General features: G+C 35.8%; 2 protein-coding genes and 3 long non-coding RNA genes across 5 annotated transcripts; 2 read left to right on the forward strand and 3 right to left on the reverse strand.

The window, feature by feature from the left end:
* Positions 1–5336: 5336 nt before the first annotated feature.
* On the reverse strand, positions 5337–7700 carry LOC118437049. The gene is made up of 4 exons (XM_035855820.1): positions 7623–7700; positions 7373–7478; positions 5412–5587; positions 5337–5348 (listed from the first exon to the last, which is right to left on the reverse strand). The coding sequence occupies exons 1-4, from the start codon at positions 7647–7649 to the stop codon at positions 5337–5339; spliced, it is 321 nt and encodes a 106-aa protein (XP_035711713.1). The 5' UTR covers positions 7650–7700.
* Positions 7701–8970: 1270 nt separating this feature from the next.
* On the reverse strand, positions 8971–12326 carry LOC118436955. Its single transcript, XM_035855673.1, has 5 exons — positions 12056–12326; positions 11470–11581; positions 10899–11074; positions 9918–10058; positions 8971–9244 (listed from the first exon to the last, which is right to left on the reverse strand). Exons 1-5 carry the CDS (start codon positions 12083–12085, stop codon positions 9014–9016), a joined length of 690 nt encoding a protein of 229 aa, XP_035711566.1. The 5' UTR covers positions 12086–12326; the 3' UTR covers positions 8971–9013.
* A 6137-nt stretch (positions 12327–18463) lies between these two features.
* Positions 18464–21543, reverse strand: LOC118436947. Its single transcript, XR_004835802.1, has 3 exons — positions 21443–21543; positions 18701–18779; positions 18464–18620 (listed from the first exon to the last, which is right to left on the reverse strand). It is a non-coding gene; the product is annotated as an uncharacterized LOC118436947 (long non-coding RNA).
* A 642-nt stretch (positions 21544–22185) lies between these two features.
* LOC110855092 lies at positions 22186–23032 on the forward strand. Its single transcript, XR_004835801.1, has 2 exons — positions 22186–22505; positions 22864–23032. It is a non-coding gene; the product is annotated as an uncharacterized LOC110855092 (long non-coding RNA).
* Positions 23033–39484: 16452 nt separating this feature from the next.
* On the forward strand, positions 39485–40320 carry LOC118436964. The gene is made up of 2 exons (XR_004835816.1): positions 39485–39573; positions 39642–40320. It is a non-coding gene; the product is annotated as an uncharacterized LOC118436964 (long non-coding RNA).
* Positions 40321–65104: the final 24784 nt, after the last annotated feature.

Raw genomic sequence — 65104 nt, forward strand, 5'->3', positions numbered from 1 at the left:
TTATATCTGGGATATGATACAGGTTGTTTTGTATCGTGTAAAACAATTAATATTGAAACTTATTTCGTTAGGGAAAAAATGTAACTTATCATGCTTTAAGCACTGTTTGAAACACAACAGGCGCCAAGGCCGGTCCTTTCCCGGGTAAGATTGAGAATGGTATGGGGAACCTGATATAAAGATATGTTAATTAATTATGTAAATAGTTATCCCAACACTGAAGAATAATATTAATCTTGCGTCCATCTTACAATATTATAATCCACTAATATTGTAAGATGGATCTCTGGTCCAGATATGGATCCGTCAAGGTAGGAAATCCCACCCATCATTCAGTTATAAATACTTATTAATTTTATGTATTTATTTATTTACATCAAGCTTGATTTAAAACAGAAAATCTTGTTACGATTGACGGTAACATAACTAGTAATAAAATTAGAACATTACTTGGCATTCGTATGTACATAAATATAAGAAATGTAATAATCGTAATTATGCCAAAGCATAATGCATTAATATAGAGTATTAATATAAAGTATTAATGCAAATAGGTTACGGGCCTGTTACTTAAGTATACTTAAGTTGTGTAGTTATAACTACACAACTCCCTCTTAGAATGGAGAAGACAATAGCACAAGGTGGGCAACAACTAAATACGGACACCTCGACATCATGGGCCCCCAACGTAGCTAATTTAATGTCAAATTTTTAAGTAGTTAGTTTATTAGCAAAATCAATTTCCGATCAACGAATTTAACTGGTTTTAAACATTCTCATTGCAAGTTTTCTTGTATTTTTTTAAAATTAATACAAAGGCAAATTTTTGTCAATTGATAAAAATAAAGTTATAAAATTGCACATATATATCTATTTAACTCGTTTGGTGCAAAAAACCTGTTTTTAGCAATTATTTTTAAAAGTTTATTATTTGCTTCTGTAAAAAATCTATTTCGTTGAATTTGGAAACTTAAAAAAGTTTATCAAAAATGGTTGCAAAAATGCAACCATAACGCATTAACCTGGAATAAATATTCTTAAACAAATTTGTTAGCATTTGCCTCAGGACCCCAAATAATGGACTTTCGCCACTGAGACAAGATAAGGATTTTGTCCTATTTATCCTGCAAATATGTGTATAACCCATAATTAAGAATTTGTAACCCCTAAACATTCGCAATAACACATGTAAATATAATTTTGTAATATATGGGGTGCTTAAGAAGTATCCGGAATTTTTTCATGCGCATATATCTATGGGATATCATTTTGCCCCACATTCGAAATGACCGAGGACCTGTAGCACAAGCATCCTTCTACTAAAATTCGAAAACCAGAAGTCGATATCTCTTACCGTTCCCAAATGAGGTCAAAAACTATGGAGCAATTCGCAAAAGCTGTCCGCCACTACCACGAAAAAGTGGTTGAGCGCTCCAAGAAATTGAGCTCTAGCCACTCTAAAAATCAACTAATTCAAAAATCAAAAATTTGTTATACACTACTGACATATGAGCTACAAAAAACTGCTAATCACAAAAAAATATCTGGTCGGACCATTTGGGTGGCAGCGCCCAAACTGATAAGATTAGTGCAAATAGAAATCTGCACTGTCGGAACGAGATTCGATTAAGCACTTGAAGTTATTGCCTAGAATAATACATTATTTTAAAGCTTAGAAGTTGTACATCAAATCTTATAAGGTTTTATAAGCTTAAATATACAGTGGAAGGTAAAATTAATGGAGCAAGCACGATGACAGAAAACAGACTTGACCTGAAGTAATCAAAATTGGTCGTCTCGTACAACACGATTTACTGCCCAGGTTATTAAAATGATTTTATTTGCACGTAGTACAACTCTCCTACCTTCCAGAAAACCGTTTATGCAAAACTGGAAAACAAATCTAAGCCAAAATATCCCGCTTCGCCTGTAAACGGATCAAATGCAATTAACATGGGATGAGTAAGAAACGTTCCCAAATTTGACCCAGAGAAGGCTTATTGAATAAGTTTGGTCTCTATCCCGGAAAAAATATTGTACTCGATAAACTTCAGCCAAAAATTTGGACTTATTTAGCCAAATGTGGTTAAGAATCGCAAAAAAGGTAGATCAAAACAGTGTCGAAGCACATTTTGGAGCGTCTGACAAACGCTCCTCCAGATTGGACGGAAGGAGGTGTAGGAACCATTGAAAGCCAAAAATAATTAGTTTCGGCCCTTGTCTATTTCCCATAAAAATTTCGTTTCAATAAGTTCGTTACTTTATTTTATGAGCGCGAATTTACAAATTCCGGATACTTCTTAAGCACCCCATAAATATACAATAATAATCAAATAATTTCAGTTAAACGTAACGAGTACAGTCTTGTCTTGCTATTAATTTGTCAATATTTTCTCGTTAGCATACTGAGAATGCACATTTCTCATGGTCATCTTAAAATGATCGCTAAAAAATCAAGTAACTTAACGATAATAACTGTTAGTTTGGCACTTTCGCAATTCTGCAGAAATCAAGAAATGGCAATGATTTTAAACGCGTATTTGCACCATTCGAAACTAATCAGGGTTCACGTCTCCGCTTTCTAATTTACCTCTGAGGTTATTGTTGTAGAAAGGTTTCATTGTTAGATATAACGAGCATAGAAATCACAGAGTCAACCAATCCCGTAAAAAGTTTTAAAACTGCCGTATGGACTAAATTTAAAAATTGATACAATTAAGCGAACTTGAGATTGAGAAGTGAATAGAAAATAAATAATGACCAAAAATATAATTTTTTAAAATTATGCATTAGTGAATAATGAGTGAATAATTTTATACAATTTTTAAAACGAACGAATTTTGAAGGAGGCAATGTTTTTTGTACAGGTACACATACATATAGAAGGGATTATTTAATTATTGTGTGCACCCTAATTAAAATAATTTAAATCGAGCAAGGTAAAAACGTGAAAAATTTGATCGAATTTATCTAAACGTAAGAATTTCCGAATTAAACCTTATTCGTGATGAACCCCGATTCTGTCGAAAAACTGTTGAATGGCAGAATAAGGTTTGAGCAAAGTGGCGAAGCACATGCCATCCTTGAACGCCATGAGGGCAGGGACATCCGTAGCGTCCGTAGTGTTCCCACCGGTCGACAGGATTTTCAGAAATTGAACGCCATTATTGTCTTCACGTGCGGCGAGAGTGGACAATTGGTTCGAAAGTTGAGAACACGTGTCGTCCTATGAAAATTAAGGAAATAACCATCAAAGGTTTTTTAAAAGTTGGATATGATAAATATTAGGTATTTTTTATCTCAATCTGGCTTTAGATATAAATTTCTAATCTTGCATAATTTTCAGATAAATGAAACTTTGCATTTTTTAATATGAAGTTAATGTCTTGGGCTACAAAATTATAGATTTGAAAAAAAATGTTAAATGGTTTGACAGTAAATTTTGACAGTAAATTTTCTAAACAAATTAATAATCTAGGATTGTCCTAAGGACAATGTCCGTATGATTAGAAAAATCTTAAGGACATACATTCGCCATGCCAGATGATTTAATAATCTTTTTCTATTTCCAAAAATTAATTTTATATTAAATTATAACAAATGGCATATTTATCTGAAAATCAATGAACTTGATGCTACTTTTGGAATTAGTAATTAAAGATATTGAATAGGGGTAAAGTGAGATAAAAATTATGACAAGGATTCCAATTTATATACGTGCAGTACAAAAAATTAAAATTTCAAAGTTTCCAACCTCATAATTTCTTGGAAACGTGGTTTAACCATTTAAGCAAAAATTTCACTTACATCTTTCTCGTAAATGTGGATAATTAAGGGTCGAAATCGGGCCGAAATTTTGCATATTTTTGCCAGATTGGTAAACAATTCCCATTTTGGTACTTCTACGACCTCCGGAATATTTTTGTTCGTAACCAGATCAAAAAGTTTCTGAAATTTAAAATATTAAGTGCGCCAAAAATCTTCAGAAAATGAAACATGTAAACCCAATTTTAAAACAATACTTGCAAAATTGTAAGAAACTACACACTGGAAAATACACTCTTAGCAACTTGGTAACAAAACCAAGAATTTTGTTGACACCAACCCTCGGTGTCAACCTCAACTCCACTAAATAGTGTCAAACCGTTGTGTAAAAGTGACACCGAGCGAAAAAAACGCGTTGACACGGTACCGGTTTCAGCGATATTCCGGCAATGGTATCGAATTGACACGATGCGATGTTACCGCAGTAAGCAAGACTTGGGCTTAACACAAAATTGTGTCAGTCTTTTCCTTGTGTGCTCGGTTCTGCTTGGCGGCCATTGTCCTTCTTCTCCACAAAAACATCAACAAAGTGGATAAATTAATTGGTGTGTTCAATTAATTTCGAAAAAATTGTTTTTTTAAAACGTTTAAGAACTACTACCACTTTCTTGACTTTAGGTGAGTTAAAATCTGTAACATATATTAATTTTCCCTCATTTAATTAACATTATTTTACTGTGTGTATTTTTATTTTGAAAACTTATTGTTTCCAGCAAGCTAAAACTCAACGCTGAACCCAACGAGGGAACCGACGAGTAAGGATTTGTCCACCCGACAGCCTATTTAATTATGATTAAATCTCTTGTTGCCAAGCTCATTGAATTTTAAGATTTACGCATATTTTAGATCACCGTGTTAGATAAATGTAATCTTTTATCTATAAAAGTACATACGGTATGAAGAAAAAAAATATTATTTAATTTGTGCGAGTACAATAACTTGTTACTTGTGAATATGTTTGAAATACTTGTTTAATTTTTTAAGTGCTTAATATTTTTAAATGTAAAATAAAATATTTGTTGCTAAAAGTCATATTTCAGTTGTCACAATCCGGGGACGATTTGCCACCGGCTGGTGACATACATATATTAAAATGCACATATATCGTTACCTAGTAGTCTCAAAGCAACATAACTGAGCACAACCTCTAATCCGTTCGCGGTGTTGGCATTGTTACAACGGTATGTTGGGTCGACACCGCGACGGTGTGCAACATAATTGACACCACGTTATGTCGATTTGACACCAAACCGGTAGAGTCATATATAGACACCGGCATGGTGTCAATTCGGTGTCGTTTTTTCTGTGAGTGTAGTGTCACCCTTCTGAAAAGTGAATATGTAAATGCAATTCCGTATTAACAATAAGTATTCTGCAGTCTCATGTAATTAAACTATACAAAATCTGGAGTATAACGTTAACTTGATAATGCAAAGTTTACGCAGCATTTAGCTGAGCTTACTTCATATAGAATTACTTAAAAGTGCATTTACCATTCAAAAAGGTAATTCTTAAGCGTAATTCTTAAGAGATCATGTATATAAACTCTTATTTGCATAATATTCCTAAATACATATAGTACATACTTTGTGATAATTTTCGGTCAGTTGCGAAGCACCAAACAAGTCGTGGATTATACGAACAGTTTTCTTATATTTGTCATCTGCTGCGATCCTTTCGCTGGAATCCGTCGTAGTCTTAAACAAATTATAGTAGCGTTCTTGTTCTTTGGTTGATTCCGTTAATCGCTGCAGTAGATCCTCTACAAAAATACAGGATGAGTCGGTAACACGTGAACGCGGTCAATCTTGAATTGCTCCGAAACGGGTCGGAGTTTCGGTTTCAAATTTTGAGCATAACGGCATGTGATTGTTGACAAGGGCTGAGCAAAAAATTAGCTCTCTAGATTCAAAAATGACCCGACCATTGACCTTAGAGTAAGAGGGTACCATAAAAACACTTTCCAAACTTAATTCTTCGTACACATACATAATTAACCACTTCAAAACTCAAGGACAACGAGTTTCGAAAGGCCAGATACATAAGGGACTTAAAAATGAAGGTCAATAACGACAAGCTCGTACCAAAGGACAACCATCATGCCTCAAACACGAGTCCGAAAAATGCTAATTCGGCTCGTGCTTAAGAAAATTGACCTATTGACCTCTAAGGACAATCCACCACCCCAGAGAGCAGTGGCACGTCTAACTAAAGTGTCAGAGACTAGTTTGCGACGGGCAATTAATATTTTGTGGAGGCAAAAACGAAGAAAAATCCGAGTCCATCAGCTGACTCGAGAAGCATAAAAACATCGTCGTTTGACCTGCAAAAAATTTTATATTAATTACCTAACAAAAGATAAAAGTGACTTTTTAGTGTTGTTGGATGAAGAGTTATTTTCTTTAAAGATACCAACGGTCAGAGAAAAATTTACTATACAACCAAAGAAGAAAATAATTCCAGAAGATTGGCCATCCCGCACACGGAAAAGTTTTGCAACAAGTTCATGGTGGTAGGTGCATTATATGGTCGTGGTCTCCTCCCACTTATCAAAGTTCCAAAAAAAGTGAAGGTAACTGTGAAGTACTTCATTGACTTTGTTTTAAAACCGCTTTTGGAGATTCATCTTCGAAAACTATATGGCTAGGACACAAAAAAAGTGATAGTTCATCACGACGCAGCGTCATCGCACACCGCCCTTTTGACCCAGGATTACGCTAAGGACTTAAACACTACACTCGGGATAACAATCATCCAAAATAGTGCAATACCTATTAAGTCACTCTATGTAAGTCCCAAGAATTTTTTCGGCTTTGGATATCTGAAATAAAATCTTTTCTCCGCCACCCAAAAACTTTTGACGGAGTTTGGAAAGTTTTGAGAGACGAGTGGTCTAAACTTGACCTCGCCATGGTCAAATCAGTGTACGAAAGTTGAAATCGCCGATACCGACTTGTAGCTCGAGAAAAGGGCTTTCACATAAAAAGGTTCGGGACCTCCACTCCAAGCCGTTCAACCAGTAATTTAAGGTCAAAAACGTTCACGTTTTACCGATTCAACCTCGGTAGTGACAGTTCTTATCTTGTACATGACTTTATAAGATTTAGGGGCGTCCATGTAGTACGACATTAAAAAGGTGGCAAGTCAAAGGATTTTTATGCTGTTTAGCAAAAGTTATCTATGTATTACCAAATCAGTGTAAATATATTTATGCATGTGTGACTCTAAAGTACCAGACTTTTAGTGATGTTCGTTGTTAATGTGCGCGTATGTAGGGATCGCCCGTATATTACGTTGTAAAAAAGTGGATGGATGGGATTGGGTAGCCTATCTTTCTTGCGTAAAGCCTAACATGATTAGGATAGGGAGGGAATTGTCAGAAAATAAGGGTTTTTTAGGACGTAATACATGAACGTTCCCATACTCAACATCACTAAAATTAAGGTGCATACATTTTTCATGTAATTGATTTAATTTGTTAAGAACCCACGTTACCCTAATAACTTAACGATAAAACAGATTAAAATCCATTGAAAAAAATACTTACTCATGTGAAGAACAAGCAATTCCTGTGCATGCCTCCGCAAATAGAGCAGCTCAACTCCATCCAGCTGTGTTTGCACCGTGCCGACAGATAGTTTTTTGATGATGCGCTGTATGTAGAATCAGAATTGAAAATTAAATAATATTAAGAAACTATTTATTAGATAAATAAATCTAGTCCTTAAATATGTAAATAGCTGTTTTTTTTGTTAGAGTGGAAGAGGATAATTTAGTTAATTTAGAAAACTTCTAACCTTTCTCGGCCTGTTGTTGTGGCACATGATTGTGGAATTTATTGTAAAATTTAATCTAAATGCATACGTCTTGTTCTGGTCAAGTCGTTCGATGAACTGAAATGACATCAGCGAGTGAATGAACTATAAATATTTTAAAGGGTGTGAGCCTCACAAAAAATGTAAGCTAACTTCACACTCTGAGGTTGGCGAGAATAATAATAGAAAAAAAGGTCCAAAAGGTGTAAGTTGAAGCATACAAAAGGTCAACATTTTCCTAAATTAAGTAGTTAAAGGTACCTCTACCTCACTTTCTGAGAAGCAGGTTTACAATCGAGGTCCAGCCTTTTTCATCTAATTATGTATTTCAGGTAAACTTATTCCATTTACAAATATTTAAATGGAGGGGGCAAACAAAGAATTCGACAAAAACTTGAGGATATTAATTTAAGTTTAATATAATTTTCATTTTATTGTTGGCGAAAAAATCCTGCTCGTAACCTTGCACAGTATGCTGTGCTAACTGATGGTACAATTTCAATATCTGGAATTTTGTTTAGTTACTGGAATACCAGAACCATATTGAACCAATAATCTTAGTACTTAAGAATTCAGATTCATCCATATTTCCCGTTTGTGACGAAACTTCTGTTTAATCATTATCCAAAAAATGAGGAACTACATACATATATCCAGTACCTCTTCGAGTTGTCTCCAAATTATTTAGAGTTTGCCAACCACCAATATTCGAGCCAGGCTTATGTATGTACAGTATTGGTCGGGTAGGTCTATGCTGTCCCAGAGTATTTATAGATCACCAAATTATTTAGAATGCAAAGCAGGTAGTTTTTCAGTTTTGTGATTTTAAACCAATTTTTCTACATCTTATGCATACCGGTTAGCAAACTTTAAATGTTACTACTGGCAGCTTAAAAAATTAAACCATTTTTGTTCAAATTTTGTTTTTATTTCAATGTAAATTATGTACATGGTTTATAAATAATCATATTCGAGTTAATTATTTTAGGTGAGAGACTTAGTACGTAGTCATTGATCTTAAAGATTAATCCCTTAAGTTCTTTAGAAGTAACTTTCTAAAATGCTATACAAATCGTGATAAATTTTGTTTTTGGTTTGTTAATGTAAACTTAGTTTTTGGTTCTATATACCTACGCTTGATTCAAACTAAAAAAAAATTATTATTCTTTTTTGTAATAAAATTCTAAAAAAATATTCTCGCTAATTTGTTTCACATCGAAAATTTTACGAAGTTTAAAATTGAGTGTCATTTGTCTAAAAACTAAAATGGCGAGTTCTGAATTTTCATTCTTTAATGCAATTTAGCTACTCCAAGGTTATCGATAGCAAAATATGTAAATTAAACTGAAATATGTAAATATGTATGTATGTAGTTATTCGTGATGAACCCCAATTTTGTCAAAAAACTGGTGAATTTCGGCATAAGGTTTGCTCAAAGTGGCGAAACAGTTTCCAAAACTGAACGCCATGACGCCTGGGGCACGTGGCGTGGCGGTGGCAGTGTTATCAGGGCGGGATCGTATTTTCAGAAATTGGACTCTATTATTGTCGTCACGAGCAGCGAGAGTGGATAATTGGTTGGCTAGTTGGGAACACTGGTCGTCCTGTGAAGGACAAAAATAAACATTTTATGCAAATTAGGAAAATTTTATGTAAATAAACAGAAATTTGGATTTACAAAATTAAAAGATTAAAGTTTGCCTTCAGGTAAAATTGGAAAATGATTTGTTGAAGCATGGATTTTTAATCTTATTTCAATTGAAAGAATTTAAAATAAAGTTTCTAAAATGGCATTAATTTCATTGGTTTTAAAGGAAATTCTATTTTTGATGCTTTAATGTGAAGTTAATTTTTGGGTACTACATAAATACGAAAGCTGTCGATTTGAAGAAAAATGATAATTCATTCGCTGATTATTCATAGAAAATTCATTCTAAAATGGACTCGCTAATTTTTTGATATAGTAGTTTTGTACTACAAAAAAATTCCTTTAGGCAAAAATTTATTTAGCTTAAGACTCATGAAACTAAATATATTTAGAAATATGTTGGATTGTGGTAATCTCAGATTATGTTAGGAATTGTTTCCAATAATATTTGGCCAAATTTGGAAAACTTTTGGTTAAAAAGAAAATTTCGCAAGATTTTTCAAACAATTGCACATTTTGGGTAATATTAGCAAATTACTAAATTTGTAAGCTATCACACATGCATACATATAAATTACAGGGGTGCGATGATTTCGTTATTTCATTCTAAATATGCAAATTTTACTTACATCTTTGTCGTAAATGTGGATAACCAAGGTATGAAATCTGGCCGAAATTTTGTAAATTTTCACCAAAGTTTCAAACCACTCCCATTTTGATAACTCCACAACCTCTGGGACATTTCGGGTGGAAAGCAAATCGTCAAGTTTCTGAAATTAAAATAAATAAAATCATTATTGAAACAAATGTACTTCAAAAATTTTAAGAGTGAGAAATCAACCAAATTTTACAATAATAAACAAATCTGTGTTAACTTTTGTGAATATGTAAGTGTACATACGCATTATTTTTGTGTGCATACTGCATAAAACTGCATAAAATGCACGAAGATGGATACAAATTCAGGAAATGCACATCATGTAGGGAATTTTATATTTTGAAAAAATTTAACATTTCAAAATTCACTAATCTAAACATTCATCAGGGTGAAAATTCATGAGAAAAAAAGCATAATGTAACGATATGTACGGGTTGTTAGTCGCTCAAATAATTTGAAAAATTTCAATATTAAGGAATTCCAACTTTGTAAAAAATCTCTTTTTTTCACTCTCGCTTTTTTCACTCTTTCACAAAACGCTTTTTTCTCAATTCCGCGTGGGATTTCGAAATTTTTTCCAATATTTTTGCATAAAAACAAAATGAAGGTTAAGATAATTTTATTTTTGGACCAAAAGAGTGAGAAAGAACGAAATCGCATGCGAGATTGAGAAAAGAGCGAGATTTTTTTACAAAGTTGGGAATCCCTATTAGTTACACGTAAACGATTTTCATGAATTTTCATGACATATTCCAGATTTTGGTGGGTTGTTAAAAAATATATTTGTACACTAATTTCGTGCAGTTTTTTTTAACAGCAGAAACACTAAAATATATTTGTATAAACTGGAGAAATATTAGGAGAAACTATTTATCTGAACTTTTACTGGTACAATGGTTTCCTTGCACGTGCAAAATACCGAAATTCATAATATGTAAATAAATATTCCTACCTGTTCAAAATTTTGAGCCACATGGGATTCATGCAATAAATCCAGGATCATGACACGAGTTTCTTCTCCTCCGCGTTCTGCGATGGTCCTTTCGCCGGGATCAGTTGTAGTAGTCAGCAAATTATTGTACCACTCTTGCGCTCGCTTCGCAGTGGTTAATAACCGCACTTGATAGTCTGTAAAAATTTGAAATTACTTAAATACCGTGAATGGAGGGTGTGATTGCGAAGATTTCTGAATTTTATAAATTTCTTAATAGAAAACGGGTGTCGTTAGAAAATTTTTGGGGACTGGTAAAAATAATTTTAATACCGTGCGGTAGCAACTTTTATACCAACAAATCAATACCTACATACGTGACTATACGAGATTTCTAACAGTATAGATGATAGTTTTTAAAAGATTTTTGTTTTAATCTGGTCACGGATCCTACAAATATCCCAAAAAAAAACCCACAAAAACCCCAAAAGGCACAAAACCCAGTGTCCACGACTACGAGGTTGCAAATAAAAATGACTTCCTTCCAAGGACGGTTATCAGAAAAATTGAAATATAAAACGATTTGACTTACCCATTTGCAGAGCTAGCAATTCTTGCAAAAGATTCTGCAAAAAGAGCAGATCAATCTGATCCATTTCTTCCTCCATCTCGGCTCTGATTAGGGATGCTTTTCTGGCGGCAATCTGTTGAATTGGAATTATAATTGCAAATTAAATTAGAAAATGTCTAACAAAGTACTAAACTAATAATGGAGCTTGCCCAGCGCATGCTCTCCGCTTTGGATAATATTATGTGCTGTCAATCGATCACAATTTTAATTAGCATAAAATTTGCAAAAGACACGATCTCCCAAGGGGCACGTTTCGCAAAAATATTTGCTTCCGAAACCTATCAGAAAGTGTAAACTTCATCAACTTTATGGCCAATTTCTTCCTCCTTGTATGCAAATATCCCTGACAAATTTAAGAATTGCGAGATGGCGACTCGATTACACATTTTATATTAATTAAGTTTGTAATTGATTGATATTAATTTGCTCAAAATCGGTGACCATACGCTCGAAGAGGTCGAAACGAAATTAATTGTTTAAGAAACGAAGGTATTTATTGTTAAGGTGGGAAATAATGATTTTAGTAATTTACAATTTTTATACTAACCTGTCGCTTCCGGTTAGTTCGGCGGCACATGATTTGTGTAGTTTAAATACGTAAATACTAAAAATTTTGCAATTAAAATTGTACGACTTGTTCTGGTCAACAGTTTTGGCGAACTGACTTCAACATTACACTGAACCGGATTTTTAAAAATATTTTTAAACGGAGTTTTAAAAGTGCTGGCAAACCTGCATTTTTCTTAAGATACGTACATGCGTATTAAAAAAGGGTCTGAAAAGGATTATGTACGTAGCTGATAGCATGGAAAAGGTTAAAGTTTTCTGAAGTTAAATATTTAGCTAAAGGTTCCTCAGTTTTTCTGTGAAGTGAGAACGGTTAAATATTCGTGGTTGGCAAAGCAGGTAGTTTATCCAGTTTGAGATTTTAACCTTTTTGTGCCTACTTATATATGTACATCTCAACATGGTAGCAAACTTATGACGGGTTGTTCAGAGAAATGTGTTGAACTGTGGATTCACTGGTGTGTGCATTTCTCAGTTTTCCAGTGAAATGCGTGTGGCTCAACATTAGTTAGTTAGTGCTTGCCAGGGCAGGTCATCACATATGTCATTACTTTGGGGTTATGTGGACAGAGAGGTTAATCACCCTGTATCCTTTTAATATTTTAGACTGGAAGTTTATGCAATGAAATATAAATATTCTTACCCATGTTTATTTGTTTGAACGGTTTTGACATATGAGTAACAATTTTTTAAGAGTGTTTATTTAGACGAGACAAAAATGTGTCAGTTTACAAATATGTACATAATTATTATATTATCATATTTATTTTATAATTATATATGTGTGTGGTAAATCTGATAAGAATTCCTCCTCTCATGTGACCACGCTTTCTTCAACAATTACCCAGTCCAAGCGATACGTTCATTTGGAGCATGGCCAGGACCTTGTTCCAACCCAGCTCAGCATCAGAATTCCATTCGGCCAACATCATCTTGGGAAATAAGGTCATCAAGACTTGGTTGAAGTCCTGAAATTATGAAAAACATGTATCAACTTTCTGAATAGTTAACCAAATGAAATATATTTTTTTAATACTTAAAAAGGTTTCTGCTACCTCTTTAGGTATGTAATTCTTAATTTATGAGCATCGAAGTGTTGTTTCGTGAAATATTTTTGCATATGCGAAGTAAAAAATTCATAATTTCTGATGACAATCAATTTCCTGGACATGTTTTTAAACGAGTTTTCGAACATATTCCGAATCCCAGACTATCCAGGATTTAATCAATTTCATGAGGTTTGCGATGAATGCAATAATTTTAAGGTAAACTTATTTTTGAAAAATAGCGAATTCATTTTGAGGAAATTTATTTTCATAAATGGAAAATACTTTTGGTAACAATTTTCTCTAAATCTGCATATAGTTTTATTTTGCTGTTTGGGTTTGTCAATAATTAATTTGCATCAGAAAATTCATGAAATGTGTGATATTTTAGATGTTTCTATTTTAGGGGTAGTGAGATTTAAAATGTACAACGGAGTTATTCAACCTTAAAAGCTTACCAGAAAATCCTGCAGCTTGGCCGGAACTTTGATAACCCTGTGATACCTGCCGAGCTGAACCATCTTGTGCTGCATTTTGGCCGGGTTATCGATGGAGGAAATGATATCGTCAAAGGCGGACATGACAAGAACAGCCTGCGCCAGGAAGGCCTTGTTTGACTTGAGCTTATCCAAAGGACAGGAGTTGAACCGTTTGAAAATGGTGAGCTTTTGGGGATCATGCTTAAAAAATCTGTGCAAATTAGAATTAAATCTGTTAAATTTGCCAATTTTATTGTAATATTTACAAATACTCAAACCAGAGTTAAATCGGTTGTTCGAAATTCAGATAAAGTCTCCATCCGAACCGAAACCTAATTATTAGGTTCGAATGTTTTTTAACGGAAAAGTTTGGATTCAGTTCGGCTGTATATTTCCTATTAAATGAAAAATTCGGGTGGTGTGTATGTGATAATTTTTCGGTTAAAAAATTGGCTCCGGTTCGGATAGATATTTTTTAACCACAAAATACGTCTTCGGTTCGGGTGGATATATTTCTACAAGAAAAATTCGGATTCGGTTCGCATGAAGATTTTTAACTCAAGTATTCGAATTCGATTCGGATAGATTTCAATTTTCGGTTTCCAACTCGAACTTTCGCAATTGTTAAAATACTGCGTTAAAAAATTTTCCTTCAAATTTAAGATTTACAAAATTTGCTCAACTCACGCCAGCATGACTTTGATTCCAGTCTCTGTCAAGTTTTTCCTTGCAATTTCCCACGTTCTTTTAACTCCAAGTCGTTCCAGTGGTGTGAGTTCGACATCCATGACGACGAGGTTACAGTTACCAAATTTGGATGATTGAAAAAACATTAAAAATACGAAGGGGTATTTTTATTGCGGGACCCGTTTGTTGAAGGACCATGCAGAATAAAATGTGATCAATTTAAAATTGTACTGCTCATGTAGGAAATTTTCAATTAAATAAATAATTAAATAAATAATTACATAAATAATAAATAATTAATTATACACGCAAAAGAATGAAGATTATTTATGACTTATCAATTCTTGAATACTTAATTTATTCTAAACAGTTCGCACTCTTTATGCAAGATCCGTCGTGCTTATTAAATATTTGTTGCCTGAATTGGGTGACACTCTTCTCTCAATGGGAAGGAATGAGTCGCAACTGGGTGGAAAATGTTGTGCCGAGGAAAACATAATAATTAAGGAAATTCCGGGATTAATCGATTACTCTACATAATGTTAATTACTCTCGGAATGCAATTAAATTCTTAGATTGGCTGTCTTACTTTGTGACACAATTCATTCAGCTTGTTGTTCCGAGCTACCCTTGTGAAGTATATAAGAACGTAAATCATTTACATACAAAAGGCGTTAGGACATGGTTTTGACGAATTCATATTTTAATTGCGGGATGGTTTTTAGTTGTAGAGATTTCTAACATTTTTTATGTGAAAGCCCGTGTCTCAAACTATAGGTAAACATGTCTGGCTTCCGGTTTTGTGTACTCTGCGAAATGAGGGAAGGTCAAATATAGAGAGGTGTCCTTTTTTAGTTTTCCAAACCAGTGTTCTTATAAAATGGCGTTGAACAAAAGATTTTTTTCTTAGGTCCTGATGCAAAAATCGTCTTTGCGAGTATTATCAAGAGACTTAGCATACTTTTCACTATATAAAACCATTTTTGTCTCTTGCTTATCTTTTAAGTCACTTTTGTAGTCTAGCTTCATACTTGTTCTAATGGAATGCTCTCGTTAACGCAACTCCTCGACTTTTAAGGCCCCCACATTTTAGGACTTTGATTCTAAAAATCCCTAACGTTGTTTTTATCCAAGGTACATATAGTATATTGCACTGTAAATATTTTTGATTAAATTTTGATAAGTGGTTACACCCCACGAAATGAGTTTTCATCAAACCCAATAAAATTTTTGGAAAAGTTTCCGTCGTCATCAAGGTTGAACTTCAAAAATAATTTAACTAACCAAAACTTGGTAATTTTATTATTTTGTCACTTGTACCTTGTAGGCAAAATAGTTCTGTAGCAGGGGACACAAAAACGTTATTAAAATTTATTTTCAACAAAATTTGACCATTAATTTTCCAAATTAGTTTACGAGTTTTTTATGATTCCCCGTCAGCTGATTAGCTTGGGTCCTTCTCCAAGACTGTTTACTCAAAATCTTAACTATTTTGTTTAATATTACTCAGGACACTTCCAGCTTTACCCTCAATCTTCATTTGACCCAGTGGGTCTGCATTCAAGGTCAGCAGGTCAATTTTCCCGTGCACGGTCCGATTTATCACTTTTCATGGAAAAATTTCATTGACAATGGAAGGCCAACGTTATGTAATTTATTGTGGATTCTTTTATTATGACATGCAATGATTATCTAGGGTTATAATATTAAGAATAATTCACCTCTGACCTCTTAGGTTATTATGCTATACGAGTACTTAAGTTTGGAAAGTGTTTTTACGGCACCCTCCAACTCTGAGGACACTGGAGGTGTCATTTTTGAAGCTATCACCTTAAAATTTTGGAAATACCTTTTTGAGAGTATTATCTTGCAGTCTACCAAAAATCACTTCAAAATTCTACTCCCTGCCAGAGATATTCACCCGCGAATTCGTCAAAACCATCACCTAACGCCTTTTGTATGTGAATAGGAACACAAATTCTATCGTTTTATGGAAACGAAGCTTTGCAATATTTTGCAAATCTGCACAAGTTTTGGTAACACTCTGAATATGGCCTTTCCAGATATGAAAATTTGTCGCTACTGTATAAGCTCAATTTTTTGTTGTTTAGTATTTTTGATAACTCAAAAATATTTTTGGTCTTTCCACGTTTTTTGATCGTATTTTTGTTGAACAATTTTGACAATTTTGAATTAGTGTTATATGTATATGTACATTTGTATTTCATTAACGGTTCAACCTTAATGTTGCACGGAAAATATTTGCGTAGCAATTGGGATCGAAATTCATAGATAATTAAAAATAATGGGTTGGTAAGATACATTCATTTATCCATCGATCTATAACCTTTTCCTGTAATTAGAGGAATTTAATTAATGGACATGCACATAAATACTAATGAATAAGTGATGAAGGTTCCAGACTTATAATTTACCATCGATTTTACATGGGAATAATAATGGCGTTTCGTATATGTATTACAAGCTTTCCTTTAAGAATATGAAAATATTTAAGAATTGCGTACTACACTAAAAAATTTGGTGATATTTGGCAATACCTACGCTACTTCTGACACTTATCTTCCTTTTGAATGGTCATTTTGAAGAAAAATATTGCTGCTCATGTTCAATTTCTTAGTAAATTTTCCCTCGCTTTTTGTCCACGGGCGATAACCAAGGCTGACATGTGAACTTCAATATAATTTTCAAATATAATTTTCTTCAAGGCGGCCATTCAAAGGAAAGATACGTGTCATGTGACTCCTACGGTCTTCGCACAACAAGGTAGGCTGAAGCAACCTAGGTGGGCAAGCCTTATCAGTACTGATAAGATAAAACGGGCATTATCATTTCCAACCACTGTCGTGAAACAGATAGCAGAAACGAAGCAATGACAGCATCACTTAATTGCGACTGCGAGTCTCATTTTCCTCTCCATCTTAAAAGTCTCAAATTTCTCTAGCAATCATCACTATGTACATATGTAACATGCACTTGCATGCACAAGTCCTGCGTCTTTCTGTTTCCAAACAACGAAGCATTCTGGACTTTTTCTCGTCTAAAGAAAAACAGAAAATTGTTTGCATTGGTCTTGTAAAAATGAATGTGGCATAGCGTATAATACTTTACTACAAATTACTACAAATATTGTGACATATATAATGTCAGCTAAATGTGGCATAAATTTAAACGATTATGAGAAAAAAACTCAAAATTTGCCAAAAATTTGCACATTTTGGCTCAGATTTCGAAAAATGTAGGCGGGCCACCCCAATATTACTTATTACCGGTTCTTCATGTAAAAACACCGAAATTTTAGACCATGATACATTAAAATCGTTAGATCGAGGAAAAAAACTCATTGTATGGATATGTATCTATCTTACCTTAAATATGAATGGGCATTGCTTGATTTCTGGCTCAGGTACATGTGTACATAATTTGCATGGCACGACTTTGATCATAGTGAGACATATAGCAAAAGTTACGAATTGACTGCATCACATCGATTAGATTATATTGGCACGAAATGGGCTGGTTTAGTCATTGAGCTGGACACCACGATATCTTGCGACGGAGAGAACCACACTAATAACGCACTTGCTGGTGCGAGATGGCAGATATGTGGGTGGATGGATGTGGTGAAGTAATGAGGTGAAAGAAATGAGAGATGAGACAGATATGAGAAACATGGGGGCTGTGCAAAGAAAACGTATACAATTTGAACATATACCTTTTGCATTGCAGTGAGATTTAGTTGCGCTAAATTATATATTAAGTACTCCAGCTACTTTATGGGAACCCTTTGTCTGTCTGTTTGTCCGTGTGTGCAGGATGGGTGTGGTCTGGGGCAAAGTGAGATTTTTGCTAAAATTGAATCTATAGATGAAATGTGGTGAACTTATGTGTTCTCGCGTTGGGTCACACCCCATCCGCACTGGGGGTGTGGTCTGGGGCAAAGTGAGATTTTTGCTAAAATAGGACTATACATGAAATGCAGTTAAATTATGCGTTCCTGGGTTGCCGTAGACATGGTTGGGGTGAAGTGAGACTGCGGACACTTTTTTTTACATGAGTTATTAGTAGTATTTGATGGATGAATTTGATGTACCAAAATTTTTGAAATTTATATCTTGGACTGATTTTTCGTCAAACTTTATTCAAAAAATTTTCCTGTGATACCATAGGACAGCAAAAATTTTTTTAACTTTCCGACCCGGAGGTAAAGCTGCCTCTGGGCCATGCCTCGGCGACCGAAGCTGCCCCTCAACCCGAAGCGGGCATCGATAGGCAGAAAGCTCAACCAAATTTGTTCTTGACGATGTGATAGAATCTGAAATATAAAAAGAAAATTATGTTAAAAATGTTTACATATAAATTTCAACTTTGAATTAAAATTAAAATTTTGTTTACAATTGAGTCTATAAGGCAGGGGTCAAACAGGCCGAATATCTCCTCAATAATCTCCATTTTCCAGTTGGGAATAGGCATGCTACAAACAATTATAATACTCTTATGCACAATTAAATCGATATGCAACTAGAAATACACAGTCAGCACTCAGATGTGAAGGAAACATTTGATATTTATTAACAATACACAGTCAGCACTCAGATTTAAAAGAAACGTTTGATATTTATTACCAATACACAGTCAGCACTCAGATGTGAAGGAAACATTTGATATTTATTACCAACAAGTGTACGAGACAATCAAATTTCAACATGACCGTAAAGATAGTAAGTAATTAATATTAGGTTCTTCACTAAATAAATAAATTCTTAAATCTTAAATTATTCTTATGAGCCCCGGACTACATAAAACAATAATGCTCCCAGCACCAGGCTCACAAGCTAAGTAAACATATTAACCAAACAATTTTATTTTATTGACAAAATGTTGTTAACAGTCTTTAAATAATTAGTGAATTTTTAGTTACACGCTTAGCTCAAAAATATTTACATATGTATAATCTACCCTCTAAATACATCAAAATCAATCTCCGTTAAAAAGAATTTGCTTAACCCATGCCGGCTAGATATCCCAAGAGAAATTCGGTAATCTTTGCCAGCATGATACAATCTGGTCCTAATATACGTCTTAACGATTTTCTTAATTATTAGGGTGCCGTGAAATTCCTTTTCCTTCATGTCGTAAAACAAATTATGGGATCCTAGACAAGGAAATAAGTACATACGAATTTGAAACTGATTGGCACTAAGCTTCTTGCACTCACTCAATTTTGTTGCTAGGTTTACTTTCAATTTCTTCACTGATCTCCGCCGGCGAAGGAGAGACAGTTTGGCATTCCGTAGACGCTTTGCAAGTAATTGTTGACGCGCCTGAACGACTTTAATAGATTCAGTTGGACGTTTTGAGTAATTATGCTCCTCACGTGCTCGATTGATAGAGAAAGGAGTTAGGGCTTTGAAACTGGTAGCATTCGAAGCGACGGGTAGCGGGCAGGGAAGGAGATCACAGTCACTTTGAAACTTTCCGTCTGGAAAATATGAAGAACATAAATAGATGATCCCCAAAGTTTTTAGAAATGAAATACCTTGAGTAACGACACAAGTAGAAGAACCACAAAGGATTTCTCTGTGGCCGCCCTCTATCAAAAGCCGACACGTGATTTCCAACCGTGCCCCACTTTCAGCTATTCGGGTATCTACAAAATCAAACAATTATATCTCTGCCGCCTTGAACCATAAATTTGATATTACCTTTTAGGCTTCCCTGAAGTGACATGTTGCAAGCTATTCGTACATCAATTGGCGGGTCCTTCACAGGTGAAGTGGCGTCAAGATGTTCGGTAGGGATTGCTGTTGGTAAGAGCTGTGATCTTCTCATCTCCCCCATAAGAAAATCCGTCGACTTGAAGTGTCGGGAACATATTGTATGCTTTTCGAGATCGGATTACATAAAATCGGGAGGAAGAATTGGATGAAGAACCTCAATCCACCGTTTACAAACATTTGTGTGAATTTTCTTTTGCGGAAATCTGTTAAAAAACTATGATATAGTAGCCGTAAATGCATTTGTTGAATTTATTTGTTATGTAACCTGTGATATGAGAGCAAAGGTTCCTTGCTTCTCATTTCTTTGGTGCAGCCCGGCACTAAACAACCTCCTCGGGATTGCTGAACCATCTATTAAATATTGTATAAATCATTTAAGTTTAATTCGCCAATTTACTTCGCAAAAAATCGCAATTTCTCTAATATCTATTAAATATTTTGTAAATCATTTAAGTTTAATTCGCCAAAATCTTAATTTCCCGAATATTCAATTTGTCGTACATAACTAAAGAATGATCCCTTGGTTAAAAAAATTCACGTAAAACGTTTCGATTTAAAGAATTCCAATATTTGTTTACATGTCTATATCTAAATTGGTTTAATAATTTACGGCACTTGATTATTTTATTAACAACTATTCAATTACCATAAAATCTCAATTTCCCCAATATTAATTGTTTTTACGTAAGTAATGAATGGCCATATATTTTAGAAAAATTGACGTGACTCGTTTCGGTTTTAAGAATTTCAATTTTTTATAAATATAATCATTAAAATTGCATATTAATAATTTTCGACATAATTCAATTAAAAAATTCACCAAAAACCTACATTCCCTCAATATTCAATTTGTCGACGTACATAATGAATGACCATTTTTTTAGAAAAATTGGCGTGACCCGTTTTGATTTTAAGAATGTCAATTTTTTATAAATATGGTCATTAAAATTGCATATTAATGATTTACGACATAATGCAATTAGAAAATTCACCAAAAACCTACATTCCCTCAATATTCAATTTGTCGAGGTACATAATGAATGACCATTTTTTTAGAAAAATTGGCGTGACCCGTTTTGATTTTAAGAATTTCAATTTTTTATAAATATGGTCATTAAAATTGCATATTAATAATTTACGACATAATGCAATTATAAAATTCACCAAAAATCTTAATTCCCTCAATATTCAATTTGTCGACGTACTTACTGAATGGCCCTTTTTTAGAAAAATCGACGTGACTCGTTTCGATTTTAAGAATTTCAATTTTTTTTACATGTCATCATCAAATTTTTATAGTACATATTTTTTCAGAATGCATACGCTTTAATATAAAGATATGTATGTATGTACTTACTTTATTTAATTTGTCCAGCAATCAAATTTCCAACAAAAACACAAACACAAACTAATTCCTTTAATTTTAGTCTTATCACCAAATATAGTTTAATTTTGAATGAATAACTTTTATGAAGTTGGAGGTGGATTTTCTGTATTCAGCCGTTCAGGATTGTAGTGTGAAAATAAGTGTTAAATTTTAAATTTATCTTTACAAATGGACAGTAATTTATGACGTAATGAAAGTTAACCAGTTTTTGTTTCTAATGTTGTAAGATATCTCTCGAAAATATAAGTCTTATTGACAAGTTGTTTACACGTGCCGGAGTAGATTCAAAAGATTCGTGCCATAATCATCATCATCATTTTTGGTTGTCTCTGCGAGCACCCGTGGTGCTCAGTCCATACACGCAGATCCCCCATACGTAATCATTGCATACGAGGTGCTTGTGTCGGTCACACACGGGGCCTAGACTGTTAGCTATAAGATAGTATAGATAGTAGTAGATAGTATAGGATAAGATATGGAATGCCAAGTGGAAGGCCAGATGGAATGATCAAATAGTCCACGCCAGTCGTTTGTAAGTCACCTCTTCGTCATAATAATGTATTGACTAGCAATGCAATGCATTAACGCCCAGCAACACTTCAACAAGCTCGGCATTTATTTACTCACGGTGAGATAAGATTGATGAGGCCAATCTGTCCTTGCGGCTTGTCAGGTAAAATCGTGCGTATATAAACAGAGAAGGAACTACACAAAAATATCAATCTACATCCAGCTACTACCACCTTAACACCACACTTTGGGGGCGAAATGAATCCAGGAACTATTTCCAATTTAGCGTCCCACCTAGCGAGCGACAGCTATCTTACACGACGAAGATCAGAAATTGCCGACTGTCTCGAAGTTAGTGGGGGTAGGAGGGTTCAATTAGGAGACCTATTCCAGTCGGGAAGTTACACCCCTTACGAATATTTTTACGAGTTGTTGGAGGAGTGGGTGGGCAAGAAAGGGCCATCCGCGACTCTGGAAGAGCTGGCGAAAATTATGCGTGAAAGGCAGTTCAATGCTTTTGCAGGTAAGACAATTTTAGTGGCAATTAACAAGATGGGTTTTAATCTAATTTTGGAAATAGATCAATTTCCCATGAAACTTGTCAGTTGGTCACGATACGGAAAAATTCCCCAATTTTCTCGTTGGTTTTGATGGGAAGATTTAGTTTAACATAATCATTAAGTGTCAATCCAAGTTATTTCCCTTTTCCGTAATAGCTACGAGTCTCAATTTTCCCGCTTAATTAAAATTGGGTGAATTGCGTAGACTAAAGTTAAAAAGCTTCTAAGGATAAATTAATTACTCATTTATGTGTATACCTCATCAAATACTACAAAGTCACGTATGTATGTATATATTAAAATTGATATTTTAATTTTTAGAACGTATACTGGAAATACATACAAGACCTTTAACCTGAGGGTTGTGGCAGTTTATCAATCGGCTATTTTTGCTCACTGTAAAATATTAAAAATTTTGTAAGCTTTGATTTTTTGTAAATCTTCGTCGAGAACAACTTACTTGCTAATAAACCTACGATTAAAAATGCTCTAAAAATAATACATATATTACTCAATGTCTATAACAAATTATATAAACTTATAAATAGATAAGAAAATACAATTTTCTGAAAAAAATTGTTAGCTTCTTTCATGATGGCCATTGTGAGGCAAGATGAGACTACGAGGATAATGCAGATTATCGTTTGCACAGTGCATAAACGGATTAAATATATAACATCCAAGTAGACTGCTTTGTATTTGGGTTTATTCTGAAACTTCTTTACTAAAAACTAAACGACCTTTTGAAATTTGCCTGTATCACAAATACATTTTAGTTTGCATATATACGTGTTATAAACTATGTTGGATTCACCTTTTATTTTAATACATAAACGCATCAATCATGATCGAAATATATAAGTCTGCAATCGAAGTTCCCTAAGAATTAAGAGACGAAATAAATAAATACCAAGTGAGCCCCTTGTTCAGATGCAGTAAATGGCAGGACTCGTGCCTACATAAATATGTAGATGTATTAATGTATCACAGGTGTGAGAGAAATTTGAGACTTTTGGCATGGAGAGGTATGTAAGTGAGACGGACAATTGGAATATGTGCCGTGTGTGCTTTTTTGATAAGTAGTGGAACAACCTGCTCTGTTACTAATTGAAGTCAATGTTTTATACATATTTGCTATTTATCTGCCTCAAACAAAACCATCCCATGCAAAATGTGGAATTGTTGCTGATGATTCAACGCCCAGCAACACTTCAACAAGCTCGGCATTTATTTACTCACATTTATTTACTCGTGTTGCTGAGGCAGTAATCTAGCGCTATCCATTCATGTTATTAAAACCGTGGAGAAAAAACTTCTGGAAATTACAGAGTAAAAGAAATGAGAGAGATATATGTACATACCTATTTATTTATATGCGTTTATTAACTTTTGACAGCTCAACTTGCTTGAAAACCTAAAAATATCCACCAATTTTTGCCACGTAGGCCGACTGCTGACCGACAAAGTAGAACTGTAGAACAGTAGAAAAGTAGAACTGCTGACCGACAAAGTAGTAAAATTATTATCTCGATGGTGATAATAATTCGACCGTAGAATTATTATCTCGATGGTGATAATAATTCGACCGTAGAATTATTATCTCGATGGTAATAATAATTCGACGCGGGAATTATTATCACCATCGAGATAATACTTCTACGGTAGAAGTATTATCTCGATGGTGATAATAATTCTACCGTAGAAGTATTATCTCGATCACGATATGGCGCGACCAAAGCTATCATATTCCCCTCATTGGGGCTTATCAAAATAACGTTGAATTGAACCCAGAATTGAATACAAACATTAATCGTCATCGTCAATTATTTCCTTCACATCATACGCTCCATTCAACTTGCTAGCTGCACATCTCTCAAGTCTTGCATTACATAAGTTTGCTTTCAAACATAACATCATTAAAGCAAGTAAAGAACAAGTGCATTGCAGAATGAATCCACTCATTATTTCCGACTTTGTCTCGCACCTTGTTGAGGACGGCTATGTTACACGACGAAGATGCGAATTTGCCGACTGCCTTAGGGTACCAAGAGGATGGCAGGAACAATTAGAATTGGGATTTACGTCTGGGAGTTTGGATCCTTACAAATACTTCAAATCGTTATTGGAAGAGTGGGCGGGTCAAAACGGCTCATCCGCCACACCTCGTGAACTGGCGAGAATTATGGGAGAAAAGAAATTCAATTTGAGAAATTTGAGACTTTTTTCGTGAAACTGAGACGGACAATCACTTTACATATGTGGAGTGTGTGTTTTTTGAGGAGGAGCGGAACGACCTGCTCCTTTTTCTGCATAATCGCAGTCAATGTTTTATTTTCGCTATCTGCCTCATACAGAACCATGGAAAATGTGAATATGCTTGAGGCAATAGTCAAGCGTTGTCCATTCATTTGTATATAAGTAAGATTTATAAAATAATTTACATAATCATTAATTATATTGGGATGCGATTGGTGTATGTATGTATTAGCACTGTTGGCTCTAAATGATGGATAGATTTCATGCGATGATCTTATTTATCTACACGGTGGGAAAGAATGTTACTCCTACTGGGACTTGTGAAAGTGGAAGAGATCATTATTGTAAGGTGGTCAGCGCAAAAGGGCTCGATCCAATACCGGATCGTTTTCCCCGTTCGGGGAAAATGCAGCCACGCTGACATTTGAATTATTATTCATACATTCTCTTAACGATTTTACTAAAGACGTGGAGAAAAAAAACTTCTGGAAATTTCAATATGAAAGAAGTTTACAATATAGAAGTACATATGTATCAATATTTGTATGTATTTATTTAAGCTGATCAACGTTTAACGGCATATGCACTAATTTTGGTCGCATATGCCGACTGACAAAGTACACCCCACATCAAACCAGCCAAAAAATGCATAAGAATACGCTGTCTTTCACTATGTAGATTAATAAAAACCTCGAATTGCCTCGGTGGGTTTATTTAAGTGAGATGGCAATAAATAAATATCAACCTGCCTCAAAATAATTATACAACCCATAACCACTGCAGTTTAGCTAAGCAATTACTTTGCACCACCGACATTATCGATAACAAATATCTCGTTCCCAATAACAAGATAAGCTTACCTTGTTAGTATGTACTACAGTATATAAAAATACAGGTACGGCATATGTACGTGAAAATAATGCTTCAAACAGAATTGGGCACACTCAAGTCAAAGCGTTTCATACTTTTTTTGACTAATAATTAGTTTGCAAAATAATCTTTGGCATAATAAACTTGACAACATATACTGCGTTAATTTGGGATCCAAAATCCAATAGTTTTGATAAAAAATGGTTTGGTTAAAATTTCAAAAAGTAAGGTTGACATGCTTAGCTTTAGACACTTATCGTTAGATACAAGTCATGCCCAGATTGCCACGAGAACTACTTAATCAGTGCTTCGCAAATAAAACCTTTCAATATAGGCATATGTAATGTATATGTAATAAACCGCACCAAAACGCACGTGCGGAAGTAGCTTCAGTTGGATGAACAAATGCACCGCGTACTCATTGAATTTGGTTATATTTCAGAAGCACGATTGAATTTATTAATGTCTAACTTTGCCCCAAACACAATCCCGACAACACTGGAATTTTATTCTTTGCTATATAGCAAAAATATTGATTCGGTTGACATAATTCATAAACAGAATCAATTTCTGCAATAAATTCGTCTCGTCATTAACCAATCCCCTAGTTTCGCAATAGGCATTGTCTCGACTCTGTATGATGAAAAAATATTATTTTCAGATTATCGTTTTCGGAATTATCTCACCCTTGACATTGGAGGGTGTGACAGGTAAGTTTTAATGAACTACGACATCATTAGCAATTAATATTCTGAATCAAAGTAAAAAAATCTAAACAAGTCGAAAAAGTATTTGACCACACCCCAAGGCGCTAAATGCGTGTGGCCAAATTTACCACACCTTCGAAATCTTTCCTGTCTAAAAATTGCATGTTACCATCGGAAAATAGATGCATGATTTCATGCAGCATGAAATATAAATTCCTTCTAAAAATAGTGTTATTCTGCTTACAGATGGACGGACAAACTCCGCCCGCTGATCCTATATAATACATGAGTTGGCAAGCCTGGATAACGATAAGATAATACAGCTCTTATCCATCCGAGTCAGCTCCTAGATAGGCACCGACTTCAACAAATTTTCATTCTATTCAATACCATACTCCAATTTTGCAGTACGAAAATTTTGGTATTTGTTTAAAGTTGTTAAATTAATTCACTACCTTAAATTATAGTCACCATGGGTGACCTGATGGAATTAATTACATTTCAACTGTACATAAACAATTCCTCGCCAGAAATTGAGAACATGGAACAGATTCAAAGCTATTGGAGCCAGTTTTTTACAAAACGTTCTCGTCTCTGTACTCGAAAACTATGGGTGGCTTGATACTAAAATAAACCGTCGTAAACGCACATAAGGAAGTAGCTTCAGACTCACTTCACCCTAACCACTCCCACGACATCGCGGGAACACTTAATTTCACTGTATTTCATCCATAGATTGATTTGATTCATTTTTTAGTAAAATCTCATTTTCCCCCACCCACACCCCCTGGCGCCCAGGGGGTGTGGCACAACGGGGGAATACAAAATTTCACTCTATTTCATCCATGGATTCAATTGCACTAAAAATCTCATTTTGCCCCGACCACACCCCCTGGCGCCCGGGGGTGTGGTCCGGTTGCACCCAAAAGTTGATAGGATCCTCCCCCTGGGGTCATATGTATGATGCCGCAAACCGATTTCGATTATCGTGATCCGTTCTCTCGTTATCCTGCTGACGGACAGACAGACAGACAGACAGACGGACAAAGTCTTCGCATGAAGTAGCTGAAGCTACTTAATAAAGTGTAAGCTTAAGTTCAAGGTAAGGGGCGGAGTCACACCAAATTATTTTCACCGTTATTCCCTAAAAAATCAGTTCTATAAATTGTACAAGTCTTAAAAAAAATTTTTCGTGTCCCTCGAAATTCCAGTCTTGGTTACTGTCACTCATAATCAATTTTCACTCCATAAAAACATAAAGCATAAAAACAAAAGAACTCAGTCGGAATTGCAGATTTTAAATTCTGATCTCCGATTTCGATGCCCTTCGCATATGTTGTACTTGGGGAGGATAGAAAAAGTGAAATAGGGTTTCCCTCAATGCCTCCATTTGACCTTATCACACCCCCTCAAAGAGTAAAAGAAAACTGTTTTTGCTCGTTTACATCTTCACCAAAAATTAAGTTCTTCAAGATTTTGAAAATTCTTGCACTAAGGGGTGAGTCATAAGTAGTGACACAGTATAAAACGGTCGCCATTTGCTTCACTCTTTCCAAAACTCAAGCTATTTTCACTAATATTATAGCCAATGCGATTGTTAACTTAGAAATCAATGCGATTTTGACCATCGATTAACTTAAACCCAAAAGATAACAATTTTCCCAAGCTACCTCCAACCCTTCAGTTCCCACTTTTCTTGTCATACATTTATTAATTTTACATACATTATAAAAGCATGAATTTCTGAAAATTTTTCCTTGAGGTAGTTAACAGAGTAGTGGTCTACTAAAATGTGCTCGGTATTATTGAAATTTATTTACTTTCGTGCGAAATATTATCACCACCGGAACTGATTATAATGTTAATCTCCATAAGACTTGATCCTAAAAATCCCCGAGAATTTTGCAAAACTTTGATTTTTATTAAGTTTTAGGGGCATTTTGCTACTGTCCATGATCCATGCCATGTCTTTACCTAGGTCAAGACATGGCATGGATCAACAATAGAAGACAACAGAATTGTCAAGGTACACGCAGCACTATTCAAAAATAACAATTCTTGCGACATCTTTTTGCAAATTCTGTGACTTCTTGTATGGAATGTTAGTTTTTGTTACTTGCATATTTATTGGCAATTTGATATTTACACTTTTCACCACCCAATAGTCTAGTGTTAACCCTGCCATGATTTGAGTTGACTAGGTTTAATGGTTTGGTTGCCATAATGAATCGATGTAAAACCGTTCCTACAAATATAGGTTATCACTTCTCGTGCGGCCTGAGACGCCGGTTCTTAGGATATTTTTCCGAAGGTGGTGAATTTATTTAGTCAATACTATTGTCTAACTGAGAAAAGCAAAGAATTTTAAAATTTATATACTTCTGCTTTCGTGGGAAATTATTTAACTACAAAATTTTATGCGTTTTTTAAATTTTGTACCACGCGTATTTTCAATATTTGGTTTTATTTCAGTCTCATTTTCCCGCCTAAGATTTGATCAACCTCTGATGACATGTTTTGTGTGGCATATCGGTTGCTCAATTTCAGGATACTACAACTTAGTGAATTATCCCACTCTCCTTCGCGTGTGGAAAGCATTAAAAAGTGGATCACTACTTACATATGACTCACAACTTATAATGGTCCCATATAGTTGGTTTCTCATACACAATGTTAAATTTAGCTTTTTTGAAAATCATACTTTTTCGAAAAAAATAAAATTCCAAAGATATTTTAACAATTAAAAACTCAAGTTTCATATCAGATAGGGTTAAAAAAACTATCTTGCTTGGAGTAAGAAATCATAAAATTCTACAAGATTTTGAGTTTTGGTGAAGGTTTCGACTGTAACAAACAGGTTTGATCTGGAATTTTGAGGGGGTGTAACAGAAGCAAACGGTGTAATGGAGTAAAGCTTTCCTTCACCTTCCATTCACTCACTGAAGGATTTCTGATGAATGATTTTTAAGTGTGCTTTTTTTACGTGAATTAAGTGAATTTGTACTATCAGTTACTTATTTACTTACTACCTGAGACAATTTAAGACTTTACAATTAGTTGAGACAATATTTACAAGCTCAGATTCTCAATTGAGGCACATTGAGAATCGCTATACAGTCTTGTGCAGAGGTTGTAAGGCTCTGACAAGCAGTTAGATTTTAATGCTGCCTAAACGGCGACCCATTTATGTCAGAATGTCAGACGGGATGGATGCTGGCCTACGGGCAGAATGTGAACGCCAAACTGAAAGCGCATGCCTGAAAGGTCTGAAAATAGAATTGTCAGGTACTCGCGCACAATTCCTTGCAGTTCATTCTAAAATTAGAACTTATGGAATTTGCTACATCGTCTCGAAATTTGACATACATACATACATTGTTACATAACTAAAACAGTTACTCAGGTAAAAATACAGTAAAATAAAATACTCTTACAGTTAAAAATAAACTAACTGGAATGTGTCGCCAGAGATTTCCGGATTTATGGAATTCTTATATTCCGCGATTACATAATTATTTATCTACAAAGTACAATTCATGTTCCCTAACAATTTCTGCACATACGTTAGAACTCAAACATCCATTTATAATTCAGAAATGAACAATTTCCTACCAACATGAAGAGGGTAGAATCATTGTGGATGGAGAATACATTTAGACATACTTCTAAAGCTAGTTAAGGACTAATTTACATAAGATGGACAGTTAAATGTGGTTAAAAAACTAAGATTTTGCCATTAGGTCAGGACTAATTTAATTGTTTATCATTTTTTGCGCATTAGTTTAATATTGGAAAACAATATTTGTGATATTTATAAACTTATGAAGCTGGTTAAGGGCTAATTTACATAAGATGGACCGTTAAATGTGGTCTAAAAATTAATATTTCGCCATAAGGTCATGGCTAATTAATTGTTTATCATTTTTTGCGTATTACTTTAATATTGGAAAACAGTATTTGTGATATTTCTAACCTTATAGCATCACGCCAGAAATCTTTCATTTTCTAAGATGACTTATCAAACTAAAAATTAATCCTAGTACTAAATTCATCTTGCAATTTACAGCTTGCAAGAATAGCTTAAAATATATGATTGTCCCCGTCATGGAATTTAAGGTATATATCTAAACTTTAGTTATATCGCTTAAATTAATTGAAATACATAATTCAAGAAATTCGTATGTAAATATTACCTATTTCTAAAGCTTAAATATATCGCTTAATTTGATTAGCTTCTAAAGTATAATCAAATTAGTTGGTTGGCAAACATACCAATTCGAGACTGTTGTATTTGCGAATTGTCTTTTCAGTCCAAAAATGTCTAACATTCAAATCATATACGTGTACAAAAAGATTTTTTGCTTCTACTTTGAATTCCCGGTGACTTTTGATGAACGCACCAAAACGTTCTATCTTACCCCTCGAAGGAAATTGCTCTACTCATTTTATCTTACTGAATTCATCATTTTCATTGTCGGTGTTGTACTAATCGGCCTGGAATTATTTCATATCGTACATAAGGGTAAAGATGCCAAGGAAAACATTCTGCCAATACTTATTCTCCTCATTGCCAACCTTGGCTGTGCGTATGACATCACATTTGGACTCGCGATATGGCGTGGCACTAAAGAGCATGTCGTCTTCTTCAACGGATTGTTGAAGGAGGCTGACTTCCTGCAAAGAGGTGAGTTTGCTTTAAGGCGTTCAAGGACTAGAATTTACAGATATGAATGTGTATATCAATGGAAATGCGTACTTCGATCAACTAATCATTTCCGAAAATTGTGGATAATATTCAATACAAATAATACTTACGCATACGCAACCCATCGTAGATAGTCTATCTGCAATTGAATGTCACTAACTTGCACACATATGTATGTACAGTGTGTCCACTTAAAAACGAGTCCACTTTTGGGGGGGGTAATAAAAGTGATTTTATTTGTACTAAAATTTTTTTTAACATAAATCCTTTTGGTATACAATACCTTAGTATTTAGTGATGCCTCCAGACGCAATTTGCATATCTCTAATTCGTTTAGGGAAACTCTGCGTCAGATTTTCCAAAACGGTAACCGAAATTTCCTTCCATTTTTTTTGGAAGCGTCGAATTAAAGAAGAACGGGTTCGTGGAATTGGCTGCTCATACGCGCTATTCTTGAGATAGGGCCACAGATTCTCGATTGGGTTCAAGTCCGGGCTATTTCCTGGCCAAGTCCCCTTCCCCCAGACTGTTGAAATGTGCTCCCCTAGGAGGCGCATGCTCTCTTTTGCAGTGTGAGCTGGTGCCCCATCCTGCATGAAAGTTATTTTTTTCTTACTTGGAAAAAGTAGCTTATTGTCCATGGCTTCGAAGTACGTAGGAAGAATTTTGTCACGGTAATAGGCTCCGTTTACATTTTGACCACTCGGAATGATGTGCAAACGAGAGACGCCCCTCGAACAGTACCCAGCAGCAACCATAATCTGAAGACTTTTTTTCGGTGTAGATGTTGCTGGAACCTCCGTTCTTTTTTCTGTCCTGTACCTTGTGTTCTGAGGATTCCCCCGAGGGTGAAGATAAATCCAAGTTTCATCGGTAAATAGTATATGTCGACGTTTTTCTTCACCCCTTTTACCCTCTGTCAAATAGCCGTTTTCGTCCAAAAAGTTACCAAACTTTAACCTATCTTCAATATTTTTGGCAGACAAAAATGGTTTTTTAGATCTCTTGAAAGCTTTATTTCCCCATGTGGTGGTTTTTAGATGATTTTGAATGGTAGATTTGCTAATCTTTTTATCCATCCGTTTGAATCGATTTGTGAGATTGATGGCGGCCGCACATTTTCGAGTGGAACTGCCAGTTTTTCGGTACATTCTAGTTTTAATCATATTTTTAGTGGTAGGTGACAGTATGGTGGGTTGTCCAGGCCTTTTTTTGTCAGCTGTTGACTCTCGGTTTTTCCAACGCTGGACAGTACTTCCTGCAACTTTGATTTTTTCGGAAATTTCTCTCTCGGAGTATCCCTCCTCCAATAGTGTTTGAATTTCTATTCTTTTCCGTATTCTGTTATATAAATACTTGGTATACATTTTGTAAAAAAATCACCTGTGTAAATAAACAAAGAAAAAAGTTATGCCAATTTGTATTACCTAGTGCTCATGGTAGTTTGGTGGACTCGTTTTTAAGTGGACACACTGTATGTTTATTAAGTAGCGTCATCTACTTATTGTGATCGTTTTGTCCGTCCGTCCGTCTGTCCGTCTGTCCGTCTGTCCGTAAGCAGGATATCACCAGAACGAGTCGACATAATCAAACCCCGTTTTCGCCATTGTGCTTCTAATTTTTAGTTCTCGGTCGAGTTCGAAAATGCGGTCAATCAGACCACACCCTACAGCGCCAGGGGGTGTGGTCCAAATTAAATTTAACATTAATTTTCATATGGGGTCTCATTTTATAAGAAATTTCACCACGAATTCAATGGCGTTAAAATTTTTGACCTCGTGACCTTGAGGACGAGGTCAAAGGTCAAAAAATTCATAATTGGCATATGGGGTGTCATTTTAAAGGAAATTTGATCCCGATTTCAAGGACGTTAATATGTTTGATCTCATGACCATGAGGATGAGGTCAGGGGTCAAAAATATATAATTGTCAGATATGATATCATTTTTAAGGAAATTTCGATCGTTCTGACGCTACTTTTTTATATTCGTTTGTAAGGGTTTATTTAAATGTTTTACATTATTCATTTAAGATTTTAAAATATGTATAATAAAAATAAAATTATTATATGTGGGCATTTTAATAAAGCAAGATTACATTATTATAAGGTACTGTGATGCTCAGAGAGATTACATTTATAGTTTTATCCCACTATCAAATACATTTCAGTTAGGTTTTCCCAAATTATCTCGGTAACCATTTGTCATATTGAAAATACGGATGCACCATTATCCTCTTCAACAATTATTCTATTTAAAGTACTATTTTCCAATTGCTAATTTGTTGGAATTTCGATAACTTTTTCTTGCAAAAAGTTAGCTCCGTTTGTGGAGCTAGTTACAATCGAGTACTCCGCGAATGCAAGAAAAATTCGCGTTTCAACCTTGAGACAATAAACCTGGGCTACGATACCATACCCGACACGACATGTAATGTTGTGGGGATACACGCACGCACCTCACGCAAGGTACCTAGTCCTATGACAAATACCAACATATCTACGGTGTTGTTAGGCTACCTCGCCTTATCAACCGCATGGCTATTTGCCTCGATGGGGTTAGCTTCGTACCTCGTATAAATGCAACTCCGTGTCCAATAAATCAGGTATTTCATTCAAATTAGTTCTGTATTCGATCTACCTCTCTAGCCATTAGACTATCTACCAGTCTGAGCACTACGTATTCGCCGGGCACGCATTCGTTAAACTTTAGTGAGCCATCGTTTCTTAATTGGCCTTTCTTTCTCTTCTTTCAAATCGGTGCTTGTCTAATTTTCACTTCATCGCATACCAGTCACTCTTCAATTCGAACCCACAAAACGAGGGCTACTATAGTTATAGGGTATTAAGAAATTGGGCTTAGGTGCTTTCTGGACTCCAAAAGTGATACCATTATAGGAGGGTTATTAGGATTGTCGCGGGTTTTCCATTTTTCTATAGCTCAACTTTCTGATTCATCACAATACATTATTGATGTTTATTTATTGTTCATTCGTATGGAAAACAAGCAACATCTTTGTGAGCCAAGAAATGAATAGTAATTGAAGTTAAATTACACGTTACATTTGTTAAACTTGCACAAAAACATTTAACATTCCCTTTCCTTCTGTATAGAAGCCGTAAATGAGAAACCTGCCAAAAAATGGAATAAGTTCATGATAACTTTTACTCTCTTTCTCATCGGATGCGCCGCACTGCCATTCCTCCTACCGACAATTCTCGCCTACCTGACCGTAAATGGAAGGATTTCTTATTTTCTGTACAACTGTCAATTCGATTTGTGCACTCGATACTTATTTTACATGTAAATCTGTAACATTCATTCTGATATGGTCCTTGAGTTTTTTAATTTCTTTTCATGTTAGCGCCAGCATAGCTGGTGCGGTTGTTAATGCAGCTGCAGTACTTAACATGGTCATCGGCGCGATAAATAAAATGTCTGTGACAAATCCTAATCTTGTAACGATTCAGGCATTTAAAAAATTCTGCATCTTGTTAAAAGCCAAATTTTAAAATTAGTGGTGGATTTCATTGTTGAATCGAATAATTCTTACTCTTAAAAGGACAGTTTTCGTAGTGGATGCAAGAGTTTATTATTTTTACATTCGATAATTGGTAAATATACCATTTCATTTCTTTATCATTTCATATCATAATTCTTTAAAATCAGTGACCAAAACTTGTGCACGTATAAAACCAAACCAAAAATCAATCGAATAAATAACAAGAAAAAATTTATTTTTTGGTCATGCATATCTGTACACGTATAACGATAATATTGTGAACAAAATATAATGGATTTATGACCACCGTTTTTAAAACTGAAATTTATGGATTTATCAACAAACTTTCATGAAAAACCTTTAATACTTCTTATTGTACAAATATAAATGTTATTGTTGGGAGGTTGGTTAACAGTTGATCAGTCGGCCTAATCGAATCTAACCAAAATACTGAAGGTTTTGTAAAATATACACAAAATCAATAAAGCAACCAATGTTTCATGGCAAAAATTATTGACTTGATTCTGTGCTTACCTAGAGAAACAGAAATGAATAATTTGCCGTACGCCATTGCAGTTTGTAGTGAGTGAGCCAAGATGAGTTTCTGATAAATATGAGAGAATAATGAAGACAGCATCGTTTGGTTGCAAAGTTTTATGAATCGATGGGGTCAGTTTTAATTTTGGTTTGTTTTTAAACTTGTGCACGTACAGATCGTTGTGAATGCTTCCTTTGCCTTTTGAAGCTTTTCTTTTTTACGAATTAAATCATTCATCATTTCACTCAGGTGCACTGCATGCACACAATCGAAAGATAAAATTAGTACCATATGTTGATTTCTTCCTTACAGGCAGAAGATAATTAATTTGGAATTGGCATTTTTTTTAGATATATTTATGCAAGTATGTAAACCAGTACGGTGATTAAATTTAAGATAAAGTTTCAAATGTTAAGTACGACTCATAAAAAGTTCTTTTCATATATACATATTTGGTTTAAAACGATTTGTTAAATTATTTGGTACATAAGAGCATCCGTAGCTTAGGATTAGTAGAAATGCAATTTTTACCTAGCTGCACTGTAGATACCTTATTTGTGGCAAACAATTTAAACCTACCCTACCACTATAAGGTTATTTCGAAAAGGAAATGAGATGGCGGTACGTCACATAAAAACATTTGTTGGTTTAAGTAATATGAAATTTAACGCAAAACTAGTTTTGACATTTAACTTATTGTAAAACCATTATGCCCCACGGAAAAAAGGTAAGGAATATTAGCCCTATTTGTATAAGTTTTTATGTCAATAGTATGCTTTACAGAAGGATTTCATATAAGTATTCGGTAATAATCGTCACAAATAAGCTGTCTAGTACAGAAAAATGTTTTTATGTACGGTTGGAATGCGAATGCAATATTTTGTATCAAGAGATTTGTTCATAAAATTTAAAAATCTCAATTTCCCAAAAATAAATCAAACATAATACTGAATTTTGACCCCTCCAGTACATTCTCAGCATATTTTCCTATTACCCCGGAGTCTTTTGCAGAGCGGGAGCTTACGTGTAATTTACGAGTCTACGTATGCATTCCAGAACACTTCGCCTGGATGTCATACAATTTCTTTGTTACGGGTTTGATTTGCAAATTGTAAATTGTTTATTGCTCGGTATCCACCAAATATAAACCAAATAATAAACAGGATAAAAATAAATCCAATATTCGAAAATAGGTCGGAGCCACTGGGTAATGAATGATTTAATTACAGACGCAAACGGTGCATCCTGAGGTAGGTGTCTGGCAAGATCCACCAGTGCTGTTGAGACAAAAAGTATCGTTAGTTCTGCATCACTTGAATCGGACTTTAAACTGCAGAGTGGTACCTTCCCCCATTAATGCATCCCACATTACAGGCATTTGCGGTTAACTGACAAATGTGCAGCCCACCCGTGGGTTTCCCAGCCAGAATTTGACCCAAAGGAACAAAAGAAGTGCCTAAAGGATAAGGAAACATTTTATACAAAATCAGAGATGGACAAATTTCTTACTTCCAAAGGGCCAGATTCTGTTCTGTGCTTCATTGGGCATCGAAGCTTCTGTGGCAACAAAGCCTCCAACGATGAAGATGACAAGGATAGATGCTTTAAGCATTTTTAAACGGAGCAAGATTTTACTTTTCAAATGAAATGGAACATTGATGCTGATAGTTTCTGTTCTCGTAGCAGGTCCATTTTATACCATTCTATTGAACATAACCTTCAAGTGTGGTTGCAAGCTAACGTACCTCTAGTTGATACAATTGGCACGAAACAACCAAGATACAAAGAGAGTATATTTTTATCAAAATTGAAGCCGGTAAAAACTTGTTCATGATACTAAAATAATTCGATCAATCCAGATAATTCCAATTCTAGGTTTGTTTTATAACCACAGAAAGCTGTTTATAAATAGTCAACCTGCAAAAATTTCCATTTCGCTTGTATGCAAAGGCAATAACAATTTACATAATTGCTATGGCATATATGTAGAAACCAATGTTTTCACTATCAGCCAAAATTATTGCCATAGGTTTCCTTCTATTGAATTGATTGAAAACACGAGGATGAGTGGTGTCCAAATAATAGGATTCTGTAGTCAACGTCTCCATATTCGGATTACCATAGCTATGCAAATTTTTGGTGACGAACTTTGCAATGTATTTCATTACAGACTACAAAATCCTCCTAATTTGACACCAAGGACTCGTTAAATCAGCTCGCCTACGCCTCATCCTCATGTTTGCATTCAATTCAGTAGAATGAAACTTGCGATAACAATTTTATATAATAGCGAAGACATTGGCTTCTATGATTACAATTAACTTGAGACTATGCAAGCGAAGTGTAAATTTTTACAGGTTGACTATTTATAAACTGCGGTTGTAAAACAAACTCAGAGTTGGAATTGTCAGGATAGATTGGATTATTTCGGTATCATGAACTAGTTTTGACCGGTTCCAATTTCGACAAAAATGTAGCTTGCTTGAATCTTTGTTTTTTCACCCTTTCGGGCCAATTGTGTTAACTGGAGTTACGTTAGCTTGAAACGACAAGGTTACGGTTAACAGACTGGTATAAAATGGACCTGACACAAGAACATAAATTATCAGCATCACAGTTTCTTTTAACTTGAAAACTGAAAGTCTAATTCTGTTTAGAAATGCATAGAGCATCTATCTTTGTCATCTTCATCATTGCAGGCTGTGTTTCGGCCCAAGCTTCCATGCCCAAAGAAGCACAGAGCAAAATCTGGCCTTTTGGAAGTAAGAAATTTATCCAGCTTTTGGTTGTATCTAATTTGTTCCTCTATTTTTAGGCACATCCTTCGTGCCTTTGGGTCAAATCCTGGCTGGAAGACCCACGGGTGGACTACACGTTTGCCAATTACCCGCAAATGCTTGCAATGTAGGATGCATTAATGGGGGAAGGTACTACTTTACATTTTAAAGCCCGATTGAAGTGATACAGAACTAACGATATTTTTGTCTCAACAGCACTGGTGGATCTTGCCAGACTACCTCAGGACGCACCGTTTGCGTCTGCAATTAAATAATTCATTAGCCAGGAGCTCTGCTCTATTTTTTAAAAAATTGGATTTAATCTGATCCTGGTTATAATTTGAGTTATATTGGTTAATACCGAGCAATAAACAATATAAAATATGCAAATCAAATCAGTAGCAAACTAGTCGCATGGAAACCAGACGATCTGATGTGGAACGTTAACATATATGCGTTATTCACATACTGGCTCCCCCACATCAAAAACATGGGGGTAACATGAAAATATCGTGAGAACTTATTAAAAAACCTGTATTAATTTTGATTAATTTTTGGGGAATTGATATTTTTGAATTCTGTAAACAACCCTCTTGAAAAACAGCCCTCATCTAAAATTTTTGCATCCTAACCACCACCGTGGAGAAAAATATCCATTTAGTAAAAAAAACTTTGAGACCTATGGTATAATCAAAACATAGGTCTCAAAGTACAAAAATTAATGCATAATACATAGCTGCGCCACGATGGCATCCGTAATGATTGGGTATTCTATTCTATGTGTTGGTGAGTTGCCAAGTTTCTACGTTGAAAGGGACGCCTGAAAAAGTCGCAAATTATTTCAAAATTTATGGCGTAATCCGCCCGTATAAGGGATCTATCATGAGGCAAACCAATTATAACCTAGCCCAACCTGAACTAACCATGAATAGTAGAGTGGCAATTTTTGGTGGACAGCTTCTCCGTAAGAAATTCATCACATCAAACCCGTGAATACGGACATGCATACATTGGTTATCATATTTTCATCCGACGTCAGTTCTAGATGAATTATGAGTTTCGAAGTTTTGATTTAAAAAAAATCACCATATCCTCAAGTGTTTTACTTATTTGACAGATAATTCTCACCAGGAGCGAGGTATAAATTTAATAACTCCGCGAAAATGTACACCAGATTTTTTGCAGCGTTCTTTTTTCGTTCGATTACTAAAATTATTTGGGGTACAAAGTAAGTAATTCATAAATCTGATAATACATTTGTACTTATTAGTGAAATAAATATACAATTCGTAAATATAATACCTTAATGTAAGCCTTTGTAGAGAGATTGTTCCCATTTCTCCGGTGCCCCTTGGCATATATAGTTGCCGAGATAGTCATGAATATTTATGCAAATATGTAGTATGTATCAGCCCTATACATTCCGTGTGCATGAATAAACACTAATTACCCAAATATCGAAATTTATTCGTCTATCACCAGAAAAATGATGTCACATGCACAAATTGTGCCCATCTGCCTCAATTAGCAATTAATTTAACATATCAAGTATCATTATGCTTTGTATATCAGTTCAGGTATGTATATATAATCTATCATACATGTACTATTTTATCTCCAATCTGCGCAACCATCCTGATCATAATTGGTTCCTTAGTCACAATGATAAAAAATCTGGTAAGTTTTTATTAAATACGTGTAAAATTTGAAAATAACAGAAAGACGTTCTTTAAAATTTCCGCCAGGTTTGCACACTTCTCTTTATTACCATGTTATCTGCTCGGGACGGTAACGCTGGCACGGCAGTTTATCCATGTTCGGGGGAAGGATATTTCAAAATTAACGGGGCTACCGACCGGGCTAAATATTGTCCTGGAACGATGCCATGTGACTACGTGTTTTGCTCGTACGACACAGCATATCGGAGATACAGGCGGGTTTTTCACGTCTGTCCGTTGGACCGCCCAGTTCCCCCGGCAACGACGCCCACGGATAACTACGAGTTTCACGAGACTAATCACACCTGTGGTCGGCGACATGTCAGTCACGTCAATAGGCAGAAACTAGGGGCCCCGCGACATTGAGGGCGCCCGTAGTGTTTTTGACTTATTAATTTTTTTAAAGTTATTTTATTAGGTAAAGGAACTCCTAATAAACGAAATTTAATTGATTTCAAACTGTTTTCATTGTAATTTTTCTTGTTTTTTAAATTAACATGTTTTTGTGTTAAGTTTCAAATTTTACATTTAAATACTTAAATTCGCTAGCAAAATTTTAACACAATTTGTGTAAAAAATAATTTTGAACAACAATTTTTAGTAGTTTAATATTTGCTTCTGTAGTTCGTTTAGAATTTTGGAACGCAAAAAATTATCTCAGCTACTAAAATCTAACCAAAATATATGCCCCGATAAACATGAAATACGTTTCAGCAATTTTTTTATCAAAGTAGCATTACGCATTACATATGTATGTATGTATCATTTCTCAAGTGTGTGACTTTGACAATGGTTAACTAATAAGTGAAAAAATGAATATTTCTTTCCACAAAAGTAGCACGCATGCCTCTTCACCCCGCCGCCATGCACCTGTCTCACGTGACGATTAAAATCGCACTTAAGCCAATTTTTGAAGTACACTGGTCACACGAAAAAGGTGCCTCCCCGTTTGAGTGTTTTGACAGGACGTGAAACCTAAGACCAGCATATGTATGACCTGGTCACTTTATCACATAAGTTGCACGAATATTTGCTATACAGTATGTCACTTTATTGTAGATGCAAGGCATGCATGCATTATATAAATCACAAATACTCCACAACAGGTTAATATTTCAAATTCGTTTTTAGATCAATTATTAGCAATATTTCATACTACATTCGTGCAAAATTTCAAATGAATTGGGCTAAAACTGATGAAGTTATAGATATTTAAATGTCAAAAAATTGCAAATTGCACGCCACAAAATTGTAGATGCAGCTGAACAGCCCATTCAATATGTTGCTGGCCTCCTTTCAGCGACAATACCCGCGTGAATTCGTCTAAAACACGAATCTACCAATCAATCAGTGACACTTAGGTCGATCTTACGCCACTCTTTTGTGACTATGGTTTTCAGAGAAGCTGGATTTGTCGGTTTCCGTTCTGCGGCAGGACGCTTCAGGGTTCCCCATAAATGCTAGATCGGATTGAGGTCAGGGGATTGAAAAACCCAACCAAACACCTTTATCCCATTACCCTCGAAGCATTTTGAGAAGATTTTTCGTTTTCGTTTCGTTTTCGTTTCGATTTTTTTTTTTTTTTTTTGAGATCAATGACACATTTCAATGTTACTATCCCGTTTTAACGGAAACTGCCTCAAACCATTGCATTCCGGCAAGAATTCGAAAGTTTCACACCACATACTAAATGTACCCACAGCCAAGATTTCCATGATATCTCTATTTTTAACAATTATCCACAGAAATCAATTGTTCGCACTTTAGTCTTGCTTCCACCACAATCTGGTCACTCCGTCTGGACCAGGGAGCTGAATTTTGGTCTCATCCAGGAAGCAAAATTTTTTCCTGTCACAAGCGGACATCCTGAGTTTTGCCTTACCAAATCTAAGGATTACTTGGGGCTTCTCATACAAATCTATGGTGTTTATTTTGCCAAATCTCCCGATAATTGAGTGAATATCTGCCTGTTTATAATAGAGGTGGACATCAGTGCAATGGTCACTTTGAACACGTCTCGCAATTTTTGGCGTGAACAGAGGAGGACCATGCTCACCGTTCTAATAATTTCCGTGTCATCACATGGTGATATACTGCGTTTTTGCCCCCGGTCCGGAAGGTTCACAAGATTTTCGATCCATTTTCATTTTCTGGACAATATTTTGTGAAATTTCGTGTTTTGCGAAAATTTTTCCAGAACTTAGGAAGACAACCCTTCACTGACAGAATGGTGGATTGCGTTGAAACGTTGTTCAAAAGGTGACACACACCCATGCCCATGTTTCAATCAGTTTTTTTTATTCAATGGCCAGAAACAATGAAAAAACAACAATGCAAAGTGGGGACTATTTTTATGAGCGGAGGAAGAAAGGTGCCCCGTGTCCTGTACTCCTCCAACGTTGAGCATAAGGTCCACTTCGACGGTGGGCTTCATAATCTAGTGTTTATGGAGCAGTGGATAAAAGATTGACTTTTCGTTCAGCATGTCGAAACTTATTGCGAGTTCAATTCCCCACAGGGCCATATGCAATTTATATATTTTTTTTACTTTTAGCATTTGCAAATATTTTTCCTAATACCTTGGCTTCATTATGATAGATAAATTAGTTTAGATACATTTACAGGCAGCTGATCCAAACTGCTTTAAATTTAAAATGTGTAATTAATGCATTCATGTAATATGTAGATAATGCATTGAAGGATCAAGAGATGAAACCACAATGCTACATGGAATTCGATAATTTTAGCATCTTTACTTCGGATACTGTTCAATTAAACTTGATCCTGTTAAAATATGCATGTTAACAAAGTTTTCCATATTTATCAATTTTTAAGTTTGTCGACTTTTATGAGGGCTGAGCATTTTCCAACCTTTTTCCAGGACAAGGGATTAAAAGGGTCCTTTTGTTTTTATGCCTCATTAGAAGGGACACTTCGTTTGAGCATAACTCTGCGTAGTTTGTATGGTCACTTCTGACCACATATTGTTACATATGTATGAATGTCTCCTATGTACTGTCAAAACCTTAAAACCAAGTTGTTTAATAATAAACCGTCGCAAACGCGCATAAGGAAGTAGCTTCAGACGTACTTCACCCCAAACGGTCCCACCACAACTCGGGAACACTTAATTTCACTCTATTTCACCTATAGATTAATTTTTTGTAAAAATCTCATTTTGCCCCGACCACACCCCCTGGCGCCTAGGGGGTGTGGCACAACTCCGGAACACATAATTTTACTCTATTTCACCTATAGATTAAATTGCACTAAAAATCTCATTTTGCCCCAACCACACCCCCTGGCGCCGAGGGGGTGTGGCACAACTCCGGAACACATAATTTTACTCTATTTCACCTATAGATTAAATTGCACTAAAAATCTCATTTTGCCCCGACCACACCCCCTGTCGCCAAAGGGGGTGTGGTCCGATTGCCCCCAAAAGTTGATAGGATCCTCCCCCTGGGGTCATATGTATGATGGCGAAAACCGATTTCGATTATCTCGATCCGTTCTCCTGATATCCTGCTGACAGACAGACGGACAGACAGACAGACAGACAGACAAAGTCTTCACATAAAGTAGCTGAAGCTACTTAAAAATCACCATCAGTCTAAAAATATCTTCCAGCGAGATCATTTTTACTTTCATGGTAGCAAAGCCGTTAGTTTGTATGATTCATATTGTTGGTCTCAACCTGCCTCATTGAGTGTCGCAAAAGTGCCCCAGTCTCAGAGTCTGTTAAAGTCTCACAACGGGAAGAACTGTTTCCTGTTCAACACTTGATAAACTGAAGTAGATCAGTGTTATTGTTGTGAAGTGAAAAGGTCAATTCATCAGTTAATAATAGCAGTAAGTCTCCACTGCCCAGTGCCAGTCTGGACGGAGTAAGCCTGTAAAAGTGTGCCGTGAATTGGACCATTGTTTGGACAAGAGACATCAACCCTTTGACTCTACCCGAAGCTGAACCTTCCGCCCGAGGACGAGTTTTATTGAGGACGACCACTCTACCCAAATCCTGAGTTCCCGTCTACCAAATCTCGAGCTTTTTCGATTCTACTGCTCTTGATTAGGCAAAGAGAAGGTAACAAGTCTATTTCTGTTTTTCGCTTCTGCTTTCCCTACTCCACAACGACAAGATGACATCAACAATCAAAAGAATAGATGTTACGCACATTGTCAAGCTAGACGACACCAATTACGCGAGGTGGAGACTTCAGATAACTTTACTTCTCAAGTCACATGACCTGTGGGAAGTGGTCAACGGCACTACCCAACGACCTGCAGATGAAGCACAACAGCCAGCATGGGATAAGAAGGATATACAAGCACAATCCATCATTGTCCCCACTCTCAGTGCCACTCAAACAAATCATATTTATGACTGCGCTACATCAAAAGCAATGTTTGACAAGCTGAAAAGCATCAATTCAGATTCAAGCTCGCTTAACAAGCAACATACCATGGCTAGATTCTTCAATTACAAAATTGGCAAGAGTCAGTCATTGATTGAAGCATTTGCAGAGGTGGAAGAGCTGGGCAGAAGACTAAATGAAATGGGAGTCGTCATGCCTGAAGCATCCATTATCACAAAGGTTGTCTCAAGTCTCCCCGACGAGGAGTATAATGCGTTCCGTATAAGGACCAGAGCATGATAATGCTACTTGCCCGTCTGAAGAAGGAGGAGTTGGAGAGGAAGGAATCCAAACCAGCAGCAACCAATCAAGATGCAGCAAAGGCATTCTTGACCCATGACCAGAAGAAAGGCAAGAAGAAACAGAGCATTGAAGAGTTGAAAAAGGCAACAACCTGCCATGGGTGTGGGAAAAAGGGCTACTGGAAAAGGGAATGCAGGAGTAATCCACAAAATCAGAGCAATAAACCTTCAGATAATCCCGCACAAGCCAATAGAAGCCCTGGGAAAGCGTTCATGCTAAATGCAATACAAACCCCCATGCAAGCACCCGTGACTGAACAAGTGTGGCTAAGCGATTCTGGAGCTAACCAGCATGTCTGTGGAGATAAGGCATGGTTTACAAGATATGAAGAGTTTGACACTCCCAAGTCAGTCTTCCTAACGGACAAAAGGGCTACACAAGCACTAGGAAAAGGGACAGTGACACTTGACGCTTACATCAACGGCATATGGGAGGAATGTACCATAGATAACGTGTTGTACATACAAGGGGCTGTCAACCTTTTTTCTGAGGGATCAATGGCTAAGAAAGGGTACTCCATCGTCCGTGACAAGAATGGAACAACATTTTATCAGGATGGACGGTTTAAGGGGCCAATTGCCGAGTTCAAGATTGATATGTATGTCATGAAGTTTCGTCGCACTTCACAAATTATTGCTGCATACATGCATCCCGTGACTAATGCTAAACTATGGCATCAACGCTTGACACACATTAATATGAACTATGTGCTGGACTCCATCAAGAAAGACGCAGTTCGTGGAATTGACCTGGAGGCCGTGTCACATAAAATTATGTGTGAAGACTGTGAGATTGGGAAGCAATCTCGAAAGCCATTTCCAGCCGCAACAAGAAATGCAACGATAAAACCAGGAGAAATGGTCCATATGGACTTAGCCGGAAAAATGCCTGTTGCATCCCTGGGAGGAGCTCAATATTTCTTACTCTTGAAAGACGATGGTACTGGCTTCCGCACTGTATATTTTCTCAAGAGCAAAGACGAAGCCAAGGATCGTATCAAATGCTACATTGAATTTATGGAAAATCAAACAGGAAGAAAGGTCAAGATATGCCGTTCAGACAATGGTGGAGAATTCTGTAATTCTACTTTGGCATCATACTTCAGAGACCGGGGAATAATTCATGAAACAACCGTCAGCTACAATCCAGAAATGAATGGGAGGTCCGAACGTGAAATAAGAACTTTAAAAGACTGTGCTCGAACTATTCTGCTGGCAGCTAAATTACCCGAATCTTTATGGGCTGAAGCCGTTGCCACCACCGTCTACGTCCACAACCGAATACTGGACAAGCAAAGTCCAAATATAACCGCATTTGAAGCAATATTTGGCAAGAAACCTTCACTCCGTCATTTGAGAGTCTTTGGTAGCGTAGCATTTGCACATATACCAGCCCAGAAAAGGACGGTCTGGGGAGCAAAGGGAGAGCGACTTATCCTGTGTGGGTACGCATCAGAGAGCAAGAAATATCGTCTTTACGACCCTGAGTCCGGATAAGTGGCTGAGGCAAGAAATGTATCTTTCCACGAAGAAGCTTTTGAACCGACAGTAATGATACATGGCGAAGAAGAAAGAGATGAACCTGATGAATCCAAATCTGAAAAAGATGATGCAAAAGATGATGCACAAGATGATGCACAAGATGATGCAGAATGGACGGACGAGGAGAAATACGATCCCGAGGACCCACAGCCTGATCAAGTTGACCCACAGCCAGTACAACCTGACAACGAGAAAATGGGTGACGAATTAGAAGTCCAAGTTAAAACTGAAAAAGGAGACTACACGGCTCGCATTCCATCGCAAGGGACGACACGTGTTGTCTTGCCTGAAACAAGTAAAAAATCAGGAACCACTCGCAATTTAAGAGACAGAGCTAAAATTAAGAAACCAGATAGATATCAAGCTCATGCCATTTATGCAGACAAAGAACCTTCAACTTATAAGGAAGCCGTTGAGTCTAAAGAGAAGGAAGAATGGATAAAGGCAATGCAAGATGAGATTGAAAGTCATAAGAAAAATGGGACTTGGAAATACGTGAAGAGGCCAGCCAATGCAAGATTACTTGACAGTAAATGGGTATACAAGCTTAAACGTAAAATGGATGGAACAATTGATCGATTTAAAGCCCGGCTTGTCATACGAGGGCATAGACAGAAAGAAGGCGTCGACTATTTTGAGACATTCTCCGCCGTATCTCGGTACGAGTCCATAAGACTTCTACTAAGTATAGCTGCAGCAAAGAAAATGCATATCGCACAGCTGGATGTCCAGACAGCCTATCTCTACGGGATTCTGAAGGAGACCATATACATGTCACAACCTGAGAGTTTCCACAATGGAGATGACTCCATCGTGTGCCTCCTGATCAAGGCTTTATATGGATTGAAACAGGCTGGAAAAACCTGGAATGAAACATTCACCGAATTTCTCGAGAAATTCGACTTGCACCCATGTTACTGCGATCCCTGTATATTTGTTGGAGATGTTGATGCAATAATCACTTATCTCAGCTTATGGGTGGATGATTCACTGGTCATTGGAAAAGATAAAAATGCCGTGCAGAAGATCATCAATGCAATCAAATCCTACTTTGAAATAACGATAATGGAGCCCACAGCCTATGTTGGGATGCAAATAATCAGAGATGGAAATGATGGTTTACTTTTGTCACAACCTTTTTACATCCGTAACCTGCTTGAAAAGTACAATATGCTGGAGTGCAACCCGACGAATGTGCCGATGCAACCTCATGCAGGAGAACTCGTCCCAGCCGCAACAATAAACGAGACCCTTCCGTATCGACAGCTCGTTGGATCATTAATTTACCTAGCCAAGTGCACACGCCCTGACATCTCATATGCAGTGTCCCGCCTGTCTCAGTTTATGCATACGACGAAACTCACTGGAAAGCTGCAAAGCAAGTCCTCCGCTATTTAAAAGGCACCGAGGAACTCGGAATCAAATACAAACCGTGTGAGGATATGATTCTCAGGGGATATACAGATGCAGATTATGCTTCCGACAAGATGGATAGAAAATCTACAACAGGTTTTGTCTTCATGCTAAATGACAGCGTTATTTCATGGTCAAGCCAAAAGCAACCCATTGTCTCAATGTCATCAATGGAAAGTGAATATATATCTCTCGCTTCTGGAGCGCGTGAAGCCGTTTGGTTACGACGATTTCTAGAAGAATTAGGATTCCCACAAGAGTCCCCAAAAATAATTCATGTTGACAACCAGAGTGCAATAAAATTGGTCAAAAATCCAGAGATGCACTCAAGATCCAAGCACATCGATGTCCGGTACCACTACACAAGAGAGCTAGTTAGTACAGGACAGTTGGCAATTGAATATGTACATACCAGTGAACAAATTGCAGATGGATTAACTAAGCCACTACTGAAGACCCAGCATTTCAAGATGAGACACGATCTCAATATGGAAAGAAATGAGACAAAGGAGAGCAAGGACAACCCAACTAAAGTAAAGAGAGGTCCCCTCCAAGCCAACTTCTCACTGATGAGCCTTCTCACCATCCTTCTTATGTTTATTACGCAAGCTTGTGGGGTGACACATCAGAATGCGATCCCTTTACTATGGAAAAAGAGTCCAATCCCAGTTACAACGGGATATAACCAAGTCCACTTGCTCGTCAAATTCATGAACCCGTGCGAAATTTTAACACAGGATCTACTCCATAAGGATTTAAGTGCCTATGCAACCGAGAAATGTAACAAAATATACGACGAAATGTTCCTGGATGAGCTAGAAAAAATGTGCCCTAAAAGAAAATTCTCCGATCATATTAATTCGCGACATACCAGACAGATTGGACGAAGAGTGAAGAGAGTCCTCCCATTACTTGCAGTTGGAGTAATAATTGGTGTGACTGTCCTTGTAGCCGGCTTATCAGTTGGTGGAGCAATCAATTCGTTTGTTCAAACTGGAAGAATCTCTGCTTTGCAAGGAACAGTAGCGGAACAAAGAGAGATGCTGGATGAATTGGAACGTCGCGTGGAAATATCGGAAAGAGAGATTGAGAAGCTTAAGGTTAGCCTAAATGCTACACTAGAACAGCTTCAGCTACATCAGCTTGATCACGACGAACTCAAGGGAAAATCCATTGACACCAATTTCGCAATTGCCTACCTTACCAGTCGCCTCATGATAGGTAGAGAAATAATTAGAGAAGCAACAAGACAGTGGCGGCGAGGAAAAGTTTACGCACCACTAATGGATTTCTTTAATTTCACGTTACCCTGTGGTGATGCTTACCCAGTCAGCTTCGCACAATCTCAAAAGTGCGAAATATCAGATGACAGAACCAAGCTGTATGTGGACTTCACAGCAACTGAAATTAACAAAGATTTGCAACTCATCGAGGCAGACTCCCTCGATCTCAAAGTTGAAAGGAAGAATGAAACCTGCGTTCTAAAGTACAAGGGACCCCATAATGCCATCCTTTCTACGAAAGATGACTGCGTATACTCCATCAATGTTAAGGAGCCTACAACCCCCGACCTAATTGTTTCGCCCACTCGAGGATGCACGCCAACAGCGAAAACAAAGAACTCCAATCACTTTGACATAGACCACTGTTATGACAAGAACCTTGCTGAACCATGGGATTTTGTACAAATCAAACTACACCATGGACAATATCATATCTACTGCCCTGGGTCCAATATTACCATTGAGAGGAAGCTGCAACAATGCCCTGCTAGCGTGTTCATCCTTCCAATGAATGCTAATTTTAAAATAAATGATATTGAATTTTCAGGAACTGAATCCAGCCTTGTTCACCAAGAGGTAGTCGACCCACTATTCACGATGAAAGCCAACTGGCACTTGCAGCCTAGTTTCAACTGGACCAGTCTGATGATCAATGGTTCCACTGACGAAGGAGGGTCAATCCACTACCACACAAGCAATGAACCAGCCTGGTCAACAATGGAATGGATCTTAACCCTTTGCATACTAATAATAGTTGCTCAAGCCACTCTTTGTGTTTTCCTTTTTCTGAAAAGCCGGCCAAATGTAATTTCGGTTAGGGCAAATCCAGTGGAAACTGCCGATATTGAACTTTAAAAATTGAGGGAGGATGTTAAAATATGCATGTTAACAAAGTTTTCCATATTTATCAATTTTTAAGTTTGTCGACTTTTATGAGGGCTGAGCATTTTCCAACCTTTTTCCCAGGACAAGGGATTAAAAGGGTCCTTTTGTTTTTATGCCTCTTTAGAAGGGACACTTCGTTTGAGCATAACTCTGCGTAGTTTGTATGGTCACTTCTGACCACATATTGTTACATATGTATGAATGTCTCCTATGTACTGTCAAAACCTTAAAACCAAGTTGTTTAATAAAAATCACCATCAGTCTAAAAGTATCTTCCAGCGAGAACATTTTTACTTTCAGATCCTAGATATGTAGATTATCACGGGGTGAAGCGAAATCCCTTCATGGAAATGTCTGTCCATCTTTCCGTCTGTATCCACGATAACTTTAGAATGGACTCGAATTTTCGAGATACGCTTTTTGTCAAAGTGTTTCTAATTCTTGAAGTACGGACGAGTTCGAAGATGGGCTTTGCAGGTCATAAGGTCACAGCGCAGCGGGGATGAGGTGTTGAATTTTTTGTTTTTACCATGTTAGACGTAGTTTGGGGCGGGGACCTCAAAAGACATAGTTTCGACGCGCAATGATCATGTAACCGTGTAAACGACACCAAAATCGAAAACTTCGAATTTCTGTATTTAACGTTTTGAACATAGCTTTGCGCTGGGATGTAAAAAATTGACAGTTTTGGCATGCCGTGACCGTGTCGCTTAACTCCGTTCCTACACTTTGTTTGCAATGGTTTATTTTAAGTGTGTATTTCCCAAAGTTGACCAAATTACTTTAGGTCAAACTTCAAAGCATAATGACAATAAGCATGTTACGCTAATTACAATTACAAATTAGATTTACTCAAGAAAATCCAATTACTAGTTACAAGTTACAATTACACATTTTAAAAAATTCCTCAATTACCTCAATTGCCTCAATTACAATTACTAACAATAATTACGTAATTAATTTCAAACTAGTAATCACAACAGAGATTTTTTAATGAACATCGATTATCTGATATTCAAATTGTTTTAGTACTTATTCAGCTTTAAGAATTAAAATGGCTTCAAAATTTCTAACTATAAACAATGATTGATTTTATATGAAAAAATTGAAATTACAATTACTAATAAATTAGTAATTGTAATTTCAATTTTTAATTACAAATCACAAATTTTTGATTTTTGATTGACAATTACAAATTTTGCCAGGCCTGGTATTAACGTACTTTATCCAGGTTATTCCGTCTATGTATTTTCAGTTAAATTTTCGTATTGGTTAGTTTCCGAATTTCATGCTCAATATTCTTCACAGCATTTTCTCCTAGCCACCGTGCATTACATATTTCTCACAACTTGGAATTTAACTAACTTGGGAACTATTTATATGTGGCAAAATTTTCACAATGTTGACTATGCAAACTTGTAGTAATTACAGGGCAAGATAGATCGACATACTTTTACTTTTTACAATTTTATTTATTTGTTAATATTTTGTTTAAAGCAACAGTGTTGTCCATAAGATATCAAAAGCCATTTCTAATACATATATCCACACATTATTAACTTATTCTATGTGTAAATATAACTGCAATACTTTCACACCATTATTTGAATTCGAAGTATTATGTAATCGTTTAGTGAAAAGGATTACTCTCACAAAAGTTAAAGTGATTTGATATCCAAAAATCAAAAATGCAAACTCGTTTCCGACATCGAGCGCATTTTATAAATCGAGGGTTGTTGCAATCTGGGATCTCACAAAAATTACTTTCTCCATTTTCAAATGTGAAGCAAGCTTGTTTAACATTTAGAAAGTCCTCCTTTTCTTCACTTAACCCACTCGAAAACCATGCATATTTTATCATTGGCTGAAATATCGGGGCGGACATCATTAAATGTAGCAGCGATTGTAGGCGCAGAGCACCCTGCCTTGGAGTCCAATTGTCTTTAGGATTAATACCTATAATGTTGATAAAAACTTCCAAGCAGGCCAAAATTTCTCGCGCAAGATATTTTAATTGGCGATGGAATGTAGTGTCCAAAGGTTGCGCTAGTGGAGTACATTTCTCTGGAATCACCTTAAGCGTAATTTCAGGGCGGTCGTTTGCAACCCCAGAATATTTGGAATAAGAGTCAATATTGGTGTGACCCGTCCAACTGTCAACGATGTAAAGAAAGTCGTTCGTAACGAAAGGCACCACTTGTTTTTCTATGAAGTACTCATTCAATGACGTTGAAAGTTTTCCTGATGTACTGCATGTTAGCGTAACATTTGACGGTAGGTAAGACTCCACATCTTTTTTCACAGTTGGTCCCATTTTTCCTCCGGTTTCTTGTAAACATACGAAGACGTTTCCAACAATATGCCCCTCCATATTGATAAGGTATTGCACAGTATAAGAATGGGTGATCAAATTCTTGGGCGACTGTGCATACCCATAAACTATTTTCTCCCCTTTGTGGGTGTAAGTCCTTTGAGAGGTTAACTCATAAGAGAAACCACATTGGTCCGTATTTAAAATATGGTCCTTAGGATATTTGTTACTAATTGACCTTATATCCAATTGAAATTTTTTTGCAGAATTTAAAATTTCTTCCGCTGATTTAACCTCTCGTTTGCTTATTAGTTGATTGATTTTTCTACTAGATATCCGATTGCTTGACTTGAATCGGTCCAACCAGGTTTTCGAAGCCTTGAATTGGAAGGAAGAATCATTAAATTCCTGGCATTTTTGCAATGCCCATGCACGTAAATGGGAAGACCGCAAGATTTTGTATGACTTTCGGGCCTCTTTTAATTGTTCATACACGTCCTTGTTGATCATTCGAAATTTTTGTAACTTGCTGGGATTTTGAACTTCCTTCTTCCATTGATATAATCTGCTTTGATCCGGAATCTCCTTCGCACCATTTGCTTTAAGTGACTTCCAGCTCCAGCCAGGATGTTTTTCCCATAAGTCTATAATTTCCTTCTTTCTCTCGAATGTAATGTACACATCGTCAATTCTATTCCTTTTTGGTGGAGATTCGGGCTTGAACTCTGGATCAAACTCGTCTTCATCGATAAATTCGATCTCGCTATAGCCACTATCTTCGCAAGAAATCGAAACTTGATCCACAAACTCTGACGGCAAATCTATATTCGTAAAATAAATATAATGAAACCTAACGTGGGCGATGCCTAATTTTGCAATATACTTCATAGTGAATTAAAATCCAACCTTCAATGTTTAATTCCTCGTCATCCTCTTTGACGAAATCTTGAAGGTTTATCAAGAACGATTCGAATAGCTTGTTTGCGAATAGGATTTCTTCCTCTGTGGATTCTGTAACCTGAAAATACGTACAAATTAATTTTCAAATTTCTAGCTTTGTAGAAATCGTACCGCTTATATTTTTAATTTATTACCTTAGGGGACTTGAAGTAATGACACTCGATCAGTTTTGTAAATTCTATTAAAATTCCAAATGGGTTGGGGAGTTGATCTTCCGTAGCTAAACAAGACAAGTATATGTATTCATTGAATGATTTATTGTGACAAACAGCTTAATAACATAACGGGAATGATATAAATTGTGGATATATGTATGTTCACGCTAATATATCACGATTAACATAACTTTGTGCTGTTTAATTGTTGAAGTAATGTACCATCAGGGTAGTCATTCTGTCCGAGCGAGTTATCGAGGGAGGCTATATTTGCAAATTCCAGAAAATTATTAGAAGCATAAATAAAATTAAAGCCACATGTGTTAGAAACGAACTGACGATTTTTCGCAAATCGAGTACGATTTGTAGCGTCCCACCAAAAAATCTCATATTTCCCTTGGTTGCCAAATTTATGTACACATGTAGGCGTTAAATGATTGCAACAATAAAGCAAGTGCAAAATAGTTAGCATAAATTATGGTTAAATTTATTAGGTTCTAAATAGGACATATGCATACGTTCACTTATACATAAATATTTTAATAATTAATATATTCTTGAATTGTAAGTATTTATTAAGACAATTATAGCAGAGGGTTAACCGAAAGGCTCCAACCTATGTACCTGACATTCACGTAAATCGGTAACCACCATAGACTGATCAATCCCGGATTAAGGATTGGGGATTGAGATTAGGATTGGGAATTAATTAATCCTTAATCTCAATCTTTAATCCCAGCTTTTAGAATTTCAATCCTTAATCCCTAATTCCCAATCGCACTATGTCAACTTTAATCTTAAAGTAGGATTAGAATGGGATTAAATTTTCAATTACTGAAAATTCGAAAAGCTAACTTCTCTTAAGATAGCCTCTGCTTCGAAAATTAATTGCATTTCGTTCATTTTTGTAGCATATTTAAAAATACAGCAGAACCCTATTACAATGTTTTGCAACTTTGCAAAACATTATAACGTGGTATTCTCAATCCACAATTTTCAACACTGGTGTGAGCTAATAAAGAAATGTGGGTGCTATGCCCAAATTCAGGTCAAAGCGTTGCGTTAAAAATAGTACCAAAAGTAAAATTTGCATTTTTGTCCGTATATAATCTTTAATGCAAAAATATTTAATTGCTATTTAAAAATTGTATTCCTCTAATTTTGCGATCTAATTTTGCATGAGAAACGTTCAAAATATTTCTTGTTCCGAAGTTCAGATTCATTTAATTAATATAAAAATCTGGCGTAACGAAATTTAATGCAAACAATTAATCCAGGATTAAATTAATTCCCAATCCAAGAAAACTACCAAAAATTTAATCCCGTGTTAATCGTAATCCCAGAATAAATTCAATCCCAAATCCCAATCCCGCCAACAATTATATGATACGATGCTAAGTAATTTACTGTATTCGCAATTGTTAGCAATTTATAAGCGTAGTAAATAAATTTTTGATTAATGCAAAATTCATTTTCTGAATATTCTCTAAAGCAATGAGTAATATTTTTCAGTTGCCTTGGAGTAAGCCATCAGTGGTTTTTGTGGCTTAGATTTCTTTGGTTCTTGTTATCAAATCCCTGTAAAGCTTATTCAGGATTTTACTTTTGTGGGAGTTGCTTTTGTGGGAGTATTACTTTAGTATTAATCAGTGATAAGTAAATGTTCGGATTGGAATTTTGAACATTTTCATGCGTGACATGAATTTTTAGTACCATTAACATGTTTTCAAATCCTAGATTCTAGCATAAATCAAATTTTTTAGCCCTTGTGTAGTGGTTTTTAAAAAAACCCCGGTTCTTTTCGAAAGTTGCCTTTGAGTTTAATATAGGAATACTCTGGACACCTTTATACAAAAGCACGTGTGAGAAAATTCAAATTTTTTTTCCGCTCACAAAGCTTTAAAATGAAAAATTCAGATTTACATTGGATGAATTTTATTTTATCAAGGTGCGAGTTTTAAAAAGTTTTCCCGTCAAAACCTCTGGGTTTTCAAAACCCTTGAACTGTTCGAATTTTACTGCCCGTGAAAAAGTTCGAAAATATGTTTCTGTAGAAGGAATTGAATCCTTGATTAATGAAAATCCAACTTTAGCGAAATTTTAAATTGAAGATATTTCTGTAAGCTTATGAAATCTCTAAAAGCAAACTCCGGTGAACTTTTAAATTTCCAAAAAATATTGCAGACGAATTTCTAATACCAAAGTCAAGTAACCAATCAACATTTTTCGAAATTTTCGATTTGGAAAAGTTCCAACATTTAAAAAGCCACCTGCTTTGGCAAGAAAGCAATTTAAAATGAAAGTATTGGGGATCAAATTAGCGAATTCTGAACGGCAACAAAATTGGGATGCATATTTTTCTAGTAAAAAAAAGTATAATTGGTCCCGTGTGCATCTGGATTTTAAATGTATATAAAAGACCTACATTTTGATTTTTCTCGCTGTAAAAAATCGAATTATTAGTTCTTGGACGATTTTAAAATATGATTACAGCTTTTCACGCCTCGGATAAAGTGTTTGCATAAAATATAAGAACCATATTAGAAAAATATAAGGTAAATGTCAGAAAAATAGGAGACAAATATGGAAAAATATAAGAAAAATTATGGGCGCTCAAATATATTTTGCTCGGGTAAATATTTTGGGTCGCACGGGCACTGTATGCAACTTAAGTATCTACAATTGAATTGTTTAGTTTTCCTTGATATTTTTAAAAACACATGTGTAAAAAACATGCAAGCTTATCGAAAACCCATAACATAATACCACGTAAAACAAACTAATTAAGAGGTCCTGAAGGATCCTGTAGTCAAGCATACCAGGCTTGACAAGTTCATGGTACGGCCATGATTTCAACTCATTTATCTAGATATAAATTAAGTTAACGTATTAAAAAAATATTTGCAAATGCTAAAAGTAAAAAAAATATATAAATTGCATATGACCCTGTGGGGAATTGAACTCGCAATAAGTTTCGACATGCTGAACAAAAAGTCAATCTTTTATCCACTGCTCCATAAACACTAGATTATGAAGCCCACCGTCGAAGTGGACCTTATGCTCAACGTTGGAGGAGTACAGGACACGGGGCACCTTTCTTCCTCCGCTCATAAAAATAGTCCCCACTTTGCATTGTTGTTTTTTCATTGTTTCTGGCCATTGAATAAAAAAAACTGATTGAAACATGGGCATGGGTGTGTGTCACCTTTTGAACACGTTTCAACGCAATCCACCATTCTGTCAGTGAAGGGTTGTCCTCCTTAGCCCTTTTTATAACATTTTGGAATAAAATTTCTACAAAATATTTTCTATTGACAATATAAACAACTGTTCTTACCCAAAATAAACATTACCGAACAAAATTTGTATGTAGACTGAAAGACTGGGTTGTTATCGTAATTAATCTCAGCTGCATCTACAATTTTGTGGTGTGCAATTTGCAACTTTTTGACATTTAAATACCAATAATTTGATAAGTTTTAGCCCAATTCATTTGAAATTTTGCACGAATGTAGTATGAAATACTGCTAATAATTGGTCTAAAAACGAATTTGAAATATTAAACCGTTGTGAAGTACTTGTGATTTATATAATGCTTGCATGCCTTGCATCTACAATAAAGTGACATACTGTATATATATTTGCTATATGTTCATGGACACTTTTAACATGACGTCGCAGCCCCTGCCGATCCTGGCAGGTAACGGGGCATAGTTTGCAGGTTATCGGTGTCGTCAAAGATTTCGCACGAACGCTGAAAAAGTATTGAAACATATTGTATCAAGTTACTAATTTATTTATAGAGAAGTTTAGAAAAAAATCGACTTTTCGCTCTCCTCGCATAAATTTTATTTTCAATTTTGCATACGATTTATTAGTTGCTCAAAAATTAATTGAAGGTTAAGATGATTTGATTTTTGAGCCAAAACAGATTGATATCACGATACAATTGACAAAAAAGTGTTGTTAGAAAAGAGCGAAAAACCGATTCTTGCAGAAAGCATGGTGTCCAAAATTATTAATTTTGCCACTTTTTTTAAATTTTCGTACTCGCCCTATCTCACGAAAAGATCGTAACGTAATCTAGAAAATAAGTGTTTTTTTAACAGAGCAAAAAACGATTTTTTATGAAACTAGGGTCTCCATAATGTATAATTTTGGCGCAATTTTTATTCATAACTATCTTTCAAATAGTTGTATTCGCACTACCTCATGAGTCCTCAAACAGCTACTTTGTCCAAACCTTCTCCCACAGGTTTGACATTGGTAGGGCAGCTCGGTCGTGTGAGTTCGAATGTGGCGCTGAAGGTCAGAGCGACCTTTAGATTCATGTCCACAAAGGGTGCAACTAAATCGGACAGGATTCTCGGTGTGTTCAAAGTTAAAGTGACGAATCTGGGTTCCCTTTGTCCCATACGTTTTACCACAGCCGGGGAACCTGCATGGATATCGGGGTCGTTCCACCGTGCTGTGAAGATTTTTCACGTGTCCCCGTAAACCCGCGGGCGTCTTGAATTCTCGGTCACAAATATTACAGACTTCTTTCGGTCTGCCACTGTGAAAAGTTCGGACATGAAACGACAGGCAGGAGCGGGTTGAAAACGTTTTTAGGCAAAGCTGGCAAGGTTTTAGAAAGAATTGGGTTTTTATATTGTTTAGTATGCATTTTTTAAGTTGGTTTATCACCTACGTCACACTTTGCCTCAGCGTGTGTCAGGATGTGCGTGTCTAGACGTTTTTTGGTTGTGAGGGTTCTTGAACACGTGGGACATTCTAACTTTTCCATCGTTGGACTAGAATTGAATATGAATTAGGTTATGTCTACGTCAATAAAGAAGAGCAGATACGCTGTTTATTGACACAAGGATTATTTACTGAATGAAAGATTATGATCTTGACTTACCTAAAATCCTTATTTGATTGACTTGCTTTTGCAAAAACGGAGTATTTTTGTTCTTTCCGATCGATTAAACTTAAGAATAAGAATGGGTCGAGTATTCCGCATAAATGATAGAATGCCACTGGTTGAAGAAAGGTTTTCGTGGTACCAAAACATGAACTAATTTTAGCTGAGCTACATACATACTTTCACAAATAGTCCACTGAATTGAGACCCTTCATTGGAAGGAACCCTTTTTACCCAAGTGTGCCGCATATCATGCCTTTCAATTAATTTATGCACGACTTAACGCATCTTTACTTCAATCGCAGAGTCGTAAGTGCACTTGTTGAGACTCGAAGACTGTGACGTCATAACAATGAGGACACAACCCCAAAAATCAGATAATTTTCAATTATTTCTTAGCTACCAGAAAGAATTTAAAATTTTGCCAATTGATATTGTAGATAAGGTTGTTGTTTTACTCGAAAGAGAAATTCAGAATTTCAGTGTTTTTTTGAACGTATACAAATTCCGTAAAAGCATAAGAGCTTTTGTTATAATGTAATAGATTTTCGCCTGAGCAAAATTAGGCGGAAGAAATTGATAATTTCAGTCTCATTAAGCAGCTTATTGTCTAAAACTTCACTGTGCATAATTTTAAAATTTGATATAAAAGTTTCAGAAAATAGGGTTAAACTTAAAAAATAAATTGTATTAATTCATAAAATCTATAATATGTATGGTTGCATCAGTTTATGCATGCATATAGAGATGTATGAACAGGGAATTTAAAATGAAGCAGTGCTTATCAGTAATATGATTATCCGTAAACATAATATCCTGTGGCCCACGCCTCCAGCGATCCCTTTGTACCTACAATATTCGGTAATTTTATCAATGACAAAGCCCATGTACAGGGTGCCAGAAAGTGCGCTTTTCCATCTTTTATTGAGTACTAAATTGTGGTTTGTGAATTTTAGAAAGGGTAGGAAGTTTGAGTTATACTAAATATGTATGTAAGAACAATAACACAAAACGCAAAAACTATGCACGGTATCCCTATTATGAACCCTGTCGAATTTTGATCAGCATCTTCTATTTAGCCAGTAAATAATTCATAAATGCCAAAAAGTAGAAAATTGAATTATTCGTGGTTATATATTCGTCTATTTTAAAGCCATGCATAATTTTATACATGGCTGGAAAAGATTTCTCTTTGGTAAATAATTAAATCGTTTTATAGAAATGCCATCTTTAATTCACAGTCTGAACGACTGTCTGTCCATCGGTCCGTGGCAGAAATTTAAATTTCTCGAGGGCAAGTGTAACCTTCCACATGCGTTTTTTAAATCTGTTTCGCACTCGTTACAACGTTCTACACACTCTCCAACCTACACATCACCATGGCAACTGCTACCACATTATGGGGCAATGGGACACCCACATTAAAAACCATTCATTCAAGCAAACCTTAAAAACTTTTACGAATACGTTTTACGAATTTACTTTTACGAACGAATAATCATATAAAAATGCAAAGAGGTCTACATTTTACCAGGGTTGGGCAAAATACTATTTGAAATACAAAATACAAATTACAAAATACAAAATAGAATTTTGTATTTTGTATTTTGAGGGCCATGGTTCAGATGAAAGTATTTTGTATTCTGTATTTTGAAGCTAGCCGGGTATTTTGTATTTTGTATTTTGTATTTTCTAACTTTTCAAGTCGGTCAAAGTATTTTAAATACAAAAATACTTTACAAAATACACTTGGCAAATATGAGACGAACTCACGAGTGGAACAAGAGTCCGTGCGATATCTATATATTGCAAACCAATATTCCACGGTTTTAACTATTAAGAAGCATCGATTATTTTCAGTTTCTGGACTCTCGGCTGTGACTGTGTAAAATATTTTGTATTTATGCAGATGATTATTTTTTTAATCTTAAATTGCTTTCGAGGGTTAAGATGGTTATTAAAACTTATGTTTACTTCATTATCGACACTTTGTCGTACGAGAAGGTCTTTTTATAGTGCGAGAAGGATTAAAATTAATTAGATTGAAATTATTGGGGGCTTATCATTTTTTGGATAACAAATGAACGCACACATGCTCAGAAACATAATTATTCAATTCCAAATAACGCTGTGAAATAAAATAAGTTTGCCACAATTTTAAAATTTGAGCTTGACTTGCATTTTCAGGGTCAAATCTGTCAGTAGTATTTTGTATTTTGAAATGTATTTTAAATACGTATTTTGTATTTTGTATTTTGTATTTTTAGGTTTCGACGATTTTGGGCAAAAGTATTTTGTATTTTGTATTTTGACCAGATTCGAGTATTTTGTATTTTGTAATTGTATTTTGAAGGTTCACAGCAATGTATTTTCATTTTGTATTTTGTATTTTGAAACCCATGTATTTTGCCCAACCCTGCATTTTACATTGTGGTGGTGTGATAAAACATAGTAGAAGCAATAAACCGTAGTAACGTTAGAAGTAGCTCACCCTGTAATAATGCCTTGGTTATAACTTAGCACCAAAGGTGAGGAGTAACCCGACAAACATACTTTCAATACAATTCTGCACCAATGGTGCAGAATAAACGAGTAAGATATGCATATATAATGATTTGCTATAACTTTATACCAAAGGTGCAGAATAATCGCGCAAAATATACAAGTATAAAAGTTATACAATTTTTGCACCATTGATGCAGAATAATCGAACAAATACATATGGTATTGTCATATAATTTTGCACCAATGGTACAGGATAACCAGAAAGAGTAGGTATATAAAAATGATATATTTTTGCACCAAGGGTGCAGAATAAGGAGCCAAAATAAATATCTAATTTTGACATAATTTTGGTTTTCCTCCGGAGCCTTGAACTCGTGGTGTTAAATTTTTAACACCACCTTTCATCCAGTTTTTCAGAACTATTGGTGCATCGATTCTCCCAATTGTTTCGCATCATTTTTGATAACCGATTGTTTGATACTAACGGTTCTACTTATTACAATGTTGGAGTACTTTCTCGATCAACTTTCCCAATTGATTCGCACCATTTACGTTCGGATTTTTCAATGCCAATGGTGGGACTAAGTTATCCTATTATGGATATGGGGATTATTAATTAGCATCAATTGATGCAAAAAACTCGTGAACACACGGACGGACAGACAGACAGACGGACAGACGGACAGGAGGAATTCAATAGCTCTCGTGCTACGCAGGGCGAGCTAATCAACCGTAGTAACGTTAGAAGTAGCTCACCCTGTAATAATAATTTGGTTATAACTTGCCCCAAAGGTGCAGAAAAATGCAACAAGATAGATACATAATATACATAATATAGATACAATTGCATTTTTATGCAATTATGCACCAATGGTGCAGAAAAATCCAACAAAGTAGATCAATAATTTTTATGCAATATTTCACCAATGGTGCAGAACAATTAAACAAAAGAGATCAATAATTATTATGCATCGAGGAAAGTCCAAAAATTGTGCATCACTGGTGCATAATTACCTACGAACGATCAACGATAATTTTGAAAAATTTATGGTAAAATTGTCTAATAAAATCCGCCGAGTAGTATGCATTATTGGTGCGTTATGCATCAAAGCCCCCAATTCTTTCGCATCATTTGGTGTTTCCGATTGTCAGATACCAACTGTGCTATTAATTTATGAAAAAATGGACCAGGGACATTTTAATCCGCATCAATCGATGCAAAAAACTCGTCAACAGACGGACCGACAAGAGGAAGTCAACAGCTCCCGTGCTACGCAGGGTGAGCTAAAACCGTAGTAACGTTAGAAGTAGCTCACCCTGTACTAATGGCCCCAAAAGTGCAGAATAATCCGACAAAATAAATCCATAATTTTTATACACCTATGCACCAATGGTGCAGAATAAACGAGGAAAATACAAAATGCAAGATAATGTTGCACCACTGATGTAGATTATACGGCAATGGTCGCTTAATGCGTACCAATAATTTCTTGAAAATGTATGTCAAAATTGTATAATCATATCTCTCGGCTATTCTGCACTATTGGTGCATTTTGCATCTATTCCCCCAAATTTTTCGCATCATTTTGTGTTAACGATTGTTCGATACCAACAGTGCTATTAACTTATCCAATAATGGTCAAGGGGCAGCTTAATTAGCATCAATTGATGCAAAAAAGTCGTTAACAGACAGACGGACAAGAGGAATTCAATAGCTCTCGTGCTACGCAGGGCGAGCTAATAATGGAATTTGGTAGTACTCCTTTGTTAATAATAAGTTCGCCTGATTTCACTCCTTTGCTACCTTTCGTTTGAACAGTTTAAGTCTTGTAAATTGATTAAATTATTCTACGTAAGGCATAAAGTCAACCGCTTCGTACATACATAAATCCAATATTTTCGCATTCACTGTTCATTCCTCCATTTCACTATACACTTACCTGCAGTTTAATCCCAGAGTGAAACAATTGTCGAGATACACAAAGAAACCAACAAAAACCGAAATAAGAGATACCCGAAATTCCAAAATGGCCACATTAGCCATGTGGAAACGTTTAGAACTTATGACAAACCTGTACGGAAAAAGGTTGCGTCTACAGAATCACGTAATATCCGTTTCCGAACGAAAAATCCTTCTTACTTCGGATCCAACCAGGAAGGCACGCTATTTCGTAATAACAAGTACACTTTTTGTCGCCCTGCATACCATGCTTGCCTTCGTTATAACAACGAAACCCATATTTGTAAAGACTTCGGAGCAATTAAGCCACCTCGAAATGGTACGCACGTACACAAATATTTTGTGTGTATTCATCCCTCGTGCATTCTTCGCGATGAGTTGTGTCACTTCCTTTACTCCGTATGTGTCCATTGTCGTCTTGAATCATATCGTGAACTTCCAAAGTGAAGCCAAAGGTAATGTAAAACAATTTGGAAACATTTCGTCACCCATGGAGGTACTATGGTGTCATCATTTAAATAAGGACTTTTTTTATATGCAAAGCTTATGACGAGCAGTCTCTTCTTTAAATGATCATACCATAAATATTTAGGTGCGTATAGTGATTTAATTTTGGGCAATGATTCCAAACGCGTTTAGTTATCAAGGTAAAAACGTAAAAAAACCTAGGTGCCAAATATATGTCAATTGTCCGTCTGTCTGTCGGATTGCCCGTCAGCACTATAACTCTCGAATCTAAATAATCAAGTTTTTTGAATTTTATTTTCGGAAATCTGCACGTATATATAATTTTGCTCGCATATATGTATATGATGCACCTCGGCTTGACTCCTTTTTTTGGACGAATTAATTTCCCATTCATGACAAAGAATCCCCAAAATCACCCAAAAATACAGCACTAGAGTTTGTACCTCGGTGGGGCAACGAACCTATTTACAGTGTGGTTCTGAAAATATATATATATCTCTTAAGCAAATTCATACATACATACATATTTACTTTTTTTAGAATTGACCACAACTAAAATCGTTCATTCCTATAAAATTATTGAATTCGGGATGACAATTCTGATCTGGACATCCTACTTAATCCCATTCCTTGGAAGTCCCTTCATAATATATTTACAACTTGATCCATTATACGAGCTCGTACTCATGGAATATATTCCCCCAGGAAATATTTTATTCATCCTGATTCGATTTCTTATTGTGATTATCGTCATGACGGAAGTGATTAAATCGGCAAATTTATTCTTTATCGTGGGCCTAATGGTGGTTAGTTCTATGAATGAAATAATGCAAGATTTAAGCGATATTTCCTCCTCCGATGTTCAAATTAGATCCGGGGAAATTATGGACTGGTCGGTGAAGTTAAGTGTCAAGCTATTTTAACGTACAACAAATGAATGCACGAATCAAATCTAACGAAACGTTTGTGGAATATTAACGATGACCTGACCGAAGTTTTTTAATCCTTCAATTGTCCAAATACCCCTTCTGTACCGGTGGAGAGAAGACTTTGTCGAGGACCTCTCATGAGCGCTTTGCCACTCGTTTTTCCAACTTCTATGATGATTTTCTCTATAACGCGCCGAGATTTTTCGAAATTTCTTTGTGTCGTTTTTTTCAGAGTATATTGTTTCTCGATTAATGCCCAAAATCTTTCAATGGGCCGACATTGAGGTACGTTTGGGGCGATGTCTGTTTTTTCGAAGAAATCAGCTTTTTTCCCTCCGATGTACCCTGTTAGTATTTTGTTGTTTTGGCACGTAGCCATGTTCGGCCAAAATAAAACGTGTTTGTTTATGATAGAGGGGGTCAATCTCTTGATGTTACATCCTTTCAACTAAAGTGCAAAGTTCATATTCTTGGTTGAAGTGAATTGATTTGAGACGCTCGGATTTTTGTCGATCGCCTGACATTTTATGTATTTCATTGGAAATTTTGATTGACTTTGAATTTATATTTCGAATGAACATCATTTTTACTTCTACATGAGTAGAGCTTTACACGATTGACGCTTCGAGGTTAAGGAAGCAGTAGTTTTCCTCATCCACGACGATAAACTTGTGGGAGTCGATTTCAACATTTTCTTAACAAGTTTTCGGGAAATTATTTTAGCTCCGGACATTTCATCTTCATTGTAATTTGGCCCGGCTAAAGTGTTGTAATTATTGAAGCCCATCTTATTGGCTTTGATCTTGCGAAGGTAGGTTTTTGAAATTTTTAGTTGTCTGGGTGCAACCCTTAACGATCTGTTCGGGTTTTCTCTAAAAGTTTTTTCATGTTTCTTGTCAGTGTTTGGGTCTCCTGGCGGACAGGTCGACAAGGCCAAAATTTATATTTTGGATTTTCACGATCCTTAGACATGTCTAATTTATGACTGATTTTGTCCGGGGCATCCCCTGAAGAATGAAGTGGTGATGAGCCTTTTCCCGATCCGAGAAAATCACTTTTTGCACGAGTGGCAAACTAATTTTTCCACCTCCTCTACATTTTGTGCTGTCATTTTCTAACGAAAAGAGATAATCAAATTCTGTTTTCGGTTTTAGAAAGCTAATCCAATTTGCCAATTTTTATGATTTTTACATATGCAAAATTAACTGCTAACTGGTTGAACTAAGAGGGGGAACCCTGACACTTAACTTCACCAGTCCATAGATTATACGAAGAATTGTTTATTTGGAATGTTTATGTAAATCAAAATTTTTCCTCGTTTTCTGTCCCACCATTAATATTTTTTGGAGTTGGTGTCGTCGTGCTAACGTATTACGGTACGATTAGAATGGTGGGTAAGTTGGATTTATTTGTATATGTAAATCTACCAATTACTGCAATTTGTGCGACACTGTTT

The sequence above is a fragment of the Folsomia candida genome, unplaced genomic scaffold, assembly GCF_002217175.1.
Source record: "Folsomia candida strain VU population unplaced genomic scaffold, ASM221717v1 Fcan01_Sc011, whole genome shotgun sequence".
Lineage (NCBI taxonomy): Eukaryota > Metazoa > Arthropoda > Collembola > Entomobryomorpha > Isotomidae > Folsomia > Folsomia candida.

Coding starts and splice junctions, on each gene's coding strand:
- LOC118436955 (XM_035855673.1), bottom strand. CDS start 12,085: ATGTGCCGCCGAACTAACCGGAAGCGACAG. Junction 11,075..11,469: donor ATTGCTAGCTCTGCAAATGG/GTAAGTCAAATC, acceptor AAATTTTTACAG/ACTATCAAGTGCGGTTATTA. Junction 9,245..9,917: donor TCCACATTTACGACAAAGAT/GTAAGTAAAATT, acceptor TGTCCTTCACAG/GACGACCAGTGTTCCCAACT.
- LOC118437049 (XM_035855820.1), bottom strand. CDS start 7,649: ATGTGCCACAACAACAGGCCGAGAAAG. Junction 7,479..7,622: donor ACAACAACAGGCCGAGAAAG/GTTAGAAGTTTT, acceptor TTCTACATACAG/CGCATCATCAAAAAACTATC. Junction 5,588..7,372: donor ATTGCTTGTTCTTCACATGA/GTAAGTATTTTT, acceptor GTATTTTTGTAG/AGGATCTACTGCAGCGATTA.